This window comes from Myotis daubentonii, chromosome X, assembly GCF_963259705.1.
Source record: "Myotis daubentonii chromosome X, mMyoDau2.1, whole genome shotgun sequence".
NCBI lineage: Eukaryota > Metazoa > Chordata > Mammalia > Chiroptera > Vespertilionidae > Myotis > Myotis daubentonii.
In genome coordinates, this window is record NC_081861.1 from 7,043,586 (window position 1) to 7,115,674 (window position 72,089).

General features: G+C 45.4%; 2 long non-coding RNA genes across 2 annotated transcripts; both read left to right on the forward strand.

The window, feature by feature from the left end:
• Positions 1–5,561: 5,561 nt before the first annotated feature.
• Positions 5,562–29,155, forward strand: LOC132223879 (uncharacterized). The gene is made up of 5 exons (XR_009450543.1): positions 5,562–5,650; positions 7,747–7,841; positions 8,316–8,424; positions 19,917–20,042; positions 29,048–29,155. It is a non-coding gene; the product is annotated as an uncharacterized LOC132223879 (long non-coding RNA).
• Positions 29,156–35,999: 6,844 nt separating this feature from the next.
• On the forward strand, positions 36,000–39,935 carry LOC132224292 (uncharacterized). The gene is made up of 3 exons (XR_009450638.1): positions 36,000–36,122; positions 37,334–37,459; positions 39,835–39,935. It is a non-coding gene; the product is annotated as an uncharacterized LOC132224292 (long non-coding RNA).
• The last annotated feature ends 32,154 nt before the right edge of the window (positions 39,936–72,089 follow it).

Below are 72,089 nucleotides of genomic sequence, written 5' to 3' on the forward strand. Positions count from 1 at the left end.
ACCATCGCACCAAAAAAATTAAGTTACCTAGGAATAAACTTAACTAAAGAGGTAAAAGACATCTACGCAGAAAAGTACAGGACGATGAAAAAAGAGATAGAGGAAGACATAAACAGATGGAAGAACATACCGTGTTCATGGATTGGTAGAATCAACATCATTAAAATGTCCATACTACCCAAAGCAATCTATAAATTCAACACACTTCCCATTAAAATACCAACGTCATACTTCAGAGATCTAGAACGAACTCTCCAAAAATTCATCTGGAATAAAAAAAGACCCCGAATAGCTGCAGCAATCCTGAAAAAGAACAAAGTAGGTGGGATCTCAATACCAGATATCAAGTTGTATTACAAAGCCACTGTTCTCAAAACTGCCTGGTACTGGCACAAGAATAGGCGTATAGATCAATGGAATAGAATAGAGAGCCCAGAAATCGGCCTGAACTAATATGCTCAATTAATATTTGACAAAGGAGGCAAGAACATACAATGGAGCCAAGATAGTCTCTTCAATAAATGGTGTTGGGAAAATTGGACAGATATATGCAAGAAAATGAAACTAGACCACCAACTTACACCATACACAAAAATAAACTCAAAATGGATAAAGGACTTAAATGTACGACAGGATACCATAAAAATTCTAGAAGAATCCAAAGGCAAGAAAATCTCAGACATATGCCGAAGCAATTTCTTCACTGATACAGCTCCTAGGGCACTTGAAACTAAAGAAAAAATGAACAAATGGGACTACATCAAAATAAAAAGCTTCTGCACAGCAAAAGAAACCATCAACAATACAACGAGAAAACCCACTGTGTGGGAAAACATATTTGCCAATGACATATCTGATAAGGGCCTAATCTCCAAAATTTATAGGGAACTCATACAACTTAACAAAAGGAAGATAAACAATCCAATCAAAAAATGGGCAAAGGACCTAAATAGACACCTTTCAAAAGAGGACATTCAGAAAGTCAAGAGACATATGAAAACATGCTCAAAGTCACTAATCATCCGAGAGATGCAAATCAAAACAGCAATGAGGTACCATCTCACACCTGTCAGACTGGCTATCATCAACAAATCAACAAACGACAAGTGCTGGAGAGGATGTGGAGAAAAAGGAACACTTGTGCACTGCTGGTGGGAATGCAGACTGGTGCAGCCACTATGGAAGACAGTATGGAGTTTCCTTAAAAAACTGAAAATGGAACTCCCATTTGACCCTGTGATCCCACTTCTAGGAATATATCCCAAGAAACCAGAAACACCAATCAGAAAGGATATATGCACCCCTATGTTCATAGCAGCACAATTCACCATAGCTAAGATCTGGAAACAGCCTAAGTGCCCATCAGTAGATGAATGGATTAGAAAACTGTGGTACATCTACACGATGGAATACTATGCTGCTGTAAAAAGGAAGGAACTCTTACCATTTGCAACGTCATGGATGGAACTGGAGAGCATTATGCTAAGTGAAATAAGCCAGTCAATAAAGGAAAAATACCACATGATCTCACTCATTCATGGACAATAGAGACCATTCTAAACTTTTGAACAATAATAGATACAGAGGCAGAGCTGCCTCAAACAGATTGTCAAACTGCAGCGGGAAGGCCGGGGAGGGTTGGGGGGCAGGAGGTAGGGGGGTAAGAGATCAACTAAAGGACTTGTATGCATGCATATAAGCATAACCAATGGACATAAGACACTGGGTGATAGGGGAGGCTAGGGGACTGTCTAGGGCGGGGGGATAAAATGGATACATATGTAATACCCTTTGTAATACTTTAAGCAATAAAAAAATAAATAAATAAATAAATAAATAAAAAAATAAAAAAATAAAAAGCTTCTGCACAGCAAAAGAAACCATCAACAAAACAACGAGAAAACCCAGTGTGTGGGAAAACATATTTGCCAATGTCATATCGGATAAGGGCCTAATCTCCAAAATTTATAGGGAACTCATACAACTTAACGAAAGGAAGATAAACAATCCAATCAAAAAATGGGCAAAGGACCTAAATAGACACCTTTCAAAAGAGGACATTCAGAAAGCCAAGAGACATATGAAAACATGCTCAAAGTCACTAATCATCTGAGAAATGCAAATCAAAACAACAATGAGGTACCATCTCACACCTGTCAGACTGGCTATCATCAACAAATCAACAAATGACAAGTGCTGGAGAGGATGTGGAGAAAAAGGAACACTTGTGCACTGCTGGTGGGAATGCAGACTGGTGCAGCCACTATGGAAGACAGTATGGCGTTTCCTCAAAAAACTACAAATGGAACTCCCATTTGACCCTGTGATCCCACTTCTAGGAATATATCCCAAGAAACCAGAAACACCAATCAGAAAGGATATATGCACCCCTATGTTCATAGCAGCACAATTCACCATAGCTAAGATCTGGAAACAGCCTAAGTGCCCATCAGTAGACGAATGGATTAGAAAACTCTGGTACATCTACACGATGGAATACTATGCTGCTCTAAAAAGGAAGGAACTCTTACCATTTGCAATGTCATGGATGGAACTGGAGAGCATTATGCTAAGTGAAATAAGCCAGTCAATGAAGGAAAAATACCACATAATCTCACTCATTCATGGATAATAGAGACCATTATAAACTTTTGAACAATAATAGATACAGAGGCAGAGCTGCCTCAAACAGATTGTCAAACTGCAGCGGGAAGGCCGGGGAGGGGTGGGGGGCAGGAGGTAGGGGGGTAAGAGATCAACTAAAGGACTTGTATGCATGCATATAAGCATAACCAATGGACATAAGACACTGGGGGATAGGGGAGGCTAGGGGACTGTCTAGGGCAGGGGGGAAAATGGACACATATGTAATACCCTTTGTAATACTTTAAGCAATAAAAAATAATAATAAAAATAATTAGGCCATTGTTGATTCAATGTACGCTTTAAGCTGTCCCAACATCCGAATTATAGGGGTGCCAGAAGATGAGAGAGAGCAAGGTATTGAAAACCTATTTGAAGAAATAATGACAGAAAACTTCCCCCACCTGGTGAAAGAAATGGACGTACAGGTCCAGGAAGCGCGGAGAACCCCAAACAAAAGGAATCCAAAGAGGACCACACCAAGACACATCATAATTAAAATGCCAAAGAGCAAAAGATAAAGAGAGAATCTTAAAAGCAGCAAGAGAAAGAAACCCAGTTACCTACAAGGGAATACCCATACGACTGTCAGCTGATTTCTCAACAGAAACTTTGCAGGCCAGAAGGGAATGGCAGAAATATTCAAAGTGATGAATACCAAGAACCTACAACCAAGATGACTTTATCCAGCAAAGCTATCATTCAGAAATGAAGGTCAGATAAAGAGCTTCACAGATAAGGAAAAGCTAAAGGAGTTCATCACCACCAAACCAGGATTATATGAAATGCTGAAAGGTATCCTTTAAGAAGAGGAAGAAGAAGAAAAAGGTAAAGATACAAATTATGAACAACAAACATGCATCTATCAACAAGTGAATCTAAGAATCAAGTGAATAAATAATCTGGTGATCATAATAGAATCAGGGACATAGAAAGGGAATGGACTGACTATTCTTGGGGGGGAAAGGGGTGTGGGAGATGCGGGAAGAGACTGGAGAAAAATCGTGCACCTATGGATGAGGACAGTGGGTGGGGAGTGAGGGCGGAGGGTGGGGCGGGAACTGGGAGGAGGGGAGCTATGGGGGGAAAAAAGAGGAACAAATGTAATAATCTGAACAATAAAGATTTAATTAAAAAATAAATAAATAAATAAACAACAACAACAACCAAAAAGAAGTTATATGCATATATGCATAACCCATGTACACAGTCAATAGGGTGGTGAAGGCCAGGGAGGGGCAGGAACCAGATGGAAGGGGGAACTGGGGGCAAAAGGGTGGGGGGACATCTGTAATACTCTCAATAATAAAGATAAATTAAAAACACACACACAAAAAAAATCTCAATGGATGAATATATAGCAGTCAGTGCAACAGTGTATCTTAACTTACAAAAACAACTTCCTAATTTTTGTTCCCTTCCTGTCTTTCACTCTTATATAGTACTTCCCACATAAAACTGATGTTATGTAAAATTAATGGAATGGAAACCTGCACATAGCTACTGTCTACATTAACATCACTTTGTATTTCATTGTCTTCTTCAACATAACTATACTGACCCAGGAATCTCCTTCCTAATAACATAAAAGTTGCATATCTTTACTCCTCATTACAGCAACTACCCCAAAGAAACATTGACTCTTCATAAGAAAAGCCCAAATGGCATTTTTCAATTCCAACACTCGAGGAAAAATTTGTCTTACAAAATTTGCTTTCTAGTGTCCACAAACACTAAACCATTATGTCACCATTCTTACACAATCCTAATCTCAGTCTCACCCCAGATGGAAAAACATGCTTTACACCATATGTGAAAAAGTGAATAAATATCTCTCCTACCCTGTCACTTCTGAGACTCTCCTAAGGCTCTAAGTAGTGTAATTCGCTGTCAGTGTTAGGCAGTAGTCATCTTTGCATAGTAAGTTGTTGGTCTGATATTTGGGAAGTAGAGTACAGGATGCTATACTGCTGTACACCATATGACAAGAGGACTGAGCCTAAATCCTAGCACGGTTATTTAATGGTATTGCTAAACCGTACACTGACTGAATGACCACAGGTATATTCAGAGAAATTGTTTACCCTCTGGAGATGTATGCACAGTAACACAAGCAAAGAAGTTAAGAAAGCAGGGAGAGCCGTGACCGGTTTGGCTCAGTGGATAGAGCATCCGCCTGAGGACTGAAAGTTCCCAGGTTCGATTCCAGTCAAGGGCATGTCCCTTGGTTGTGGGCACATCCCCAGTGGGAGGTGTGCAGGAGGCAGCTGATCGATATTTCTAACTCTCTATCCCGCTCCCTTACTCTCTGTAAAAAAACAATAAAATATATTTGTTTAAAAAGAAAGAAAAAAAAGAAAACAGGGTGAATGTATTTAATTTATGGAAGTGAACAAATTCCTTCTATGCATGACACAAAACTCAAAATTACAGAAGGAAGTGATTCGTCCAAATATACGTGTAAACATGGTATTAAAATATGTTTTTGTCATGGCCACGTTTTTGAGACACATTCTCCATGAAGGTTAAACTTAGCCTGTCTGTTCACAAAGTTTCTGAAAGCAAAAGAAAGATTGGGGGAAGGGCAAAACCACACTTCAAGTCCGTTTCCTTGACCAGGGCTGACCTAGAGATTTCAATGCTCTTATACTCAACCTCAGCTTCTGCATCAGGATATCAAATCAAAGTGAATGCTCACACGTGCGCGTGCTCCTAGATGCGCGTGCTCCTAGATGCGCATGCTCTTAGATGCTCGGGATCCTAGATACACATGCTCATTCCTGCGCGGGTGCCTAGATGCCCATGCTCTTATCTGTGAATGCCATAGCTACGCATGCCCAATTCAGACCATGCCAATTGCCCCGCACGCCCACTGCCGCGCATGTGCATATCAGCTCACATCCGTTGCTGCACACGTGCTTTGCAGTCCGAGTTCCGGGAGAAGAGCAGGCGAAAGGTCGCTGCGTTCCTTCATTTCAATTCTTTCTCGTTACCTGAGACTCAACTGGTAGGTGCCCAGAGCGGCCCTCCGGGACTCTAACTGTGGGAGAGTGTGAGGGGAAGGCCCGCGGGCTTCGGTGGGGCGGGGCTGCGGGTTCCGTGGCCTCCTAGGAGGAAGGGCCTCGAGGTCAGCGCCTTTCTCCTCTCAGCCATCATGGCGGCCGTGGGCCTCGAAGCCCTGGCGTGACCCGGACTAGGAGGGTGCTGGGCCTGCGAGGGCAGGGGCCAGGTAGAGGGTTTGGCGGACATTATTACAGGTGTCTGGGTCCTGGAATTCACCTGGCACGGCCCACAGAACAGAACCCACAGCCCTCCGCGGGGCCCTGGGCGGGTGGGGGGGAGGGGGCGGTCAAGGAAGGGCCTAGGAACGGGGTGCTGCGGGACTGCCCTGCGAGGCCCTGGGCCTGCGCCCCGAGATGTGTAGGCACCAAGCAGGGGCCGCGGGAGCAGCGGGCACGGCCCCGTGTATCGCTTGTAGTCACAACTGCCTCCTGGTCATGCGGGGGGGGGGCGGTCAAGGAAGGGCCTAGGAACGGGGTGCTGCGGGACCGCCCTGCGAGGCCCTGGGCCTGCGCCCCGAGATGTGTAGGCACCAAGCAGGGGCCGCGGGAGAAGCGGGCACAGCCCCGTGTATCGCTTGTAGTCACCGCTGCCTCCTGGTCATGCGGGGGGGGGGGGGGGGGCGGGCGGTCAAGGAAGGGCCTAGGAACGGGGTGCTGCGGGACTGCCCTGCGAGGCCCTGGGCCTGCGCCCCGAGATGTGTAGGCACCAAGCAGGGGCCGCGGGAGCAGCGGGCACAGCCCCATGTGTCGCTTGTAGTCACCGCTGCCTCCTGGTCATGTGAAGGCAGCACAGGCCGCACGCACAGCCCGAGCCTTCCCGGCTGATGCAGCTGAACTTCCGGGGGAAGGGGCCTCCTCGCTGGGCGTGTGGCAGGAGCAGTAGTCACTCCAGCGGGCTTTCAAGCAGCATTTTCCCACGTGTCTCCGAAAACGGGAAGCCGGGTGTCATCTTTCTCACCTGCCCGAGGTGATGACGCCACCAGCATGGCCACGACATAGTGGCTTGGCAAGCCCCTGTATTTGGTATAACCGCAAAGCCTGTGCACTTTCACTTACTTACGCTGGGTCTTCCTTTTTAAAGTGTTTTCAAACTTAAACTAAACTGTAAGTTTTAAAAATAATAATTTTTGGCTCTTTAATTTTTTCCTTTCATCTATAAGGTATCCCAAAAACTGTAGGCAGACTTTAACAGCTAATAGCTGTTAAATGTAAATGACATGTAGTTTAATAAACACTGCCTTTGTAGTTGATCAAAGTGTGTGTATACATTTGTGGGTACACCCTGTATATATCTGTTTCTTTGCAAGCCCATGCTGTTTAGATTGCTGTGGCTTTGCAGTATGATATCAGACAGGATGATGCCTCCAATTTTCTTCTTAAAGTTGCTGTGGCTATTCTGAGTCTGTTGTGGTTCCATATCATTCTGTGAAATATTTGTTCTAGAAATGCACCATTGGTATTCTAATAGATTGCTTTGGGTAGTATGGACATTTTAATGATGTTAATTCTTCCTACCCAGGAACATGGTTTCATTTACATGTGGAATCTAATGAACGTGAACAAACAAATAAAATAGAAACAGACTCATAGACACAGAAAGCAGACTGACAGCTGTTAGAGGGGAGGGTGTAGGTGGGCTGGTTGAAAAAGGTGAAGGGCTTAAACAAAAAACCTCATGGACACAGACAGCTGTATGGTTATTACAAGAGGGAAAAGGGGGCGGGAGAGGTGGAAGAGGGTAAAGGGTGATAAATGTGACAAAAGGAGACTGCAATTTGCATGATAAAGACACATTACAACATAGAGGTGATGAATTATAGAATTGTTTAAATGAAGCCTATATGTAATTCTATTAACAAATGTCACCCCAATTATTTCAATAAAATGTTAATAATGACTTGGGAACACAAAAATAGAAATCAAAATGGAATTTCAAGTATAAAAACAAATAAATTAAAAAATGAAAGAAAACATTTAGCCATGGAGGTGGTCTAGTTATCCTCTTAAGTACATTTTCCTAATCAAAATGTTCTACTCTCAGTGTGAAATATGAATCGGCATATAACACCAAGGCTCGATTGGAGTTCAATACTAGTAGAAGATGAAGAATCAGATCAGCCAGTTGGAGCCGTGGCTGTGAGTGCTTTGATATTTGAACTGTCTATGACCAGAAATGTATTTTTCTGTAAGTTTTGTTGAATGCCTTTAGGTACAGTGTTAAAAGTTTCCATGCTGATAAGGGAGTAACATTGGCCCAGGAGGAGTCCTTAGGAAGGAAACCTTGATCCAGGAGGTTTCCACTCTGGTATTGCCAGTGGAAATATCCCCTATGACTCCGTTCTCGTGCTTATTAACACGGACTGCCCACATCCATCCCAGGAGAGTTTAAAAGAGCTTCAGAAGTCCTGTGGGCAGCTCCTCTCCAAGGAACCAGGCAGAGGGAAGAGAAACAATATTAAGAATATATATATCATGTCTATAAAATGCCTTTATTCTTATTCATGATTATGTGTATGTGTGTGTATATTATGTATATTTTTATGATTGTCATGTATTAACAACAAAACTTTTTATTTTCTCACACACACACGCACCCCCCCTTCCCCCCAGGACCAGCAGCCCAGGGATGAACAACCTCAACAAGAGGAGCCACCCACTGAGAGTCAGGATATTGCACCTGATGAAGAGCAAGCACATGCAGGAGCACCTGAGGTTCAAGGTGAAGGGAAAGAAGACTGTGGGGAGCTGGGAATCTGTCTGTCTATCATGTATTGTGACAAACCATAGCTTTGGGAAAGAAAGCATAAAAAAGCTGTGCAGCCCGCTGGCATGGCTCGGTGACTGGGCAGCAACCTATGAACTGGGAGGTCAGGTTAGATTCTGGTCAGGGCGTATGTCCAAGTTGCGGGTTTGATCCCCAGTGTGGGACATGCATAATGCAGCCAATCGATGATTCTCTCCCATCATTGAGTTTCTATCTCTCTCTCTACCTCTCCTTTCCTCTCTGAAGTCAATAAAAATATATTTAAGAAAAAAAGCAATGCAAACATTTCCTGGAAATTGGTTGAAAATTTTAAGGTTGTATCATTTACAGCTGTGCACACTCTTTCACTATGAGTTTTCCCTCTACATAATTTATGTTGTGTTCTTGAACGTACAATCCTTGCTAAACCAGAGCAAACTGTATAGTTTTAACTACAAAAATGTGTGTTTGTTTTCTATTTTAATTAGTTCATCTTAAAACGTTTTGAGTGGCCTTCTCAGTTATTACATCACAAGTGTAAGCAGTGTTTATCAGCCTGGGCAGAGGGCCACGTCAGCCCATCATAGAACACCTGAAACCAAGCCTATTTGTACAGGGATGGTAGCCCCATTTTATAAGTGAGAAAACTGAGCCTGAGCACTTGACTCATTGAGAAGTAGTTCATACTGTCTTCCATAGTGGCTGCACCAGCCTGCATTCCCACCAGCAGTGCATGAGTGTTCCTTTTTCTCCACATTCTCTCCAGCACTTGTCATTTGTTGATTTGTTGATGATAAATGTTCTGACGGGTGTGAGATGGTACCTCATTGTTGTTGTGATTTGCATTTCTCGGATGATTACTGACTTTGAGCATGTTTTCATACTTCTTTTGGCTTTCTGAATGTCCCCTTTTGAAAAGTGTCTATTTAGGTCCTTTGCCCATTTTTTGATTGGATTGTTTATCTTCCTTTTGTTAAGTTGTATGAGTTCCCTATAAATGTTGGAGATTAAACCCTTATCATTGATAACATTGGCAAATATGTTCTCCCATGCAGTGGACTTTCTTGTTGTTTTGTTGGTGGTTTCTTTTGCTGTGCAGAAGCTTTTTATTTTGATGTAGTCTCATTTGTTTATTTTCTCTTTAGTTTCCAATGCCCTAGGACAGTGATGGCGAACCTTTTGAGCTTGGCGTGTCAGCATTTTGAAAAACCCTAACTTAACTCTGGTGTCGTGTCACATATAGAAATTTTTTGATATTTGCAACCATAGTGAAACAAACACTTATATTTTTGATATTTATTTTATATATTTAAATGCCATTTAACAAAGAAAAATCAACCAAAAAATGAGTTCGTGTGTTACCTCTGACACACGTGTCATAGGTTCACCATCACTGCCCTAGGAGCTGTATCAGTGAAGAAATTGCTTCGGCATATGTCTGAGATTTTGTTGCCTTTGGATTCCTCTAGTATTTTTATGGTTTCCCATCTTACATTTAAGTCCTTTATCCATTTTGAGTTTATTTTTGTGTATGGTGTAAGTTGGTGGTCTAGTTTCACTTTTTTGCATGTATCTGTCCAATTTTCCCAACACCATTTCTTGAAGAAACTGTCTTGGCTCCATTGTATGCTCTTGCCTCCTTTGTCAAATATTAATTGAGCATATTGGTTCGGGTCTATTTCTGGGCTCTCTATACTATTCCATTAATCTATTCGCCTATTCTTGTGCCAGTACCAGGCAGTTTTGAGAACAGTGGCTTTGTAATACAACTTGATATCTGGTATTGAGATCCCACCTACTTTGTTCTTTTTCAGGATTGCTGCAGCTATTCGGGGTCTTTTTTTATTCCAGATGAATTTTTGGAGAGTTCGTTCTAGATCTCTGAAGTATGACGTTGGTATTTTAATGGGAAGTGCGTTGAATTTATAGATTGCTTTGGGTAGTATGGACATTTTAATGATGTTGATTCTACCAATCCATGAACACGGTATGTTCTTCCATCTGTTTATGTCTTCCTCTATCTCTTTTTTCATCGTCCTGTACTTTTCTGCGTAGATGTCTTTTACCTCTTTAGTTAAGTTTATTCTTAGGTAGCTTAATTTTTTTGGTGCGATGATAAATGGGATTGCTTTTTTAGTCTCTCTTTCTGTAAGTTCACTATTGGTGTATAGAAATGCCATAGATTTCTTGGCATTAATTTTGTATCCTGCTACATTGCCAAATTCATTTATTAAGTCTAATAGTTTTTTGATGGAGTCTTTAGGGTTTTTTGTGTATAATATCATGTCATCTGCGAATAAGGACAGTTTTACTTTTTCTTTTCCAATTTGGATGCCTTTTATTTCTTCTTGTATAATTGCAATGGCTAATACTTCCAGTACTATGTCGAACAGGAGTGGTGAGAGTGGGCATCCCTATCTTGTTCCTGTTCTTAGGGGAAATGATTTTAGTTTTTGTCCATTGAGTATGATGTTGGCTGTGGGTTTGTCATATATGGCTTTTATTATGTTGAGGTATGATCCTTCTATTCCCACCTTGCTGAGAGTTTTTATCAGAAATGGGTGTTGGATTTTGTCAAATGCTTTTTCTGCATCAATTGATATAACCATGTGGTTTTTTTCTTTCAATTTGTTTATGTGATGTATCATGTTTATTGATTTGCGGATATTGTACCATCTTTGCATCCCCATATGGAGTTTCCTCAAAAAGTTAAAAATGGAACTCCCATTTGATCCAGTGATCCCACTGCTAGGAATATATCCCAAGAAATCAGAAACACCAATCAGAAAGGATATATGCACCCTTATGTTCATAGCAGCACAATTCACCATAGCTAAGATCTGGAAACAGCCTAAGTGCCCATCAGCAGATGAATGGATTTAAAAATGAAATGCTAATGTTGGTATATTTAAAATAGTTTTTCTTGAAATATTAATTTTTATTGCATCTCTCAGACAATTAGTGATTTTGAGTATGTTTTCATATATCTCTTTGCCTTCTGTATGTCCACTTTCAAAAAGTATCTATCTAGGTCCGTTGCCCATTTTTTGATTGGATTGTTTATCATTAAAATGTCCACAATACCCAAAGCAATCTATAGATTCAATGCAATACCCATTAAAATACCAACAGCATATTTCAAAGATCTAGAACAAACTCTCCAAAAATTCATCTGGAATTTAAAAACGACCCCGAATAGCCACAGCAATCCTGAGAAAGAAGAACAAAGTTGGAGGAATCACAATACCAGATATCAAGCTATATTACCAAGCCACGGTTCTCAAAACTGCCTGGTACTGGCACAAGAACAGACATAGAAACCAATGGAACAGAACAGAAAACCCAGAAATCAACCCAAGCCATTATGCTCAATTAATATTTGACAAAGGAGGCAAGAGCATATAATGGAGTCAAAACAGTCTCTTTAATAAATAGTGCTGGGAAATTTAGACAAATATGTGCAAAAAAAATGAAACTAGATGACCAACTCACACCATACACAAACACCAACTCAAAATCGCTAAAGGACTTGAATGTAAGATGGGAAACGATAAAAATCCTACAAGACTCAATAGGCAGCAAAATAGCAGACATATGTAGCAGTAATATCTTTACAGACACAGCTCCTAGGGCAATGGAGACTAAGGAGAAAATAAATGTGCCGGGAGCCGGTCCATCCTTGCTGTTTCAAGGGACCTGGCATATATGGCATACTTTTCTTAATATGTTTGCTCACCTTCTTGGCACTGTGTTTTAACCAAAGTCACCTCTCCGAGAAAGGTTGAATCCCCAGGTAGGGATTTTCCCCTGAAGTTAGGGAGGGAATAAAACCCCTCAACTAAGTGCCAGGCGGGTAATTAATCCCTTTAACTACGAACAATCATGCTTAAACTACATAATCTTTTCTCCCTGGAATGGAGATAAGAAACGCCCTAACCTTTGTAATAGAGATTGATAGGATTGAATCAACTGGTATAAATACAGTTGTAACAAGACAGAAAGACTCAGAACTCAGAACACAGAATTTAGAACACAGAACTAGAGACAGAAGAACTTCGCTGGAGAGAGCATGCCGGAGGATCCTGGAGAGGGACCGGCCTCGGAGCCTAGAGACAGAGCCTAGCGGGAGAACATGGCAGGGGATCCTGGACTGAACCTGACTGCGGAGATTGGCAGGAGAGCCTGACTAGAACCTGGCTGGAGAACCCGGACTGAACCTGGCTGGAGATCTGAAGCAGAGCCTCTCTGGAGATCAAGACCAGAACTTGGCTGGAGATCCTGGCTAGGCTGCTGATCAACTGAACGCTGTCTCCGTGTCATTCCTTCTTCGCCGACTCCGTCCACACCTTTGGGGACCCCTGGACCCCCTGGGGTCGGACCCCGGCATATGGCGCCCGAACAGGGACCCCTAAGTAAGCGCCCCGCACTCGGGACGGATCGGACTCCACCGTAGGAAGAGGGTGGATAGTCTTCGCTGACTCCGTCCACACCTTTGGGAATGCCTGGAACAGGATTCCCCTAGGTAAGCCCCCCTCCCCCATTGAGAACCCCCACACTCGGGACGGATCAGACTCCACCGTAGGAAGAGGGTGGATAGTCTTCGCCAACTCCGTCCACACCTTTGGGAACCCCTGGAACAGGATTCCCTTAGGTAAGCCCCCCCCCCCATTGAGAACCCCACACTCGGGACGGATAGGACTCCACCAGGGTGCTACAGACCCCCCTATAGAGGATAAGTAGGGTAAGAAGGTGGATAGTACAGAACTTAGATTGAGAAGATGTGCCATACTGAGTCCAAAGAAAGAAGACTCTGTATTGATCTTTAGATTAAGAAGATGTGCCATACTGAGTCTAAAGAAAAAAGACTCTGTATTGATCTTTTAACATATGTGCTTGCTAGCAGAGGAATTAAGGTTACTCCCAGTCAGACAGAACATTTTATACAAGAAATACGTCCATGCTTTTCTGAGGAAGGAAAGGTGCCGGAAAGGTAAATGTAGAGGCATGGGAGAAGGTAGGCCCAAGGAGCCTTATCCTTAACCCCACTGCAGCCTTTCCACCCCGGGAAAGTGCAGGATTGGCAAGCTCTCCCTGGGGTGATAGATCAGGACTCAGGTAATAGCAGAAAGCGCCAATCCTACTCTTAAAATGGATACAAGAGAGCGTTTCAGGTTTTTCTTTTTAATGCTTGCTTTTAAAAAATAAAAAAGGGGGAATTTGCCGGGAGCCGGTCCATCCTTGCTGTTTCAAGGGACCTGGCATATATGGCATACTTTTCTTAATATGTTTGCTCACCTTCTTGGCACTGTGTTTTAACCAAAGTCACCTCTCCGAGAAAGGTTGAATCCCCAGGTAGGGATTTTCCCCTGAAGTTAGGGAGGGAATAAAACCCCTCAACTAAGTGCCAGGCGGGTAATTAATCCCTTTAACTACGAACAATCATGCTTAAACTACATAATCTTTTCTCCCTGGAATGGAGATAAGAAACGCCCTAACCTTTGTAATAGAGATTGATAGGATTGAATCAACTGGTATAAATACAGTTGTAACAAGACAGAAAGACTCAGAACTCAGGAGACAGAATTCAGAACACAGAACTCAGAACACAGAACTAAGGACACAGGGCTTGGAAGACAGGACCAAGAGAGACAGAGCCTAGGCACAGAACCTACACAGAACATTCTCTAGAGACAGAAGAACTTCGCTGGCGAGAGCATGCCGGAGGATCCTAGACAGGGACTGGCCTTGGAGCCTGGAGGCAGAGCCTGGCAAGAGATCAACTGAACGCTGTCTCCGTGTCATTCCTTCTTCGCCGACTCCGTCTACGCCTTTGGGGACCCCTGGACCCGCTGGGGCAGGACCCCAGCATAAATGGAACTACATAAAAATAAAAAGCTTCTGCACAGCAAAAAAACCCCACAAAAACCCATCAACAAAACCAGAAGAAAGCCCACTGCATGGGAGAACATATTTGCCAATGATATTTCTGATAAGGGCTTAATCTCCAGAATTTACAGAGAACTCATACAACTTAACAAAGGGAAGATAAATAATCCAATCAAAAAATGCTAGAAGCTTTTTGTTGATTGCTTCAATTTCCTCCTTAGTTATTGGTCTGTTGAGATTTTTTTATTCTTGATTGAGTTTTGGAAGGTCATATTTTTCTAGGAATATGTTCATTTCCTCTAGGTTGTTTAGTTTATTGGAGTAGAGTTCATAGTATTTGTTTTATGGTCTTTTGTATTTCTGTGGGGCCTGATGTTCTTTCACCTCTTTCATTTCTGATTTTGTTTATTTGGTTCCTCTCTCTTTGTTCCTTGGTGAGCCAGGCTAGAGGTTCATCAATCTTGTTTATCCTTTCAACGAACCAGCTCTTGGTTTCATTAATCTTTTGTATTGTTGTTTTTTTGTCTCTATTTCATTTATTACTGCTCTGATCTTTATTATCTCCTTCCTTCTGCTCACTCTGGGCTTTTCTTGTTGGTCTCTTTCTAATTTTTTAAGTTGTAGAGTTAGATTATTACCAGTTTTTCTTGTTTTTGTTTTTTTTTTAATTAAATCTTTATTGTTCAGATTATTACATTTGTTCCTCTTTCCCCCCCCCCCATATCTCCCCTCCTCCCAGTTCCTGCCCCACCCTCCGCCCACACTCCCCAATCACTGTCCTCATCCATAGGTGCACGATTTTTGTCCAGTCTCTTCCCGCATCTCCCACACCCCTTTCCCCCCCAAGAATAGTCAGTCCATTCCCTTTCTATGTCCCTGATTCTATTATACTCAACAGTTCATTCTGTTCATGAGATTATTTATTCACTTGATTCTTAGATTCACTTGTTCATAGATGCATATTTGTTGTTCATAATTTGTATCTTTACCTTTTTCTTCCTCTTCCTCTTCTTAAAGGATACCTTTCAGCATTTCATATAATCCTGGTTTGGTGGTGATGAACTCCTTTAGCTTTTCCTTATCTGTGAAGCTCTTTATCTGACCTTCAATTCTGAATGATAGCTTTGCTGGATAAAGTCATCTTGGTTGTAGGTTCTTGGTATTCATCACTTTGAATATTTCTTGCCACTCCCTTCTGGCCTGCAAAGATTCTGTTGAGAAATCAGCTGACAGTCGTATGGGTATTCCCTTGTAGGTAACTGGGTTTCTTTCTCTTGCTGCTTTTAAGATTCTCTCTTTATCTTTTGCTCTTGGCATTTTAATTATGATGTGTCTTGGTGTGGTCCTCTTTGGATTCCTTTTGTTTGGGGTTCTCTGCGCTTCTTGGACCTGTAAGTCCATTTCTTTCACCAGGTGGGGGAAGTTTTCTGTCATTATTTCTTCAAATAGGTTTTCAATACCTTGCTCTCTCTCATCTTCTGGCACCCCTATAATTCTGATGTTGGTACGCTTGAAGCTGTCCCAGAGGCTCCTTACACTATCCTCGCATTTTTGGATTCGTTTTTCATATTGCTTTTCCGGTTGGGTGTTTTTTGCTTCCTCGCATTTCAAATCATTGACTTGATTCTTGCGCTCCTCTGGTCTGCTGTCGGGAGTCTGTATAATATTCGTTATTTCAGTCAGTGTATGCTTAATTTCTAGTTGGTTCCCCAATATAACATCGAGGGTCTCATTAGTTTTCTTGTAGATCTCATTAAGTTTATCGGTGGCTTCTAAACAGTTCTTGAGAGACCTTAAAAGTGTGGTTCTGAACTCTATATCTTCCATTGACAATTTTGTCCTGTTTCTTTGTCTCCGCATTTTGTTATGCTTCCTTGGTGCACCCCCTAGTGGTCTTTGTTCGCAGTCTTATAGTTAAACCTTGATTGTTGTAGCTAATACCAGGGAGGGTTTGACCTCCAGGCCAAATGGCTATGAGAATCAGCTGTGTCAGCAGTGAGAGAACTTCTGTCCTCTAGGGAGGTGCTAATCTAGCCTTTGCCTGAGGCTATCCGGCAAATGCCTCTGTGCAGGGCTTGGGCAGGGCGGGTCCAACAGGATCAACAGGGTGGGCTGGAAAGATCAGTTATGGTGGCTCTCAGTCCTGTCCCCAGGGGCTCTGCCTCTCTGAGTCCCAGCACCCGCTGCAAAGCTCGGAGAGAAAGCTGCACTCGCTCTGACCGAAGCCAGACAGTCCCGCTTCTCCCGTTTGAGTCTGGGTCCCTAAAGACTCGCCTGTATCTGGAGCTTAGAGTCTGCGACTCGCTCCCGATTGAAAACGCCAACCGCTCCCTCCGCCGCCAGCCCACTCCGCGCACTCCGCACCTCAGAATTTGACTTCAGCACTGCGCCTCCTCTGAGTGTCCGTATGCGTTTCTCTTTCCTCCTAGTTGTAGGACTTCCACTCAGCCAGCGTTCCTGTGGTTCTGGGTGATGTCCGTTCTGTCTTTTAGTTTCACTTTTGAAGTAGTTGTTCAAAGCAGCAAACTCTGGCATTAACCTATGCCGCCATCTTGGTTCTCCTTTTCCTTGTTTTTGTTTTTGAGGTAGACCTGTAATGCTGTTTATTTCCCTCTCAGGACTGCTTTCACTGTGTCCCATAGATTTTGGATTGGTGTGTTTTCATTAGCATTCGTTTCCAGGATGTTTTTAATTTCTTCTTTGATCTCTTTAGTAACCCAATCATTGTTTAATAGCATGCTATTCAGCCTCCAAGTGTTTGGATTTTTTTATTGTTTTTATTGTAGTTGACTTCTAGTATTATGCCATTGTGGTCTGAAAATATGCTAGGTATGATTTCAATCTCCTTGAATTTGGAGAGACTTTGCCTGTTACCAGGTATGTGGTCTATCTTTGAAAATGTCCCATGTGCACTTGAGAAGAATGTATATTCTGTAGCTTTAGGGTGAAATGTTCTGAAGATGTCAATTAAGTCCATCTGATCTAGTGAGACATTTAGGATTGCAGTTTCTTTGCTGATTTTTGACTAGAGGATTTATCCAGTGATGTCAGTGGGTTATTAAAGTCCCCTACTATGATTGTATTGCTGTTGATCTCTCCCTTGATATCTTTCAAGAGTTTTTTTCTTCTTTTTTTTAATATATGTTATTGATTTTTTACAGAGAGGAAGGGAGAGGGATAGAGAGTTAGAAACATCCATGAGAGAGAAACATCAATCAGCTGCCTCCTGCACATCTCCCACTGGGGATGTGCCCACAACCCAGGTACATGCCCTTGACCGGAATCGAACCTGGGACCTTTCAGTCCACAGGCCGACGCTCTATCCACTGAGCCAAACCGGTTTCGGCAAGAGTTTTTTTTATGTATTTGGGTGCTCCTGCATTGGGTGCATATATGTTTACCAGAGTTGTATCCTCTTCTTGTATCAATCCGTTTAGTATTATGAAGTGGCCTTCCTTATCTCTTGTTATGGCCTTCACTCTGAGGTCTATTTTGTCTGATATAAGTATTGCTACCACAGCTTTTTTTTTTCATTTTCATTTGCTGAAAGATATTTTTCCATTTCTTCACTTTCTGTCTGTGTGAGTCTCTTGTTCTGAGGTGGGTCTCTTGTAGAGAGCATGTATATGGGTCATGTTTTCTTATCCATTCAGCCACTCCATGTCTTTTGATTGGAGCATGTAGGCCATTTACATTTAAAGTTATTATTGTTAGGCACTTGTTTGTAGCCATTTTTTTGTGTGTGTCTGTGTTCCTTCTTCCCCCTTTTTTTTCTTTATATACAACAGTCCCTTTAGCATTTCTTGCATTGCTGGCTTGGTAGTCATAAACTCCCTTAGGCTTTTTTGTCTGTGAATCTCCTCATTTCCCCTTCAATTTTGAATGATAGCCTTGCTAGATAGAGTATTCTTCAATTCAGTCCCTTGCTTTGCATCACTTTATATACTTCCTTCCATTTCTTTCTGGCCTGATTATGTTTCAGTTGAGAAACCATTTTATAACCTAATGGGAGATCCCTTGTAGGTAACTTTCTGTCTCTCTTGCAGCCTTTAAGATTCTTTCTTTGTCCTGAACGTTTCCCATTATAATTACGATGTGTCTTGCTGTGGGTCTTTTTGAGTTCATATTGTTTGGGACTCCCTGTGCTTGTGTGACTTTTTTGTTCCCCAAATCAGGGAAGATTTCTGACATTATTTCTTCAAATAGTTTTTCTAACCCTTGTTCTTTTTCTTGTCATTCTGGTACCCTTATATGTATGGTGCTGCTTTCATGTACTCCAAAAGATCACTCAGGCTCTCCTCCTGTCTTGTGATTTTTTTCTCCAATTACAGTTCAGATTGGGTGTGTTTTGCTTCCCTGTCTTCTAATTTGCTAATTCAGTCCTCTGCTTCTCCTAGTCTACTCTTGAAAGTTCTCATAGTGTTTTTTATTGTTGCTATATCACTCTTTATTTCCTCCTGTTTCTTGCATAGGTTGTTGATTTTCTCATATATCTGGTTTATGGATTGTATGACAGTTATTCTAAATTCTTTTTCTGACATATTGCATGCCTCGTTTCAGTTAGTTCCTTTTCTGGCAATTCCTGCTTTTCTTTCCTTTGGGGGTTATTCTACTGTCTCCCCATTTTTGCTCTCACCAAAGGATCTAGATGTCGAGTCGTGCGGGCCTGTACCTGCAGCAGTGAACTTGGTGGCAGGTCGCGCGGTCGTGGGCAGTGGCTGCTCCTCAGGTGGTCAGGGGCAGCGACTGCTTGGGCAGTCTCTGGGCAACTGCTCCTCATGTGGTTTCAGAGCGGTGGCTGCTTGCACAGTCATGAGCAGTGGCTGCTCCTCACGAGGTCGCAGGTGGTGGCTGCTCTAAGGGGGGGTGGGGGGGTTGTGAGGCGGCTGCTCCTCGTGTGGTCACGTGCAGTAGTTGCTCCTCTGATGGTTGCGGGCAGTTGCTGCTGCGTAAGGCTCTGCTGTTCATGCACATTTGAGGAGCCTGGGGCTACTAAAATTTTTTAATGTTCACATTATTGCAGGTGTCCAACCCCCACCCCCACCCCTTCCCACTCCCAGATCTCCTTCCCTTGGCCTTCACCAACCTATTGATCATGTCCATGGGGTATGCATATATGTTCTTTAATCCCTTCATCTTTTGTGTTTACTTTTTAAATTCTATTGTGTTTATTTTCATTCTGATCTTTCTGATTTCCTTCTTTCTGACTTCGGGCTTTATTCTTTTTCTAGTTCCTTTAGATGTGATGTTGTTTACTTGAGATTATATAATTATATTTTAATGGTAATAAAAATCCTATCCATAATGTACACTTCAGATATCATTGATGGCTGGTGCTCTCTACACATATTAGTACATTATGGTCATATATAGGAAATGTACATGTCTTGGGGTTGATCTTCACATTGTCATTTACAACAAGTTTCATAGTACAGAAAAACAAGGATGTGAAGTCCATCTTTCTATCACTCATATCACACCAGATTACAGTCTTTTTTCATATAAAAAACAATAAATTAATATTAACATTTCCTAATTTATATGTCATGTTTACTGCTGAAATTGATAACTTTCTTTCTAAGGAGCTGACCTTGAAGCTGATGTTCAAGAACTGGAGAAACCAGTGACTGGGGTTGAGGGTGGAGATGATCCTGAAATCATCGGGTATGCTTGTGCAAATCCAGAGCCCACTGAAATGCCAGAAACAGGTATTTTACTCATTAAGAATGCAATTTATGTATTTTCAGATTTTCATAATATCATACCTTTAATAACCAGAGATAACATATTGTTACATGAATAGACGTCACAGGTAATGATACTTTGTACCGTAGCTCAGACTCCAAATGAATGATTGCCTGACTTATAGATAATCAGATACAGAAACACACTGGTCCAATATTTAATTTTTTGAGGAAATAACATGCTGTTTTCCATAATGGCTGTACCAGTCTGCATTCCCACTTGTCATTCTCTTTTCTCCACATACTCATCAGTACTTATCATTTGTTGATTTGTTGATGATAGCCATACAGAAACACACTGGTTCAAAGCCAAATTGAATTCTAATATTTGAAAACATTTTCTTTTGAATTCTTTTGAATATAAGTACTTTAAACAACAGGTAATAAATTTTGAATTCTCTTATGATTTCTGCAGTTACAAATGCATAATACATTTGTAATGAATATTGGCTGTATGAAATATGTTGAGACACTGAAGTAGATTGTAGTACCATCTCTAATATAATTTGTAAAATGGGAGAGTTCTTATTTTTATTAAATTAAATCTTTATAGAGAGGAGAACCAAGATGTCGGCATAGGTTAACGCCGGAGTTTGCTGCTTTGAACAACTACTTCAAAATTGAAACCAAAAAACGGAAGGGACATCACCCAGAACCACAGGAACGCTGGCTGAGTGGAAGTCCTACAACTAGGAGGAAAGAGAAACGCATACGGACATTCAGAGGAGGCGCAGTGCTGAAGTCAAATTCTGAGGTTCGGAGTGCGCGGAGCGGGCTGGTGGCGGAGGGCACAGTTGGTGTTTTCAATCGGGAGGGAGTCCCAGACTCTGAGCTCCAGATACAGGCGAGTCTTTAGGGACCCTGACTCAAACGGGAGAAGCGGGACTGTCTGGCTTCAGTCAGAGCGAGTGCAGCTTTCTCTCCGAGCTTTGCAGTGGGTGCTGGGACTCAGAGAGGCAGAGCCCCTGGGGACAGGACTGAGAGCCGCCATAACTGCTCTCTCCGGCCCACCCTATTGATCCTGTGCGACCCGCTCCGCCCAAGCCCTGCACAGAGGCATTTGCCGGATAGCCTCAGGCAAAGGCTAGATTTGCACCTCCCTAGAGGACAGAAGTTCTCTCACTGCTGACACAGCTGATTCTCATAGCCACTTGGCCTGGAGGTCAAACCCTCCCTGGAATTAGCTACAACAATCAAGATTTAACTATAAGACTGCGAACAAAGACCACTAGGGGGTGCACCAAGGAAGCATAACAAAATGCGGAGACAAAGAAACAGGAAAAAATTGTCAATGGAAGATATAGAGTTCAGAACCACACTTTTAAGGTCTCTCAAGAACTGTTTAGAAGCTGCCGATAAACTTAATGAGATCTACACGAAAACTAATAAGAGCCTCGATCTTATATTGGGGAACCAACTAGAAATTAAGCATACACGGACTGAAATAACGAATATTATACAGACGCCCGACAGCAGACCAGAGGAGCGCAAGAATCAAGTCAATGATTTGAAATGCGAGGAAGCAAAAAACATCCAACCGGAAAAGCAAAATGAAAAAAGAATCCAAAAATGCGAGGATAGTGTAAGGAGCCTCTGGGACAGCTTCAAGCGTACCAACATCAGAATTATAGGGGTGCCAGAAGATGAGAGAGAGCAAGGTATTGAAAACCTATTTGAAGAAATAATGACAGAAAACTTCCCCCACCTGGTGAAAGAAATGGACTTACAGGTCCAAGAAGCGCAGAGAACCCCAAACAAAAGGAATCCAAAGAGGACCACACCAAGACACATCATAATTAAAATGCCAAGAGCAAAAGATAAAGAGAGAATCTTAAAAACAGCAAGAGAAAGAAACTCAGTTACCTACAAGGGAATACCCATACGACTGTCAGCTGATTTCTCAACAGAAACTTTGCAGGCCAGAAGGGAGTGGCAAGAAATATTCAAAGTGATGAATACCAAGAACCTACAACCAAGATTACTTTATCCAGCAAAGCTATCATTCAGAATTGAAGGTCAGATAAAGAGCTTCACAGATAAGGAAAAGCTAAAGGAGTTCATCACCACCAAACCAGGATTATATGAAATGCTGAAAGGTAGAGGAAGAAAAAGGTAAAGATACAAATTATGAACAACAAATATGCATCTATCAACAAGTGAATCTAAGAATCAAGTGAATAAATAATCTGATGAACAGAATGAACTGGTGATTATAATAGAATCAGGGACATAGAAAGGGAATGGACTGACTATTCTTGGGGGGGAAAGGGGTGTGGGAGATGTGGGAAGAGACTGGACAAAAATCATGCACCTATGGATGAGGACAGTGGGTGAGGAGTGAGGGCGGAGGGTGGGGCGGGAACTGGGAGGAGGGGAGTTATGGGGGGAAAAAAAGAGGAACAAATGTAATAATCTGAACAATAAAGATTTAATTAAAAAAAAAGAAAAAATAAATAAATAAATAAAATCTTTATAGTTGAAAACTATTACATTTGTACCCTTTCTTCCCCTATTGACCCCTTCTAGCCCACCCCCACACCAGGCCTTTAACACCCTATTGTCTGTGTCCATGGATTATGCATATATACATACAAGTTCTTTGGTTGATCACTTCCTGCCCACCCATCATCCCCCACCTTCCCTCTGAGATTCCCCAATCTGTTCTATGCTTCTATGTCTCTGGGTCCATTTTGTTCATCAGTTTATTTTGTTCATTAGGTTCCACATATGACTGAGATCATATGACAGTTGTCTTTCTCTGACTGGCTTATTTCACTTACCATAATACAGCTTTTTTATCCACTCATCTTCTGATGGGCACTTGGGCTGTTTCCAGATCTTAGCTATTGTAAATTGTGCTGCTGTGAACATAGGGGTGCATATACTCTTTTTGATTGGTGTTTCGGGTTTCTTATGATATATTCCTAGAAGTGGGATCACTGGGTCAAATGGCAGTCCAATATTTAATTTTTTGAGGAAACAACATGCTGTTTTCCATAATGGCTGTACCAGTCTGCATTCCCACTTGTCATTCTCTTTTCTCCACATACTCATCAGTACTTATCATTTGTTGATTTGTTGATGACAGCCATTCTGACAGGTGTGAGGTGATATCTCATTGTCATTTTAATTTGCATCTCTCTGATGATCAGTGACTTTGAGCATTTTTTCAAATGTCTCTTAGGCATCTGTAGGTCCACTTTGGAGAAGTATCTATTTAGGTCCTTTGCCCATTTTCTTATTAGATTGTTTGTCTTTCTTTTTTTTTAATTAAATCTTTATTGTTCAGATTATTACATTTGTTCCTCTTTTTTTCCCCCCCATAACTCCCCTCCTCCCAGTTCCCGCCCCACCCTCCGCCCTCACTCCCCACCCACTGTCCTCATCCATAGGTGCACTATTTTTGTCCAGTCTCTTCCCGCATCTCCCACACCCCTTTCCCCCCCAAGAATAGTCAGTCCATTCCCTTTCTATGTCCCTGATTCTATTATACTCAACAGTTCATTCTGTTCATGAGATTATTTATTCACTTGATTCTTAGATTCACTTGTTGATAGATGCATATTTGTTGTTCATAATTTGTATCTTTACCATTTTCTTCCTCTTCCTCTTCTTAAAGGATACCTTTCAGCATTTCATATAATCCTGGTTTGGTGGTGATGAACTCCTTTAGCTTTTCCTTATCTGTAAAGCTCTTTATCTGACCTTCAATTCTGAATGATAGCTTTGCTGGATAAAGTAATCTTGGTTGTAGGTTCTTGGTATTCATCACTTTGAATATTTCTTGCCACTCCCTTCTGGCCTGCAAAGTTTCTGTTGAGAAATCAGCTGACAGTCGTATGGGTATTCCCTTGTAGGTAACTGAGTTTCTTTCTCTTGCTGTTTTTAAGATTCTCTCTTTATCTTTTGCTCTTGGCATTTTAATTATGATGTGTCTTGGTGTGGTCCTCTTTGGATTCCTTTTGTTTGGGGTTCTCTGCGCTTCTTGGACCTGTAAGTCCATTTCTTTCACCAGGTGGTGGAAGTTTTTTGTCATTATTTCTTCAAATAGGTTTTCAATACCTTGCTCTCTCTCATCTTCTGGCACCCCTATAATTCTGATGTTGGTACGCTTGAAGCTGTCCCAGAGGCTCCTTACATTATCCTCGCATTTTTGGATTCGTTTTTCATTTTGCTTTTCCGGTTGGGTGTTTTTTGCTTCCTCGCATTTCAAATCATTGACTTGATTCTTGCGCTCCTCTGGTCTGCTGTCGGGCGTCTGTATAATATTCGTTATTTCAGTCCGTGTATGCTTAATTTCTAGTTGGTTCCCCAATATAAGATCGAGGGTCTCATTAGTTTTCTTGTAGATCTCATTAAGTTTATCGGCGGCTTCTAAACAGTTCTTGAGAGACCTTAAAAGTGTGGTTCTGAACTCTATATCTTCCATTGACAATTTTTTCCTGTTTCTTTGTCTCCGCATTTTGTTATGCTTCCTTGGTGCACCCCCTAGTGGTCTTTGTTCGCAGTCTTATAGTTAAATCTTGATTGTTGTAGCTAATTCCAGGGAGGGTTTGACCTCCAGGCCAAGTGGCTATGAGAATCAGCTGTGTCAGCAGTGAGAGAACTTCTGTCCTCTAGGGAGGTGCTAATCTAGCCTTTGCCTGAGGCTATCCAGCAAATGCCTCTGTGCAGGGCTTGGGCGGAGCGGGTCGCACAGGATCAATAGGGTGGGCCGGAGAGAGCAGTTATGGCGGCTCTCAGTCCTGTCCCCAGGGGCTCTGCCTCTCTGAGTCCCAGCACCCGCTGCAAAGCTCGGAGAGAAAGCTGCACTCGCTCTGACTGAAGCCAGACAGTCCCGCTTCTCCCGTTTGAGTCAGGGTCCCTAAAGACTCGCCTGTATCTGGAGCTCAGAGTCTGGGACTCCCTCCCGATTGAAAACAACAATGGCGCCCTCCGCCGCCAGCCCACTCCACGCACTCCGCACCTCAGAATTTGACATCAGCACTGCGCCTCCTCTGAGTGTCCGTATGCGTTTCTCTTCCCTCCTAGTTGTAGGACTTCCACTCAGCCAGCGTTCCTGTGGTTCTGGGTGATGTCCCTTCCGTTTTTTGGTTTCACTTTTGAAGTAGTTGTTCAAAGCAGCAAACTCCGGCGTTAACCTATGCCGCCATCTTGGTTCTCCTAGATTGTTTGTCTTTCTTTTGTTAAATTGTATAAGGTCTTTATACATTTTGGATATTAATCCTTTATCAGATGTATCATTGCCAAATATGTTCTCCCATGCATTGGGCTCCCTTTTCATTTTGTTGATGGTTTCTTGTGCTGTGCAGAAGCTTTTTATTTTGGCATAGTCCCATTTGTTTATTTTCACCTTAGTTTCCTTTTCCCTAGGACAGTGGTCGACAAACTGCGGCTCGCGAGTCACATGAGGCTCTTTGGCCCCTTGAGTGTGGCTCTTCCACAAAATACCAACTTCTGTACATGGGCCACGAAGTTTCAATTGCACTGTACATGCCCGCCGACACGTGATATTTTGTGGAAGAGCCACACTCAAGGGGCCAAAGAGCCGCATGTGGCTCGCAAGCCGTAGTTTGACGACCACTGCCCTAGGAGATTAAAAACATTGTAAACATATTGCTGCAATAGATGTCTGAGACTTTGATGCCTACGGTTTCTTCTAAGATTTTTATGGTTTCACAACTTACATTTAAGTCTTTTATCCATTTTGAGTTTATTCTTGTGTATGGTATAAATTAGTGGTCTAGTTTCTTTCTTTTTTTTTTTCATATATCTGCCCAATTTTCCCAGCACCATTTATTGAAGAGACTGTGTTGACTCCATTGTAGGTTCTTGCCTTCTTTGTCCAATATTAATGGGTGTAATGACTTGGGTTGATTTCTGGAGATTCTGTTCTGTTCCATTGAGCTATCCACCTGTTCTTGTGCCAGTACCAGGCTGCTTTGATTATGGTGGCTTTGTAGTGTACCTTGATGTCTGGTATTGTGATTCTTCCAACTTTCTTCTTTCTCAGGATTGCAGTGACTATTCAGAGTTTTTTTTTTGGGGGGGGGTTGTTTCATACAAATTTTTGGAGTATTAGTCCCAGATCTATGAAATATGCTGTCGGTATTTTAATAGGGATTGCATTTAATCTGTAAATTGCTTTAGATAGTATAGAGAGTCTTTAATTGCAGAACCAATATTTACTCTTACATAAATAGTGAATTCAATCGAATATATTAAATTAATTTTCAAAGCTGATTCTTTAATTCTCTAGTTGTGTTTGAAAGAATACAGTGATATTCTGGTTTATAACTTGTCATGAATTATCTAATTTAGTCAAATATTAACATCTGAACTGAAATCTCATAGCTACTAAAATAATGAGTAAATACTCCACTGATGTTTCTTTTTCTATATGGAGATGTGGATACCTATTCTTAGATTCTGTCAAATTTTGAATTCTTCTGGCTCTTGGAAACAATTACATTTTTATTCCCTTTCCCAATGAAGCATCAGGTGATTGAATTATAGAGTGTCTAGAAATAGTCTAGTTTTTAGTTTCTCTGATCAGGTAGAGAGGGTGCAGGCTATCATCGATGCTCAGGGCAGGTGTGAGTAAGACACCTATGCTAAGCATGCTCACTGTCACCACTGTCAGATTTAATGAGTTAATGTCCCTTATAAAAATAGGAGCACTGAACAATCAAGGCTTAACTACAAGACTGCGCACAAAGACCACTAGGGGGTGCACCAGGAAAGCATAACAAAATGCGGAGACAAAGAAACAGGACAAAATTGTCAATGGAAGATATAGAGTTCAGAACCACACTTTTAAGGTCTCTCAAGAACTGTTTAGAAGCCGCCGACAAACTTAATGAGATCTACAAGAAAACTAATGAGACCCTCGATGTTATGTTGGGGAACCAACTAGAAATTAAGCATACACGGACTGAAATAACGAATATTATACAGACTCCCAACAGCAGACCAGAGGAGCACAAGAATCAAGTCAATGATTTGAAATGCGAGGAAGCAAAAAACACCCAACCGGAGGGGCAGAATGAAAAACAAATCCAAAAATGCGAGGATAGTGTAAGGAGCCTCTGGGACAGCTTCAAGCGTACCAACATCAGAATTATAGGGGTGCCAGAAGATGAGAGAGACCAAGATATTGAAAACCTATTTGAAGAAATAATGACAGAAAACTTCCACCACCTGGTGAAAGAAATGGACTTACAGGTCCAAGAAGCGCGGAGAACCCCAAACAAAAGGAATCCAAAGAGGACCACACCAAGACACATCATAATTAAAATGCCAAGAGCAAAAGACAAAGAGAGAATCTTAAAAGCAGCAAGAGAAAGAAACTCAGTTACCTACAAGGGAATACCCATACGACTGTCAGCTGATTTCTCAACAGAAACTTTGCAGGCCAGAAGGGAGTGGCAAGAAATATTCAAAGTGATGAATACCAAGAACCTACAACCAAGATTACTTTATCCAGCAAAGCTATCATTCAGAATTGAAGGTCAGATAAAGAGCTTTACAGATAAGGAAAAGCTAAAGGAGTTCATCACCACCAAACCAGGATTATATGAAATGCTGAAAGGTGTCCTTTAAGAAGAGGAAGAGGAAGAAAAAGGTAAAGATACAAATTATGAACAACAAATATGCATCTATCAACAAGTGAATCTGAAAATCAAGTGAATAATCTGATGAACAGAATGAACTGGTGATTATAATAGAATCAGGGACATAGACAGGGAATGGACTGACTATTCTTGGGGGGGAAAGGGGTGTGGGAGATGCGGGAAGAGACTGGACAAAAATAGTGCACCTATGGATGAGGACAGTGGGTGGGGAGTGAGGGTGGAGAGTGGGGCGGGAACTGGGAGGAGGAAGTTATGGGGGGGGGGGGAAAGAGGAACAAATGTAATAATCTGAACAATAAAGATTTAATTAAAAAATAAAAATAAAAATAGGAGCACTAGGGTATAATCTTTTGTAATCATATCCAATGTGGCATATTTACTGCTCCAATTGATATTTTTTAATAATTTGCAGAGAAAATGGAAGAGAGAAACATCGATGTGAGAGAAACACCTCAATTAGTTGCCTCCTGCACGTGCCCTGACCAGGACCCGTAAAGTTTTTAGAAAGCACTGACTTTTAGAAGCAACATTTTTTTTATTTGTCTAGGTATCTTTCTCATTCTCCCATTCTTCCTTCCCCTCTCCATAACTCTCCGTCTCTCCATTACCCATTACTTCTTCTTTACGTGTGTGTGTTTTGTCTTTGTTGTTCTTATTTCTGCCTTGCTGTAGGGCATTCTATAAATGAGCTTCACATTTTGGTGTAAAAAAATGATGATACTGACTTAAAATTAGTGTGATTATAGAAGCGATTATACACATTGAAACTCATACAGTGTGAGAAAGGCATTACTTAAAATTACACTAGGAATACACATGGAATTGGGGACACATGGTTACCCTATTTAAACAATCACACAAGGGCTAAAGGAACCCAAGAATCATTATTCTTTTCTGCACCATAAGGAAGAAACAAAGGCAGTATGGGCCTTTCTATTTACTTCACATAGGCAGGAACAAATGTGACAGTTCTGTTTTAACTATCTTATATTCAGAATAGTATTTTAAATAGAAGCATTTCTGGTAAATTTCTTTTCTATCTTAAGAGTTTTCTGTTGGATGGTGTTCAGATTTTTCAAAAAAGTTTACACATTCTTTGCTTACTATTTAAAACCACCTTTTAATAGGTTCATTTCATTTCCTGTGCTCTGAGCTGGAACAGTCTTTTAGTTTCTGAGTACCATTAGAAAGAGTGGTGTGTTTAATCAATATTGGTAAAATAGATGCTTGGAAGTCTATCTTATAAAACCTAAACTTTGTCCTTTGTGTACCTTTAACGTCACCTAAATCTAATGAGACTAAGGAATGTTCCCAACAGTTATGTTTCTCTTGCAGGGGAAGGAAAACCAGCCATTTAAAGGAAGATGATCTGAAGACACACAGATTATTTTTATGTTGGATACTTCACTGTTAAAGTTCTCTCAATAAAGTTTTACACCATTATCCAAGGAATCTTGCAAATCTTTTGTGAAGTGTATTCCCAAGTAGTTGATACTATTGAAAATTATATCATTTTCTGACGTTTTATACTCCAATTGAGCTTTCATATGCAGACACATTTGTACATTGGTATTCTTTCCAGCAGCCTTGCTATATATGCTTGTTATTTCTAAAAGGTTATTTCTAGATAGCTTCTAAGTTTCGTTATGCACAATCCAATCATTTTTTAATGCTGACAGATTTTTTCTTTGCTGTTTTAAAAATTATGCTACTTTGGCCCTAGCCAGTGGGTAGTGCATCGGCCTGTGGACCGAAGGGTCCCGGGTTTGATTTTCGTCAAGTGCACATACCTTGGTTGCAGGCTTCTCCCCAGCCGGGCCCTGGTCAGGGCTTGCGCAGGAGGCAACCAATCAGTGTGTTTCTCTCACATCGATATTTCTCTCTGTCTTTCCCTCTCTCTCCCACTCTATCTCAAAATGAACTGAAAAATATCCTCGGGTGAGGACTTTAAAAAAATGTATACTATCTTGGCTGGTTTAGCTCAGTGGTCAGAGTGTCAGTATGTGGATTTATGGGTCTTGGAATCGATTACCCATCCAGAGTACTTACCAGATTGTAGATTCTATCCCCTGTCCCAGTCGGGTCCCATGAGGCAGGCAATCAATCACTGTGTCTCTCTCAATTGATGTCTCTCTCTCTCTACCCCCGTTTCCCACCCTTCTACACTGTCTAAAAAACAATAGAAGGAATATCCTCCAGTGAGGATTTTTAAAAATATGCCTTTGTTTCCTTTTCTCAATTTACCACTGACCCCACCCAGTACAATGCTAATAGAATCGGGATTAGTTTGTCAAAGCTGTTTTATTCGTTATAGGAAATGGAAAATTTTTAACATTTCACCATGTTCACTGTGAAGTAAAGGAAGATCCATTCCAATCCTAATCTGGTAAGAATTTTAATCATGAGTGTATGTTATCCTCCATCAGACACTTGTGTATTTGTTGAACTGATCATAGGATTTTTCCTTCCATTAATCTGTTAATATGGTGTTATATAGGTAACATTATAAGTTTTATTTTTTTATATTTTATTGTTTTTTTACAGAGAGTAAGGGAGAGGGATAGAGAGTTAGAAACATTGATCAGCTGCCTCCTGCACACCTCCTACTGGGGATGTGCCCACAATCAAGGTACATGCCCTTGACTGGAATCAAACCTGGGACCTTTCAGTCTGCAGGCCGACGCTCTATCCACTGAGCCAAACTGGTTTGGGCAACATTATAAGTTTTAAAAAATCTTGTATTTCTTGGAGGGAGAGGGGTAGTCATGATATATTATTCTTCTGAATAAACTACGTCCGAATACTTTGTTTAGGATGTTTACAAAGGACCTCATGAACAACATTAGGCCATTTTATTTCATGTACTCTCTTCCTTGAACTTTGGTACAAAGGTACACTAGCTTCTTTAAATGAACTGGTGTGTAAAAACTCTTCTTCTGTTCTCTGGAATGCAAGCGTCCTCAAGGCTGGGAACAGTGTAGCAGTAGGCTTTCCCATGATCAGCTCTATCTGGGTGGCATCTCATTTTTTAGTATCAGAGCCTACTTACAGGTCAGGGACAGAGGGGATGCTTCAGGTGCCCATTACTTCAGACTTTGTGAGATGCTCATCTTCCCTGTAAGATAGCTCTAATGATGCTATCACTTGAAAGCTACCTACTCCTGGTTGTATGCTGATATCGATCTTGCCAAGCATGTCAAACTTACCACTGGTGGGCCGCATGCCTTGTTTATTTTTGTACACCCAGTAAGGTAAAAGTCATGGCTCTATTACCTTGCCTGGATAATTTCAATCTCTTACATGGTAATGAATGACCTGACCACATCCTCAGCTATGCATTTACAACAATAACTTCATTTATTGAGATCTTTCATAACAGGAATAATAAGTCACATTTATAGAGTGTATACTACCCATCACCACTTCTCTGAGCTGGGTTCCATACATGTATCACCTAATTTTTTTTTTAATATATTTTATTGATTTTTTCCAGAGAGGAAGGGAGAGAGATAGAGAGAGTTAGAAACATCGATGAGAGAGAAACATAGATCAGCCGCCTCCTGCACATCTCCTATTGTGGATATGCCCGCAACCCAGGTACATGCCCTTGACCGGAATCGAATCTGGGACCTTTCAGTCCACAGGCCGACACTCTATCCACTGAGCCAAACTGGTTTCGACCATATATCACCTAATTTAATCCTCACAATTAAGGTGGAACAGAGTGTACACAAAATTTGTCATTGAATCCCATTCAAATCAGATTTGGGGATTCAAGTTCTAAGTTAGAAATCCTTCTTGTTTCTCAATGTAAAACTTCTAAAAGTGTTGTATACAGGAAAACGGATGTTGTACATGATGACTGTAGTGATAGGCTGTAACATGATCTTTGCCTAGCAAGTTGTTGGTCTGTTGACGGGAAAGTAGAGTACAGGATGCAGTACTGCTGCACAGCAAGTGATAGAGGACTGAGCCTAAATCCTAGCACCGTTATCTAAGGGTATTGCTAAACCATACACTGACCGAATGACCACAGGTATATCCAGAGAAACGTTTACTGTGTGGAGATATATGCGCAGTAACACAAGCAAAGAACTTAAGAAAACAGGGGTGAATGTATTTAATTTATGGAAGTGAGCAAATTCCTTGTATGCATGACACAAAACCAGAATCACAGTAGGAAGTGATTCGTCCAAGTATCCGTGTAAGCATGGTATTAAAGTATGTTTCTGTCACGGCCTCGTTTTTGAGACATATTCTCCATGAAGGTTACACTTGGCCTGTCTGTTCACAAAGTTTCTGGAAGCAAAAGAATGATTGGGGGTAGGGAAAAACCACACTTCGAGCCCGCTTTCCTGTCTACTGCTGATCTGGTGGTTTCCACGCTCTGCGGCCTCACCAGGAAAACCTCAACTCCAAGCTCAGGAGCCCAAGTCAGAGCGCATGCCCCTAGCTGCGCATGCTCATACCTGCGCATGCGCATTTCAGACCATGCCCATTGCCGCACGCGCCCATAGCTGCGCATGCGCTCTTCAGACCATGCCCGTTGCTGCGCAACCCTAGGCCCATTGTTGCGTATGCGCCTTGGTGTCCAGTTCTGAGAGGAGAGCTGCGCGAGAGGCAACCGAGAGGCGAGAGGCGACCGAGAGGCGACCGTGTTCCTGCCATTTTGATTCTTTCTCGCTGGTTGACATCAACTGGTAGGTGCCCAGAGCGGCCCTCCGGGACTTTAACTGTGGGAGAGTGTGAGGGGAAGGCCCACGGGCTTCGGTGGGGCGGGGCTGCGGGTTCCGTGGCCTCCTAGGAGGAAGGGCCTCGAGGTCAGCGCCTTTCTCCTCTCAGCCATCATGGCGGCCGTGGGCCTCGAAGCCCTGGCGTGACCCGGACTAGGAGAGTGCTGGGCCTGCGAGGGCAGGGGCCAGGTCGAGGGTTTGGGGGACATTATTACAGGTGTCTGGGTCCTGGAATTCACCTGGCACGGCCCACAGAACAGAACCCACAGCCCTCCGCGGAGCCCTGGGCGGGGGGGGGGGGGGCGGTCAAGGAAGGGCCTAGGAACGGGGTGCTGCGGGACTGCCCTGCGAGGCCCTGGGCCTGCGCCCCGAGATGTGTAGGCACCAAGCAGGGGCCGCGGGAGCAGCGGGCACAGCCCCATGTGTCGCTTGTAGTCACCGCTGCCTCCTGGTCATGCGAAGGCAGCACAGGCCGCACGCACAGCCCGAGCCTTCCCGGCTGATGCAGCTGAACTTCCGGGGGAAGGGGCCTCCTCGCTGGGCGTGTGGCAGGAGCAGTAGTCACTCCAGCGGGCTTTCAAGCAGCATTTTCCCACGTGTCTCCGAAAACGGGAAGCCGGGTGTCGTCTTTCTCACCTGCCCGAGGTGATGACGCGGCCAGCATGGCCACGACATAGTGGCTTGGCAAGCCCCTGTATTTGGTATAACCGCAAAGCCAGTGCACTTATTTTTAAAGTTAAAAAGAATATAATCATTTAGCCTCGGAGGTGGTCTAGTTATCCTCTTAAGTACATTTTCCTAATCAAAATGTTCTACTTTCAGTGTGAAATGAGTCAGCATAGAACACCCAGGCTCGATTGTTCAATACTGATAGAAGATGAAGAGTCAAACCAGCCAGTTGGAGCCGTGGCTGTGAGTGCTTTGATATTTGAACTGTCTATGACCAGAAATGTATTTTTCTGTAAGTTTTGTTGAATGCCTCTAGGTACAGTGTTAAAAGTTTCCGTGCTGATAAGGGAGTAACATTGGCCCAGGAGGAGTCCTTAGGAAGGAAACCTTGATCCAGGAGGTTTCCACTCTGGTATTGCCAGTGGAAATATCCCCTATGACTCCGTTCTCGTGCTTATTAACACGGACTGCCCACATCCATCCCAGGAGAGTTTAAAAGAGCTTCAGAAGTCCTGTGGGCAGCTCCTCTCCAAGGAACCAGGCAGAGGGAAGAGAAACAATATTAAGAATATATATATCATGTCTATAAAATGCCTTTATTCTTATTCATGATTATGTGTATGTGTGTGTATATTATGTATATTTTTATGATTGTCATGTATTAACAACAAAACTTTTCATTTTCTCTCACATACACGCACCCCCCCTTCCCCCTAGGACCAGCAGCCCAGGGATGAACAACCTCAACAAGAGGAGCCACCCACTGAGAGTCAGGATATTGCACCTGATGAAGAGCAAGCACATGCAGGAGCACCTGAGGTTCAAGGTGAAGGGAAAGGAAAGAAGACTGTGGGGAGCTGGGAGTCTGTCTGTCTATCACAGGGGTCCTCAAACTACAAATACAAATATTGTTTTGTTTTTTTACTTCAAAATAAGATATGTGCAGTGTGCATAGGAATTTGTTCATAGTTTTTTTTAAAACTATAGTCTGGCCCTCCAACGGTCTGAGGGACAGTGAACTGGCCCCCTGTTTAAAAAGTTTGAGGACCCCTGGATCGTGTATTGTGCATACCATAGCTCTATGCAAACATATCCTGGAAATTGGGAGAGAAGCAGGTATGTCGTCCATTACAAATGTAATTTTTGTGGTTTTTCTTCTCCACAGTTATGTGTTTGGTACTATAAAGGTACCATAGTGTGACTTTTTTTTTTAATATATTTTATTGATTTTTTACAGAGAGGAAGGGAGAGAGATAGAGAGCTAGAAACATCGATGAGAGAGAAACATCGATCAACTGCCTCCTGCACATCCCCCACTGGGGAAGCGCCCGCAACCCAGGTACATGCCCTCGACCGGAATCGAACCCGGGACCCTTCAGTCCCCAGGCCGACACTCTATCCACTGAGCCAAACCGGTTTCGGCCATAGTGTGACTTTAATAGAGTTCACACATAAAGGTTTTTGAATAGTAGTTCAGACCCCAAATGCTTGACTGCCTGACTTATAATCTATCAAATAAAGAAACACATTGGCCCTCGATGGTTTGGCTCAGTGGATAGAGCATCGGCCTGCAGACTGAAGGGTCCCAGGTTCGATTCCAGTCAAGGGCACATGCCTTGGTTGTGGGCTCGATCCCCAGTAGGGGGTGTGCAGGAGGCAACTAGTCAATGATTATCTCTCATCATTGATGTTTCTATCTCTCTCCCTCTCCCTTTCTCTCTGAAATTAATAAAAATATATTTTTTAAAAAGAAAGAAACAGATTGGATCAAAGTATATTGAATTATAAAATATGAAAAAATTTTCATACTTTAGGGTATATGTACTTTAACCAACAGCAGATAATTTTCAGATACTTTTATAATTCCTACCTTTAACAAATACATAAAACATTTGTAATAAATACAAGTTTGTATGAAATATGCTGAGGCACTGAAGTAGGTTCTAATATCTGCTGTAATGTAATTTGTGTGAATCTGGGGGAATCTCTCAAATTCTAAGCTAATCTTGCTCATATTAATAGTGAATCAAATCATATACTAAAATCGTTTTCAATGCTGATATTTGCATGATATGGTTCTTTTGGATGCAATAAAAAGAATACCAAGAGCCCTGACCAGTTTGGCTCAGTGGATAGAGTGTCAGCCTGCGGACTCAAGGGTCCCGGGTTCGATTCCAGTCAAGGGCATGTACCTTGGTTGCGGGCACATCCCCAGTGGGGAGTGTGCAGGAGGCAGCTGATCAATGTTTCTCTCTCATCGATGTTTCTAACTCCCTATCCCTCTCCCTTCCTCTCTGTAAAAAATCAATGAAATATATTTTTTAAAAAAAGAATACCAAGATACTGTGTTTTTCCTTACTTGTCATAAACTATCTTCTTTAGTCACATGGTTAAATCTGAATTGAGATTTTTATTGCTACTAAGATAATGAGTAAACAATCCACTTAATGTTCCATTTACTATATGGAGACCTGGAAAACTGTTCTTAGATTCTGTCAAATTCTGAATTATTTTGGCTTTTAGAAAACAATTGCATTTTAAATATTTTTTCCAATGAAGCCTCAAATGACTAAATTATGCAGTAGCAAGCGATAGTCTAGTTTCTATGTCTGATCAAGTAGAGAGAATGCAGGAAATCACTAATATCAAGGAGGTCTGAGTAAGATACCTATGCTAATCACACTCCCTGTCACCCTTACCGAGTAGCTCTCCCTAATAAAAATATGGTCCCTGCTATATAAATACCTCTAAAATCATATCAAATATGGCATATTGTAAGCTTCTGCCCTGAAGAAAATCAATTGATAAAATTGGAAGTTCAAGGGCTACAACTTCAATCATTCCTTAGTAATCAACTTATGTTTATTGTGCAAATTGATAACATTTTTAAGGCCCTGACCCGGAAGCTGTTCTCCAGGAACAGGATCAGCCAAAGACCGGGGATGAGGACACTTATGTCAAGTATAAGATTTTAGGCAAACCGGAACCCATTAACATGCCAGAAATAGGTATGCTATACACTAAGAATGCAATTAAGTGTGTTTTTCGTTTCCCACAATGATATCTCTAATAATATGGAGGTAACACACTGTTACTTTAATAACAGGGCTCACATCTAAAGATTTTGAAAAGTAGTTCAGATTTCAAAAGCCTGATTAACAGACTTCATAGTCTATCAGCTATAGAAACAAATAAGATCAAAGCCATTTTAAATTACAAGTTTGAAAACATTTCGTTTTGGATATAAGCACTTTACACTAATAACTTTGAAATCCTTTCATATTTTCTGATTTAACAGAATCCCTTACCTTCCAAATCCATCCTTACTCTTATATGAATAGTGAATCAAAATCAGAGATACTAAAATTTTTTTCAAGGCTGCTTTTTGCATTCTCTGGTTTTGTTGCATAGAATACAATGAAAACAAACATGTACTGTTTTCATAACTTATTTATCTGTCAGATTTTTTTCAAATTCTGAATTCTTTCTGGCTCTTAGAAAACAGTTACATTTTAAATCCTTTCCTTATTGAAGCCTCAAATGTCCAAATCATGGAATGGCAAGATATCAACTAGTTTTCAGTTTTTTTTATTGGTTCAAACAGAGCATGTGCAGGCAATCACTGTTGTGAAGGCAATTGTAAATAGAGTATCTATGCTAAGCATGCTCCCTGTAACCACTGTCAGTCTTAATGAGTTATTGTCCCTAATAAAAATGTGGACAATATGATATAATCACCTCTAACAATATCAAATGTAGCATGTTATACGTTTCTTCATTGAAACATCTGTTGATAAGATTAGAAGTTCAAAGACTATAGCCTTAATAATTGCTGAGTAATCATCTAGAGCAGTGGTTCTCAACCTTCCTAATGCCGCGACCCTTTAATACAGTTCCTCATGTTGTGGTGACCCTCAACCATAAAATTATTTTCGTTGTTACTTCATAATTGTAATTTTGCTACTGTTACGAATCGTAATGTAAATATCTGATATGCGGGATGTATTTTCATTGTTACAAATTGAACATAATTAAAGCATAGTGGTTAATCACAAAAACAATATGTAATTATATATGTGTTTTCCGATGGTCTTAGGTGACCCCTGTGAAAGGGTCATTCAACCCCCAAAGGGGTCACCACCCACAGGTTGATGACCCACAGGTTGAGAACTGCTGATCCAGAGTATTTGCTGCTGAAAATGATAACTTCTTTTTTAAGGGCCTGACCCAGAAATTTGTTCCCCAGACCTGCCTCAGCCAGAGATTTGGGTTGACGATACAGATGATACTCCGTTCAAGTGGGAGATGTCACCAAAACCAAAGCCCATTTCCATGCCAGAAGCAGGTAAGTTATACATTAAGAATGTAATTTATCCCCGGCTGGCATGGCTCAGTGGTTGAGTGTTGACCAATGAACCAGAAGGTCACGGCTCGATTCCCAGTCCAGGCACATGCCCAGCTTGCTGGCTCGATCCCTAGTGTGGGCGTGCAGAAGGGAGCCTATCAGTGATTCTCTCTCATCATTGATATTTCCGTCTCTCTCTTCCTCTCTGAAATCAATAAAAATATATTTTAAGAAGAATGTAATTTATATGTTTTACAAATTGCTGACCACTAATTACAAGGGGTTCTGAATTTAAAGGGAGTACTTTAAGTTTAGGAAGACATTATCTTGTATTAGTCTTCTAAACGTTTTTACTTTACATTACTTAAACATTTCATTAGACTATTTACATTAGGGATAGTTCTCAGGCTACTCCAGGAGCCTATTAAACATGGTTAAAATATATTCATAGGAAGGTGATAGCCTTTTTAAATTTTTTATTCACTGATTTTAGGGAGGGGGAAAGGAGACGAACAATGATTTGTGTTCCACTTCTTTATGTATTCATTGATTTTTGTATGAGCACTGACCAGGGATCGAACCCACAACCTTGGTGTATTGGGACAACGCTCTAACGAACTGAGCTACCTGGCCAGGGCAGATCATAGCCTTTTAATGTATATGTTACTAAATAGATAATAAATTGCATGACCATCCAATATAAAAATTAAGAAAAAAGTCCAACAGAATAAACCTAAGATATGAGATACATAGTAAAAGTATAAATCGGTAGGAAAAAGAAATATAATTCAATTAATAAATGAGAAAGACTGCTCATTTTAAAAACACTTCTGAAGAAATTAGGTATTGGACCTCAGGACACTGAAAGAAAACGTGTGAAGAGTATCCATTATTTTACATAATCTGGGGGGGGGAGGGAGAAAGAATCCCAAGTGTACACATAAGGAACACGAATAAGACACTAACAAATACTATTTTATATAACTGAATGTAAAAACATTCTTGGACACTAATATTTTCAAAATTTGGATGAAATGGTTAATATACTAGGAAAACTTATATACATTAAATAATATATCCCAGTAGCAGCTGAATATCTAAACAGAGATACTATGGGGAAAATTCAGAAATTGGTTCAGAGTTCTCCCTCCTAAGCTCTTTTAGTTAATAACATGATATTGTATACTTGAAAGTTCCTGAGAGTCGATCCTGAGAATTCTTACCAGAAAAATAAATGTTAGCTACTTGAGGTGAGGGATGGGTTAATGACATACATTTACCTTGGTAATCATGCCACAATACATACATATAGCAAATACACCAAGTTTTATTCTTTCAGTATATACAATAATGTTTGGTAATTATTCCTCAGTAAAGTTTTTTTTAAAAGCACACACTTTGAGAAACAAACATTGTTTTGGATTAGATATCTTTCTCTTTCTCTTATTCTTTTCTCTTTTCCTTCCCCCTCCCTCTCTCCATTCATTCTTCTTTTATAATCAGGTTTTTTTTTTCCTTACTATAAGGCATCCTATATATGAGCTTCATGTTTTGGTGTCAAAAATGATGATAATGAGCCCTGGCCGGTTTGGCTCCGTGGATAGAGCGTCGGCCTGAGGACTGAAAGGTCCCAGGTTCAATTCCGGTCAAGGGCATGTACCTTGGTTGCGGGCATATCCCCAGTAGGGGGTTTGCAGGAGGCAGCTGATCAATGTTTCTCTCTCATCGATGTTTCTAACTCTCTATCCCTCTCCCTTCCTCTCTGTAAAAAAATCAATAAAATATATTTTTTTAAAAAAATGATGATAATGAGTTAAAACTAGTGTGACTGTATAAGTTATACAAATCAAAATTCATAAGGCATTATCCATAATTACACTACAAATGGAATTGGGACACATGGTTACCCTATTTAAACAATGAATAGCATAAGGGCTAAAGGAGCCCAAGAAACATTTTTGCTTTTCTGCACCATAAGGAAGAAAAGGCAGTATGGGCCTTTCTGTTAACTTCACAAATGTGACAGTTCTGTTTTAGCTATCTTATATTCAGAATAGTATTTCAAATCGAAGCATTTCTGGTAAATTTCTTTTTTCTTAGGGGTTTTCTGTTGGATGGTGTTCAGATTTTTCAAAAAAGTTTACTATTTAAAACCACCTTTTAATAGGTTCATTTCATTTCCTGTGCTCTGAGCTGGAACAGTCTTTTAGTTTCTGAGTACCATTAGAAAGAGTGGTGTGTTTAATCAATATTGGTAAAATAGATGCTTGGAAGTCTATCTTATAAAACCTAAACTTTGTCCTTTGTGTACCTTTAATGTCATCTAAATCTAATGAGACTAAGGAATGTTCCCAACAGTTGTGTTTCTCTTGCAGGGGAAGGAAAACCAGACATTTAAAGGAAGATGATCTGAAGACACACAGATCATTCTCATGTTGGATACTTTACTGTTCAAGTTCTCTCAGTAAAGTTTTACACCATTATCCAAGGAATCTTGCAAATCTTTTGTGAAGTGTATTCCCAAGTAGTTGATACTATTGAAAATTATATCATTTTCTGACGTTTTATACTCCAATTGAGCTTTCATATGCAGACACATTTGTACATTGGTATTCTCTCCAGCAACCTTGCTACACATGCCCATTATTTCCCAAAGGTTATTTCTAGATAGTTTTTAAGTTTCATTATGCACAATCCAATCACTTTTCAATGCTGACAAATTTATTTCTGCTGTTTTAAAAATTATGCCTGTTTTTCCTTTTCTCATTTTACAACAACAGACAGACCCCACCCAATACAATGTTAATAGAATCAGGATTAGTGTACCGAAGTTGTCTTATTCCTGATAGGAAAATGGAACTGTGAAGTTCATCCAGTCCTAGTCTGGTAAGAATTTTAATCTTTAATATATATTGGGCTCCATCAGACACTGGATGAAATCATTAGGTCCTGGGTAAAATAAAAGGGAACAGAACCAGGGGTACTTGCTGAGGCAAAATTACTCTGGCCCCACCTACTTGTCACCTTATAAGCCAGTGATGGCGAACCTTTTGAGCTCGGCGTGTCAGCATTTTGAAAAACCCTAACTTAAATCTGGTGCCATGTCACATATAGAAATTTTTTGATATTTGCAACAGTAGTAAAACAAAGACTTATTTGTTTGATATTTTGTATATTTAAATGCCATTTAACAAAGAAAAATCAACCAAAAAAATGAGTTCGCATGTCACCTCTGACACGCGTGTCATAGGTGCGCCACCACTGTTATAGGCTATGGCATGAAGTAGCCAGGCTAACTGCGCAATGGTGGGAAAGTAATTACATACTTTAGGTCTGGTTTTTTTTTTTCTTTTTAAAAAAAGTTTTTATTGATTTTAGAGAGGAAGGGAAATAGAAACATCAATGAGACAGAAACATCAACATTGATTGGCTACCTCCTGCATGCTCCCTACTGGGGATTGATCTGGGCATGTGCCCTCACCAGGCATCAAACAGGGCACCTCTTGGTGCCTGGGTCCAAACTGAGCCACACAAGTGGGGCAGTATTTTATTTTTTTTTAATTAAATCTTTATTGTTCAGATTATTACATTTGTTCCTCTTTTTTCCCCCCATAACTCCCCTCCTCCCAGTTCCCGCCCCACCCTCCGCCCTCACTCCCCACCCACTGTCCTCATCCATAGGTGCACGATTTTTGTCCAGTCTCTTTCCACATCTCCCACACCCCTTTCCCCCCCAAGAATAGACAGTCCATTCCCTTTCTATGTCCCTGATTCTATTATGATCACCAGATTATTTATTCACTTGATTCTTAGATTCACTTGTTGATAGATGCATATTTGTTGTTCATAATTTGTATCTTTACCTTTTTTTTCTTCTTCCTCTTCTTAAAGGATACCTTTAAGCATTTCATATAATCCTGGTTTGGTGGTGATGAACTCCTTTAGCTTTTCCTTATCTGTGAAGCTCTTTATCTGACCTTCATTTCTGAATGATAGCTTTGCTGGATTGTAGGGAGCTGATATAGGGTTAAGCCTCGGACTGACCTGTGGGCAAAGTCACAAACAATTCCCAGCTTAGAGGGCACAGTCCTCTTAGCATAATTAGGCTTGACCTTATGACACTCCCTAGATCTTATCTGGGAAGCTAATGGGCTGAGGAAGTGCAGGAAGTATAACCATGGTGTAAACAAGTGAAACTCACAAGAACAGTGTAAACAAGTGAAACTCACAAGAACAGTGTAACTTTGGAAACCACTACCTTGTTTACCTCTCACTATAAAATAAAGGCTCAGCTTGCCTTGGGATCTCTCTCTCTGTGGCCTCAGCCAGGCACAGGGAAGATCCACGGAGACTAAGGAAAGCTAGAGAGTTCTGAACGCTGTCTCCGTGTAAAACATTCTTCGCCAACTCCGTCCACACCTTTGGGAACCCCTGGACCCGCTGGGGCTGGACCCCAGCACTGGATGAAGTAATCTTGGTTGTAGGTTCTTGGTATTCATCACTTTGAATATTTCTTGCCATTCCCTTCTGGCCTGCAAAGTTTCTGTTGAGAAATCAGCTGACAGTCATATGGGTATTCCCTTGTAGGTAACTGAGTTTCTTTCTCTTGCTGCTTTTAAGAGTCTCTCTTTGTCTTTTGCTCTTGGCATTTTAATGATGATGTGTCTTGGTGTGGTCCTCTTTGGATTCTTTTTGTTTGGGGTTCTCTGCGCTTCCTGGACCTGTAAGTCCATTTCTTTCACCAGGTGGGGGAAGTTTTCTGTCATTATTTCTTTAAATAGGTTTTCAATATCTTGCTCTCTCTCATCTTCTGGCACCCCTATAATTCTGATGTTGGTACGCTTGAAGCTGTCCCAGAGGCTCCTTACACTATCTTCATATTTTCAGATTCTTTTTTTATTTTGCTTTTCCAGTTGGGTGTATTTTGCTTCTTCGCATTTCGAATCTTTGACTTGATTCTTGTGCTCCTCTGGTCTGCTGTTGGGTGTCTGTATAATATTCTTTATTTCAGTCAGTGTATGCTTAATTTCTAGTTGGTTCTTTATCACAACATCGAGGGTCTCATTAGATTTCTTGAGGATCTCACTACATTTATCAGCGGTCTCACCAGTCTTTTTGAAGGCCTTACTAAGTTTATCGGCAGCTTCTAGACAGTTCTTGGAAGGCAGCTATGCTCACCACTATACCACCAACGCCAACAAGACAGTTCTTAAGAGACCTTAAAAGTGTGGTTCTGAACTCAATATCCTCCATTGACAGTTTTGTCCTGTTTCTTTGTCTCCCCATTTTTTATGCTTTATTGGTACACCCCCTAGTGGTCTTTGTGCGCAGTCTTGTTGCCTTTAAGCCTTGATTGATGTCGGCAATACCACGGGTGATTTGACCTCCAGGCTAACTGGCTATGAGAGTCCACTGTGTCTGCAGTGGGAGGGCTTCTGTGCTGGATCTCTAGGGCGGTGCTAATCTAGCGTTTGCCTGAGGCAATCCGGCAAATGGTTCTGTGCAGGGCTTGGGCGGGGCGGGTCCCCGGGGATCTACAGGGCAGTTGGAGCAAGCAGTTATGGCTGCTCTCAGTTCCTTCCCCAGGGGCTCTGCCTCTCAGAGTCCCAGCAATGGCTGCAAACCTCGGAGAGAAAGCTGCCTTCGAGTTTCGACCGAAGCCAGACAGTCCCGCTTCTCCCGTTTGAGTCTTGGTCCCCAGAGACTCGCCCGGATCTGGAGCTCAGAGTCTGAAACTCCCTCCCGATTGAAAACAACAACCGCGCCCTCCACCGCCAGCCCGCTCCGTGCACGCACTCCGCACCTGAGTATTTCACTTCAGCACTGCGCCGCCTCTGAGTCTGGGTATGATATTCTCTTTCCTCCTAGTTGTAGAATTTCCACTCAGCCAGCCTTCCTGTGGTTCTGGATGATGTCCGTTCTGTCCTTTAGTTATATCTCTGAAGTGGTTGTTCGAGGGCAGTAATCTCCTGCGTTAACCTATGCCGCCATCTTGGTTTCTCCAGTATTTTATTTCTTTATGAGCTCTTGTCTATACCTTGTCAAATTATCATACTCTTTTCTAAATTTGGATTTAACTTCTGAAATTTTATCCTTTGTGCTTTCAATGGCAGAAAAATCAGAATTCCTTTAATGGGAAGTTTTTCATCTGCATCACTTCCTCTGAGACACATTCATCCTTTATGACACAACGACTTTCCTCACAACCATGTTTGACTTCACTAAGTTCCTCTGACTACATATCCAGAACTACTACTTGAATGGAGGCAGTGCCAACTTCCCATGGTCATCTATATCTTCTATAATTCCATTTACATTCCATCCAAATCCTGCAGTTTTTTTGCACAGTAGTGTTGCACTACTGTGCAAAGCCAGGACTACCTGTAATTCTTAGAATTTGGGTGCAAATTTCACAGTAGCATCCTTCCCTGAGCTTGCAGTTTCACCAGATAATTTAAGGTTAATGAATTCATGCAGACTTCTGAAGCGATGAAACCAGTCTTTACTAGCAATAAAATGTTCTTCTTATAATTATCATTTCTTTCAATGTAGCACTTTGACATTTTGGCCTGAATGCTAGTGAAACTGAGTGGGATTTGTTGATTACAGTCCTCAATCTAAAGTAGAAGTAAATGCTCCATTTCAACCATAAGTGGCTTTCTGTTCCTAGTAAAACTTAGTTAAAAAATGTTGATGCAACTTTACTTTGTTTTTTATATTCATCAGCTTTTAAAATATGAACTGTAGCTTCATGTAGGCTTAGATCTCATCTTGTCTATCACCATTTTCAAATCTAATCACATTCAATTTCACCTCCAGTGTTATCACTTTTTGTTCCTTTACTGCTGTCATCTTTGTTGACCAATTCCCTCTTTTGATTATCCATTTTTATAAAATGTCACATAGCTTTATCACTTATATAAATCTTCAATGATCAGATAAATCAGACAAATGTTTTCTAAGAAAAACACCCTTCAATTTTATTCCTTGACCTCGCTCTCTTGTATCATTCCCTCTGTGGGAAGCCAGCTGTCATGTGTGAGGACAACGCAGGCAGCTATATTTAAGACACAAAGATACACTACTTCCGAGACACAGGAATCTTTCCAACATCTCCAAGAATGGATTTCCTTGAGCTGAGCCTTTTTGTCTGGAATCTGGACAAAGTAAAGGGAGGGGGTTGGGGGGGGGAGCAATCATTCTTTCGAGCTAATTTCCTTAATTCCGTATTGTTTCAAAGGGTGTTGCAGGAAAGTGTTCGTTGAATTAAAAGTCGACGCATTCTCACAAATCATTCAAGATCCTCCGGGGTCACATACCTACACCCAAACCTACCAACAGCTCCTACATTATCTCCGCCTTAGGGATGTAACCAAATAGAACGCAAAAAAAATAAAAATAAAAAATGGCATGCCTCTCTAACTTATTTTGGGCCCAATTTGTCTTCGATATTGCTAGGGCACACGCGTTTATGCCTCTCCCTCTTCCCATCATATCCTCCATTTCTTTTCAGCCGAGCTTAGAAAAACTTTGCTGGACCACGCACTCTAGAAATGCTCCCCTCCCATTTACTTCTCATCACAGCCATTAACAACACCTGGCAAATTGCTGGCATTTTTGTGCTCTCTGTCCCCATAGAATGTCAGCTCCGGGGGTGGCGGGCCAGGTTCTTTCTCTTTCCACACGGCTCTCTTCCTAACTCCCATTATAGTGCCTGACAGAAGCTGGCGAGAATGAATGTGAAGATGGAAAATAAATGACATGGAATGAGCATTGCTAAGAAAGTCACTTAAAATAGAGTCGGAGCCTAATAGGGAGGCGGGGCCCAGGCACACCCTGTGCCTCAGTTCTCAGAGCTGCTATGAAGGGGCTACCCCGATGCTGAACAACTGCTGTAAGAACACACATGGGCTCGGCCTCCTTCCTGTAGTCTGCCCTCTTCCTGTGCATACTGTGACTGAGCAACCCCTGCTAACCTAGCCAGCTAGGGTTCATTTGCATGAAAGAATTACACTTTGTGGGGTTTGCTTTGTAAACCCCGACTTTCTCTGTTCTTTTCAGGGTGCAGTTTGGGTCGCTACCTAGATCTGCATCTCCGGGGTGGCCGCTCTTTCTGCTCAAACACATGCTTTCTGCCCTTGACTGAGCCTGGGCCTCTCCTTTGGTGAACAAATGACTGAGAGAATGAATAAATAAATGCAAAGGTGTGGCAAGAGGCATAGCTAGACAGGCCCAGGATTCTCCTAGGGAACGTGCTCAGGGGTGACAAGATGGTGACAAAGCCTGTGTCCTACCTCACTAATACGGTGTGGGAGATGGGCCCTGGGAGATGGCCACTTCCCTAACCAAACCAAACATCCTGCTGTCCTGCTGTCCGTCTCACCTACTACTGACAGTTAAGGACGAGGCCTGCCCCACACCAGGCCTCTGGCCCCAGGCAGGCGCTCAAGCCCTCCTGCCCCTTGGGGGACTTTGGCTGCGCCCCGCCCCCCCGCCCCCCCCCCCCCATAGATTCTGCATGATCCAGGGAGGCACAGGCCCTCTCAGTGCCCAGCTCACGGGAAACACTGGTCCGGCCCCTGTTATCCTGCTGGCCCCTGCGGGAGGCAAACTTCAGGTCAGGAAGGCTTCTTCAAGGGCCCCACCCGCAGCGGGGTTCTCCTCCAGACGGCCCAGCTTACAGTGGTCCATGCAGTGGTCGGCAACCTCATTAGTCAACAGAGCCAAATACCAACAGTACAACGACTGAAATTTCTTTTGAGAGCCACATTTTTTAAACTTAAACTATATAGGTAGGTACATGGTTATTCACTTAATTAGGGTACTCCTAAGGCTTAGGAAGAGCCACACTCAAGGGGCCAAAGAGCCGCATGTGGCTCGCGAGCCGCGGTTTGCCAACCAGGACATCTCATCTGCATCCACGCGCTTTCCCGGTTCCCACCACCGAGGGGCGCGCGAGAGGGGAGTCCCTTCCGGGGAGCTATCCCCGCGAGGATCGGAGGTAGGACAGGCAGCTCCGGAGCCACCTGGGGGGAGGCTGCGCCCGTCCTTTTCTCGCCTCCAGCTCCACCCCCGGGTCCCCGCACGTCACGTCCAGCCGGGCTGGCGATTGGCTGAGAGACTGCTTCCCAGCTGTGGGGGCGGGGCCGGGGCCGTGCTGGGCGGTGATTGGCCTCCGGAGGCGGAGGCTGGAAGCCCTTCCAGGGCTCGGACCGGCTGCCGCTGGACCCGGGTCCGGGCCCCTGTGCCCCCGCCGGTCCCCTGGCCCTCGGTCTGGGCCGCGAGGTGGCGGCAGCGCCGGAGCTGAGGGTGAGGCGCGTGGCGTGGCGTGGCCTCTCAGATGTCGGATTTGCTCCGAGTTGGACCGCTCGCCCACCGACTGTCCGATCTCGGCCTACGTGGCGCCGGGTCAGCGGCGAGGATCGGTGCCGCTGGCCTGTGGCCCGGGTCCGAGACCGGGCGAACGGGTGACGGGCTGTCTCCACGTGAGCCCCGCAGCCTCGGCTCCCGTCCCTCCGTCGCCCGCCTGGAGCGGCGCGCGGGGCACCGCAGCTTCGGTCCGCAGAGGCCAGCACCTGAGGACCCGGAGGGCCTCCGCGCAGGTTGGGTGCGTCTGCCTGGGAAGCAGGGCGTCAGGCCTTCGGGGCGGGCCTCGCTGCTGTGACTGCCCGGGCGCTGCCGGGTGCCGGTGCTCTCCGAGCCTCGGGCCGGTGACGAGTGGGATGTTGGGGTGGACTGTGTGCCCTGGTCTGAGCGCCTCCTGGGCCCTGTGTGCCTGTGCACCTGGTGTGCACCTCCTGCGCCCGGGGCATTTGTGTCCGAGGGAGCCCTCGGAGCGGGTGTCTCCACCCCAGGGTGTGAGGTCTCCAGCAGCTTGTGACTCCGGGCCCAGGATGTGATGTCGCTGAACTGGCTGGGGGGGGGGGGGGAGGCTTCACCCTCAGGCTTCCAGGCTCTGAGCTGTTTGGGGGTCTGTGTCCGGGTGCGGGTTCTCTGGTCTGTCTGGGGACCCTGGCGTAAGGGCCTGGCATAAGGTGTCAGTTATTTGAACTTCCGTCCTTCTGTTTGCGCGGTCCTTGAATTAAGTTGGGGGGTGTCTGCTGCTTGGGAGTCTGTTCTAGGAAGCGCAGGGTCGCAGTTTAGTTTCCTGGGCTGAGGACTTTGGTCTTTCGGGGCGGATTGTCTCAGTGGGCATGGTCTCTGCTCTGCTGGGGAGTCTGTGCCTCCCGTGGTGAGCTCTTGGACAGGTTTTTGGCGTCTGCTCTGGTTGTGTTCAGTGAGCTGTATTTGGTGTCCCTGGGTCTGGGAGTGTGTGGCTCTGCTAAGTCTGTTCTCTTTGGTTGTGAGGTCTCCGTCCAGGAACTGGGGGCGTTGGCACCTGGCAGGGATGATCCCGAAGCCTGGAGCCCCAAGTCCTGGTTGCGTGTCCTTGGGCGCGTCACTTGTGTCCTCCAGCCTCCATATGGATCATAATCAGTACAATGAGGCCGGTGCCCATACCAGAGGGTCCTGTCCATCCTAGCAGTGTGTGTCAAGAGCCCGGGGCGCAGTCCGTCTTCTGAGCACGGGCTATGTGTTCCAGGAGTTGGGGGTACAACGGCGCAATAATTGGCAAAGTCTCTGATTTCATGGAGTTGTCGGTAAACCTGTCACATCGGTGAGAGTGAGCAGTGTTAAGGAGCAAGATAAGGCCAGGTGAGGAGGAAGAGTGTTTTATTCCGGGTGGTCGGGGAAGGTCTCCTGGAAAGGTGGTGCTGGAGCAGAGACCGGGAGGAAGGGAGGCAGAGCCGTAGATGGCCTTCGGGAAAAGCATGCCAGGCACAAGGAGCAGCAAGTGCAACAGTGCTGAGGGGGACATGCACGCGGCCTGTTCCTGGAGGTCCAGGAGTCCCGTGGCCCTGGTAAAGTGCCCCGCGCTGGGATTGACACACAGCGCGCATGGGAGGTGCCTGGAGTTGCGATCTCTGTTTCTCCTCCGGCCCGTGAGGGGGTTGGGGTCGCGCTCATCTTCCAGACGAAGGACCTGAGGCTCCAGGAAGTAGCCTGTGAGCTTGCCCTCCTGCTCACACCTGAAATGGCTAAAAGAGGAGTGAAACTTTCAACTCCATCATGAGAGGCAGAGGGCTTCAGCGTCGGAGCTTCAGGGAGAACACCGTCCACTCTGAAGGTCAGCCAAGCGGCCAATGCGATGATATTGCAGGAATCACGCCCAGGATGACATTTTCCGCTGGATGGAGGGAGGATGTTGTGAATGAGAGAGGACCTGAGCAGAGGAGAGGGGCAGGAAAGGGAAGCTGGAGACCAGTGAGAAAAAAGTCAGGGGCTTCGTACTATTGCCATGCTTGGGCCCGATTCACCTGAATTACCTGATGGCCCTAAATGTGCTCACCTTTTGCGCTTCCCTCCCCTTTGTCTCGCGTCCCTTCCCTTTTGTGCCAGAGCAGTTCTGTCCTGCAGCTACCATATCAGGTGCAGCAGAGCAAGGAAGCAAGTTGGGGGTCAGACCCCAGCACGGGGAGGAGGCGTCCACACTGGGGGACAGGCTGCAGGGGTGAGAGAGCCCCAGGCGGCCGGGAGGCTGTCCCCCAGGGTTGGGTGCTGGAAGGCTAGCTGGCTCAGGGATGCAGTGCTGAGGGGTTGCGGCGGTCGAGAGCAGGGGAAGGTTCAGCACCGCGTGTGAGGAGGGCTCTCTGTGGGGAAGGGCTGGCTTACGTACATTGGGACCCATCAGCTGGGGAAATGTACAGGGCGATGGGAGCCAGGACTCTCGCTTGAGAAAGGGGAGTTCCCAATGGGGCAAGAGGCAAACCAAACAAACTCGGAGGTGGTATGCTGAAGTCAGAGGCCTCCATGTGAACTCATGGCTTTAGTATGTGTCCACGAGAATGCGTGGGAAGGGTGACAGAGATGCGTATGTTTGTGTGTGTGCGATTGTGTACATGCGTATGTCCCAGTACTGCTGGATCCAGCAGCATTGCAATGGCACTAGTACACCTAGCCCCCAGGTCCTGGCTTCTAAATACCATTCGCCACTCAAGGATTGGCGCCGGCGCTTCGGGAGGGCGAGGAGGACAGAATCCGGCTCAACTTCTGGTGTCAATACTAAGAGTAAGTTCAGGGAATGATTGGAGTATCAGAGGGCACAGAACATGGCTGGAGGGATGCCCACTTGACGGGGGGGTGGGAGGGACGACAATGTTTTTCAGCTTTGACATATCAACGTGTAACACATGTACGTTTAGAGTGTACAGCGCGATGATTTGATACACATTTATATCATGAAGTGATGGCCACAGTAAGGTGTGTTAGCATCTCCATCCCCTCACATAATTACCATTTTGTGTGTGTGACGATAACATGTAAGATCCACTTGCTCAGCTACTTTCAATAAAGAACACAGTGTTGCTAATTAGAGTCATCGCGGGGTACATCAGATCCCCATGACTTATCTCATAGCTAGAATTTGGAAAATTTGCTCAACATTTCCCCCATGCCCTGACAACCACCATTCTAATCTGTATTTCTATGAGTTTGGTTTTTGAGTTTCCACATATGCAAGAACATCCAGTATTTGTCTTTCTCTAAGTTACTTCACTCAGCATAATCCCGACAAGTCCACCTGTAGTTGCAAAAAGCGGGATTTCCCTCTATTTTATGGTCGGATAAGGCCGTGTGTGTGTGTGTGTGTGTGTGTGTGTGTGTGTGTGTGTGTGCCACTGCCATGGATGCCCAGGGTGGCTCTGTACGAGTCGTGGCTCTTGGCTCCTGGAACGGGGCCTTCTCTGCGAGAACAAGCCCTCTCCAGACTAGGCCACCAGAGGAAGGGACCAGGCCGGGTCCCTTAGCTGCTGGAGAAAGCTGTCTGGTTTGGGACCGCAGCTGAGATCAGGGAAAGGACAGCTGAAAGCAGGAGAGGGAGAGAGATCTCCTCAGGACAGGGTCCGTGTCTCATAGTTGAAGGAAAGACATTTGCCCAAGTGCCGGTAGCTCTAGGCTTGTGGGAATGGAGTTGGGTGCAGGAAAGGACCAGAGGCTGAGAGGGTAGGGATAATGCGTCCTATAATCTCACTTCATGGGTCTTGCATGGTCCCGGAGAAAAGCCTGTGCCATTGTGGCATCTAAAATGTCATCTCCTGTGCCTGCCTCCACCCACTGGCCATGAAAGAATGGATTGGAGGTACAGTGCACCCTTCGGGGAGGAAGGCCAGTGGGGTTGTGAGTTCGTCTCAAAGGTCCCCTGCCCTGCCCTTGGCTCTCGTGTTCACTATGTTCTCTGCCTCTGAGGTTTCCGGTTGGTCTCCTCAGCCGTGTGTCTCACCGGAAAGAGTCAGCGCATTAGAGACCGGCTGGCTACCAAAGGATTTAATAATGTTCCTGAGAGTTTCCTGGCAGAGATTAAAATCACTGTTCCTAGGGCACTGTGGTGGCCACACAAAGTGGGATTCCCTGGGTGTGGATCACAGGGGGCGCATTTTTCACTTCCTGGGTTCCCACGTATGTGGACAACTCGTCTGGGAACTAGTGGGACAGGGCAACGGTCTTGTTCCTGCTGCCAGGCTGCCCTGTCCATTGTGAGGATGTAGAAGTGACCACCGTCTGGCCTTCTGCGATGCACAGACCCAAGGCAGCACATTCAGGCCAGAGGCTGCCGTGCTGTCGGCTGGACTCAGGAGGCTCTCAGAGCGTCATTTCCACCAAGTGTCCTGGTCCCAGTGCTGTCAAGCTCCCACCTAAAGGATTTCCGTTGCAGTCAGCTGCCTATTTACTGTGCCGTCCCATGCTCCAAAATCAGTCTGTGTTCCATGTGAGCTGTAAAGCGAAATCCTCTGCAGTGGCCACTGGATCTTAGCCTTGATGCCACAAACCTGCAACACAGTGAGTTTCCCGCAATGCCTCCAGGCCCGTGGCTCCTCACGTACTGCTGGGCGACACTGAGCAGGGCGTTACCATGGCCAGTCATTTTGCATCCCATGTCATATCTGGATGCATGAATGCACTGCTTTTCTAAAACCCTGCATGTAAGCCATCAGTGTTTGAGGTCTTGGGGTGTATTACCCCATTTAACACGCAGAAGGATCCAGGAGGTAGGGCTCCTTACACTCCCCATTGTGCAGCTTGGAAACACAGGGACAGGAAAGGGAGGATGAATGGTGCTGGGCTTTCCTTCTTCTTTCACCACCATGTGTTGCAGTCGGGGTTCATCGGGCTCTTTGAGAACCTTCACCTTCCTGTCCAGACCCAAGGGCCACCTGGAGCTTTGAGCAGGGACTAGGCCTTCATGGATCGACTCCAGGACGCAGCTCAGCGTTGATTTCTGCATCTTCCCCGATGGCCTCAGAAGAGTCTTCCCGAGAAGTCACGGCAGCCTGTCCTCCTTCCCTCCCAGAACTGCCCATGGGGCCTCGGTGACGGGAACCCCAGTCCTGGCTCCACCGGCCCTGCCCCTCTGCCAGGGGTGGTCCAGCAGCGGCACCGAGGTGAGGACACCCTACAAGAGAGGCCCTGGGAAAGGTCAGCGACCCCTCAGAGCAAAAGCATTTCTGGGACGCCTGAGACGGAGACATGTTGGTCCCGCAGCCCCTTAATTGGGTTCAGAGGGAAACCGGAGTCTCTTCCTCAGGTGGGAGAGATCAGAACCGATTTAGGTGTGAATGTCGGTACTGCCAGAGCCAAGGACAGCATGTGGGTGGGATGCCTGCGGGGAGGAAGGGGGCCCCACTGCCTCCCTGCGGGGAAAGCCTCCTACAGGGCCTGTGGGCTTGAGGCGCAGCCTGGGTCCCTATCGGTCCAGCCTTCCCTGAGAAGGGCCGCTCCGACAGCAGCACGGACAGGACAAGCTCAAACTGGAGGGGCGGCAGGACAGCAAAAGCATGTTCCAGAGGCTCCTCAAGAGGTTCCAGTGCTTGAAGGACACTGACCATCGCACCGCACCTGACGGATGCTGGGCGGGGCTTCCTTTTGGGCCCAACAGTGAGCAATAGGCGGAGGGTTAAGTCAACCAGTTTGACTGAAAAGGCTTCCGGCATGAGCATGCCCGGATCCCTGGAAGGTCCTGGCCTTTTCTGGGGGGAGTGGGACCGCCCTGCGGCGCTCCGAGGCCGGGAGGCGCCCAGCAGTGGTCCTCAGCTCCTGTGTCATGGCTCCGTGACGCATGCAGTCACTTTGACACCTGGTCTCTGTGTCCTCCCTGCGCTGCTCTCCTTGGACAGGAAGGCTCTCTGCAGTGCGAATGCCCCACGATGCCCAGGTGCTTCTTGCCATTGCATTCACTGCCTCCGGGCAGCAGCCCAGTGAGTGCTCCCATGCACGTGTGCTAATATGAGGTTGCTTTCACGCATCTCTCTTCAGTAAATGGGGATGGGAAAATGGACAGGTACATGCAAAAAAAAAAAAAAAAACTAGACCACCAACTTACACAGACACTAGAATAAACTCAAAATGGATAAAGGACCTTAGTCTAGTCCTGAAGCCATAAAAATCCTAGAAGAAAGCAATGGCAGCAATCCTGTCAGACACTTCACTTAGCAATATTTTCACTGATACAACCCCTAGGGCAAGAGAAACATGGGAAAACATAAACAAGTGGGACTGCATCTAAATAATAAGCTTCTGCACAGCAAAGGAAACCAGGATCAAAATCAAATGGGAACACACTGTAAGGGAGAACATACTTGCCAATGATACATTGGATAAGGGGCTAATTTCCAAAATATATCAAGTTCTCATACAGTCAACAAAAGGAAGACAAAAGAGTCCAACCACAAAATGGGAAGAGCACCTAAAGGGACACTTCTCCAAAGAGAACATAGAAATGGCCTAGAGACATATGAAAAAATGTTCAGCATCACTAATCAGCAGAGAGATGCCAATTAAAACGACCATGAGATACCACCTCACACCTACCAGATTGGCTACCATCAGTAAATCAACAGACGACAAGTGCTGGTGAGGATGTGGAGAAACAGAAACCCTGGTACAAGCTCTGCAGAAAACAGTGTGGCGTTTCCTCAAAAAATTAAAAATGGAACTTCTATTGGACCCAGTGATCCTCTTCTACAAACATATGCTAAGAAGCCTGAAACACCAGTCAGGAAGGATATATGCACCCCTGTGTTCCTAGCAGCACAATTTACAATAACTAAGATCTGGAAACAGCCCAAGTGCCCACCAGTAGATAAATGGATAAAAAAGCTGTGGTACATTTACACCGTGGAATACTACGCAGTAGTATAAAAGAAGGGTCTCTTACCCTTTGAGACAGCATGGAGGGACCTGGAGAGCATTATGCTGAGTGAAATAAGCCAGTCAGAGAAAGACAGGTATCACAGGCTCCCATTCATATGAGGCATCTAATGAACAGGATAAAGTGACCAACAAAATAGATCCAGAGACATGGAAGCATGTAGCAGACTGAGGATCCTCAGAGGGAAGGAGGGGGGAGAGATCAATCAAAGAACTAATAAACTCTGCATAAACCATGGACACAGACAATAGTGGGGTGAAGGCCTGGGGAGGGGCAGGAGTGGAGAGGGGGGGTCCTTGGGGAATAAAGGGGGCCTTCTGTAATACTTTCAACGATAAAGACACATTTTAAAAACAAGAAAGTGTGGAAGGGGGGTGTGGAATGGGAACGTGGGGGTGCACCATTGTGGTCTTTGCCACAATGAATAGGACCCCAATGCAGGCAGATGTTCACTGCTCCCTCTCACTGAGTCGCACTCCCCTAGGACAGTGGTTCTCAACCTTCCTAATGCCGCGACCCTGTAATACAGTTCCTCATGTTGTGGTGACCCCCCATTTCATTGTTACACATTGAACATAGTTAAAGCATAGTGATTAATCACAGAAACAATCTGTAATTATATGTGTTTTCCGATGGTCTTAGGCGACCCCTGTGAAAGGGTCGTTCGACCCCCAAAGGGGTCGTCGCTACCCACAGGCTGAGAACCGCTGCCCTAGGAGGAGTTTCTGATGGATAACTTCCTCCTGGCACCCAATAAAGATACGAATTAGGGGAGAACCAAGATGGCGGCATAGGTTAACGCCGGAGTTTGCTGCTTTGAACAACTACTTCAAAAGTGAAACCAAAAAACGGAAGGGACATCACCCAGAACCACAGGAACGCTGGCTGAGTGGAAGTCCTACAACTAGGAGGGAAGAGAAACGCATACGGACACTCAGAGGAGGCGCAGTGCTGAAGTCAAATTCTGAGGTGCGGAGTGCGCGGAGCGGGCTGGCGGCGGAGGGTGCGGTTGGCGTTTTCAATCGGGAGGGAGTCGCAGACTCTGAGCACCAGATCCTGGCGAGTCTTTAGGGTCCCAGACTCAAACGGGAGAAGCGGGACTGTCTGGCTTCAGTCAGAGCGAGTGCAGCTTTCTCTCCGAGCTTTGCAGCGGGTGCTGGGACTCAGAGAGGCAGAGCCCCTTGGGACAGGACTGAGAGCCGCCATAACTGCTCTCTCCGGCCCACCCTGTTGATCCCGTTGGACCTGCCCTGCCCAAGCCCTGCACAGAGGCATTTGCCGGATAGCCTCAGGCAAAGGCTAGATTAGCACCTCCCTAGAGGACAGAAGTTCTCTCACTGCTGACACAGCTGATTCTCATAGCCACTTGGCCTGGAGGTCAAACCCTCCCTGGAATTAGCTACAACAATCAGGATTTATCTATAAGACTGCGAACAAAGACCACTAGGGGGTGCACCAAGGAAGCATAACAAAATGCGGAGACAAAGAAACAGGAAAAAATTGTCAATGGAAGATATAGAGTTCAGAACCACACTTTTAAGGTCTCTCAAGAACTGTTTAGAAGCTGCCGATAAACTTAATGAGATCTACACGAAAACTAATAAGAGCCTCGATCTTATATTGGGGAACCAACTAGAAATTAAGCATACACGGACTGAAATAACGAATATTATACAGACGCCCGACAGCAGACCAGAGGAGCGCAAGAATCAAGTCAATGATTTGAAATGCGAGGAAGCAAAAAACACCCAACCGGAAAAGCAAAATGAAAAACGAATCCAAAAATGCGAGGATAGTGTAAGGAGCCTCTGGGACAGCTTCAAGCGTACCAACATCAGAATTATAGGGGTGCCAGAAGATGAGAGAGAGCAAGATATTGAAAACCTATTTGAAGAAATAATGACAGAAAACTTCCCCCACCTGGTGAAAGAAATGGACTTACAGGTCCAAGAAGCACGGAGAACCCCAAACAAAAGGAATCCAAAGAGGACCACCCCAAGACACATCATAATTAAAATGCCAAGAGCAAAAGATAAAGAGAGAATCTTAAAAACAGCAAGAGAAAGAAACTCAGTTACCTACAAGGGAATACCCATACGACTGTCAGCTGATTTCTCAACAGAAACTTTGCAGGCCAGAAGGGAGTGGCAAGAAATATTCAAAGTGATGAATACCAAGAACCTACAACCAAGATTACTTTATCCAGCAAAGCTATCATTCAGAATTGAAGGTCAGATAAAGAGCTTCACAGATAAGGAAAAGCTAAAGGAGTTCATCACCACCAAACCAGGATTATATGAAATGCTGAAAGGTATCCTTTAAGAAGAGGAAGAGGAAGAAAAAGGTAAAGATACAAATTATGAACAACAAATATGCATCTATCAACAAGTGAATCTAAGAATCAAGTGAATAAATAATCTGATGAACAGAATGAACTGTTGATTATAATAGAATCAGGGACATAGAAAGGGAATGGACTGACTATTCTTGGGGGAGAAAGGGGTGTGGGAGATGTGGGAAGAGACTGGACAAAAATCGGGCACCTATGGATGAGGACAGGGGGTGGGGAGTGAGGGCGGAGGGTGGGGCGGGAACTGGGAGGAGGGGAGTTATGGGGGGGGAAAAAAGGAACAAATGTAATAATCTGAACAATAAAGATTTAATTTAAAAAAAAAGAGAAAGAACAAAAAAAAAAAGATACGAATTAAAGGAAACTAAGTTTAGCATTGAGATTTCCTCACCCACCGTGGCCTGTTCTCTGTCAGATCTGGGACCACCACATTCCAGTCCCTGAGCAGCAGATCCCAGTTTATCACCAGGAGCAGATTGGGATGGAGCGGAGGGAGGGCCCAGAGAACACGCACGTCACTCTTGGGGACCCTGCAGCAGGACCAGCCTCCGATCCTCTGGGCAGAGGCAAAGGAAGAGTGTCCTGCAGGGCAGGGAGAGCTGGAGCAGAGGGCGTGCCCACAGGAGGGCCCTGTGGGTGGTGCTGGTGCCCCTGGCCTCAGGCTCCGGGCCAGGCCTTCTGCCTGGTGTCCCGGAGGGGAGCAGGAACAGCAGTTTCCTGCTGCTGCAACAGAGGCTGCACGTCATAGAGTTACTAAGGGTCGGGATTTGGGCAGGATGCATTTCATTTCGGGAGGCACGAGTGATTAAATCTCGCCCCCACCCTGAACCTGATCCTGTCTAGCGAGGAAGTGACCGTGTTCCACTGGAGTGAAAATGAATTCTGCATTCTCTCCCTGTGCTTTCAGGTGGGCCCAGAGCTGTGTTGCTGCACACACGTCCGCGTCTGCAGACAGAAGTGGCTTGAGAACAGGTGCGTTTATTAGATTCTGAAGCTATGGCCGCAGAAGAGAGCGTGGGAGCTCCCTGGAGCCCAGCAAGCTGGTCCCACAGCCCCGGGGAGAAGGTCAGTGAGGCAGGGCGTGTCCCTCTTGAAACACAAGGGCCTGACTTCAGCCTGGTCATGTTGGGGGGGGGGGCGGTGTGAGCAGGGGAACGTGGCATTTCGCTGTCATGGGTTCCTTACTAGGTGTCGCACCATATGCTCCATGCTTCCGCATGTCAGCTGACTCCCTCTTTCCCACAGACCCACCCTGGAGCAAGATTCCCGTCCCCGATGTGAGGTGGCGCGCAGACTACAGAGAAGGCGGGGACCGTGCCCAGAGGTCAGACCGGGATGGCCTCACTCCAGCAGCCACATCAGGTCAGTCCTGCCAACCACAATCCACCGTGTGCCCTGGAGACGGCTTCCGTCGTATCCCCTTGCCTCGCCCCTGCGTGCTAGGCGGGCTGTTGGCAGGGGGAGGAGGAGGAATGGCAGAGCCAGTCCCTGCCCTGGGCAATGAGCCTTTTCTCGGGGAGAGGGATCTGACACCCATGCATGTGGTGGAGAGCGCCTCGAGCGCCCCTGTGAGGCTTGTGGGGCAGGAGAAGAGCGGGGTGAGCAGGAACAGGGTTGGGTGAGGTGGCATGGGGCTTGCTGCGGGTGGTGCTACCGGCCCACCTCTCTACATGAGGGCGCACAGAGAAGGGGTCAGCAGGGGTAACGGGGAGTCAGCGGCCCCCCCCTGTCTCCCCACCTAAAGGCCTTGTCCTCACGCCCACGTGTGGGGTACAGCAGGAGACCCGGGGCCTCCTGTGAGACGGGATACGGTCCCCAGTTACAGACTAGGGGCCAGAATCCAGTGATGTGCACACACGTCCAGCATGTCAGGTTCCAGGCCAGACATCAGAGGCGCCAGGAGGCAGGGAAATATTGGGAGAGAGTGGGGGTAGCGTAACCACGAGTCAGTGTTTTCCAAATGCCAGAAATGGTCCATTTAGACAGAAATTAGCTGGCCGCTGGCCTGGGCCCGGAGGTGGTCGTGGAGATGGACTGCGAACAGGAACACGGGGTCTCTTTGGGGCGATAGAAAGATTCTCAAACTGGAGTGTGGTGACGGTGGCAGAACCCTTTAAATTTCCTACCAGTCCCTGCTGTGCACCCTAACTGCACATTACACCTCGGTACGGGTAATTGCGAAATGCACTGCGAATGCCCCAGCCATGGAGGCCAAGCTGTGCCATCGCTTTCATGACGCCAACGACTCCCCTGCCTCTTATGTGTTCTGTGTTCTGGGTCCACCATCCCTGTCTCCTGCAGTGTCCTCCATGCTCCACCAGAGGGAGGCACTGTGCAAAGGCCAGGAGGAGAGCTGGTGAGTGTGCAGGCCGCCTGTCTGCCTGTGTGTCCCTGAGTGTTCCTGCGCAGGCGCCCTTCAGGTGGACTTAATGGTCGACTCATAATTCCACCGCCCAGGGCCGGCTCCCATAATCCACCCCGCGTCTGCAATTCCACTTCGGGTTGCCTGTTCTTCATGCCTCCCACAGACCCAGCTGCAGTTTCCCTGGCAACCAAGCTGGGCCCTTAGCTTCAGCCTCTAATCACAAGAAGGCACACAGAGTGGGGAGGGGTGTTGTCCCCGTCACAGAGCGCCCTCCCCAGCTCGGGACCCAGTGGGGATGCGCAGCAGAGCCGTAACCAAGACGACAGAATGCAGCTGCCTTTCCAGCAGCCAGCCTTCTCCCTCCTCTCCGCCTGCCTGGTGTCAGGCAGCCAAGGGCAGGTGTGGCGTAAACACACGCCTCACTCCCAGCAATTGTTCTGAGTGTGAGTATAGGGTAAAGGAAGTATTTCATAGACAGCTCTCAAAAGGCAAGACACATCACAGCGGATTAGCAAACCTGGCTGTAAGTCCAGGATGGCATTTGAAAGCAGCACAGGTGGGGCACTGCGGTGCTTAGGCTTCCCCACCACAGGGTGCCTCCACTGCCCGGGAGCCTCTTTAAAAGAGCGGGCCCTGGGCACCCCCTCCCCCCGCCCAGAGGCTGAGTCAGTAGGTCTGCATGTGGCCCCTGCAGGAGCCTCACTGAGTCCTTCTCCCGTGAAAGCCTGGATTGCTGTCCTGGAAACACCTGCTGGGGTCCAGCCGCGGGGGTCCAGGGGTTCCCAAAGGTGTGGACGGAGTTAGAGAAGAATGTTTTACATGGAGACAGCGTTCAGAGCTCTCTAGCTCTCTTTAGTCTCCGTGGATCTTCCTGCACCTGGCTGAGGCCACAGAGAAAGATCCCAAGGCAAACAGCCTTTATTTTATAGTCAGAGGTAAACAAGGTAGTGGTTACCATAGTTACACTGTCCTTGTGAGTTTCACTTGTTTTGGCCACTTGCTGCACCTCCCTCAGCCCATCAGCTTCCCAGATGAGATCTAGGGAGCGTCATAAGGTCAGGCCTCATTATGCTAAGAGGACTGTGCCCTCTGAGCTGGGACTTGTTTGTGACTTTGCCGACAGGTCAGTCCAAGGAGGCTTAATCGTATATCGGCTCCGCACAACAGCCATCCTTATGGAGGAAGCCTAGCCCTGGGCATGGGAGACTTCCTTCCAAAGGAAGCGGGCTCTCCTCATGACCTGCCGCGCTGGCTGACAGCTCACTGGGGATGAGGGGGGGAAGCCACGTGCCCAGGTAACTGAGTGCTAAAGCCGGCATTGTCCTTGCTCTCCTCCGTGGTCCTGGAACCAAAAGTGTGAAGTTGAAACCTTGCCTTCGCTAACCGATCTTACTGCTTTTCATTTCCTGTCACGACCCCGTGTGCTTAGTTACTTTAAAAGTTTGTGAGACCGTGTACAGAGGCCGTCATGGGGCAGAGCACAGGAGTTCTGTGGGAAGTACAGTGAGCTGAGATTTTACCCGTCCATGCGAAAGACCAGCTGTCAGGCTTCTCCGTGACATTCGCTCAGGGGCATTTTCACTTTTTTTTTTATCGTTGTTGTTATTATTGATTTCAGAGAGGAAGGGAGACGGAGAGATAAAAACATCAACCATGAGAGAGAATCATTGATCAGCTGCCTCCTGCATGCCCACTACTGGGCATTGAGCCCGCAACCAGGCATGTACCCTTGACTGGAATCGAACCCAGGACCCTTTAGTCTGTAGGCCAACACTCTATCGATTGAGCCAAACCGACTAGGGCAATCAGGGGTTTTTTTGTGTGTATTTTTTTTTAATAAAAGGAATAAAAGGCAAAATGTGCTGAAGAATTTTACTTGCACTTTTTACTTGTAACAGCAACAGAAAAAGTGTAAGTTGTTCAGAGATAAAAACACAGACGTACCAGGACTTAGAAGTGGGATTGTAAAGTGTTGGGGTCCAGCCCCAGCAGTCCAGGGGTTCCCAAAGGTGTGGACGGAGTTGGAGAAGAAGGAATGACAGGGAGACTTTCAGTTGATCAGCATAGCCAGGTTCTCTAGCCAGGTTCTCCAGCCAGGTTCTCCATTTTCACTTTTTATGATCATGTGTTTTCACATTTATGCACGCTCTCCGGGACAGACCATATAGGCCAGGATGTTTATGATGAAAACAAAGAGTGAGCCAACCCATGTTTCGTGCACAGCCGTGGACACTTGCCACAGCAAACATTCTCCTCCAGCCACGATGGGCACTGCTGCTATGGCCTGATCCCTGGAGTTCAAACAGCATCTGTGGAGTTCCTGTAGGAGGTGAGCATCCCAGTGGGTCGGGACTATTACAGGGTGCAGGTTCCCCTTGGACTTCCTGTAGCGGGCCCAGCCAAACCAGGACATAGGCGCCATCAGTGACTGGGAAGAGGGAGCCCTCACATGGGGAATTTACCAACATCCGTGGGAACATGAAGATCATGGTTTAGTCTTTTCCAGAGCAGGGCCAGGGGAGGCAGGGGGTAGTGGAGGTCACACCGAGCGGCATTCCTAGGATTTTGGTTTAAGGACATGGGTAGATGGCAGAGCCCGCCCATGAGACAGGGCACATAGGTTTTGGGTCCCCTGGAGAATTGCAGGGCTTGTGTGACATCTGAGGGGAGGAGCCCACAGGTCTCGGCCTGAAGGGGCTCTGCGGTGCAGCTGAGATTGCTTAGGTAGACCTGGTGATGCAGCAAGCCGTCAGCACACAAGGGGATACAGATGAGAACCAATCAGGTGGGAGAGATAAGAGAAAGGAGGGCGTTGAGAGAATGCAAAGTGCTGACTGTGTCCGAGACAGCATTGGGTACTTTGTTTGCCAACATGGAGCTCTTTGGAGAGGTTCGCAAGGGAACATCCCCTGGATGGGGGACACGGAGGAGGATCGAGAGGTGACCAAACAAACAGGCTACTGGAGTCTACACTCCCAAGAAGCTTGGCTTCCAAGGAACCCAGACATGGGCATTGGAAGCACAGGTGGGTGCACTCCGGGTGTGCCCTTTGAGGGTCTGTCCCCCATAACAAGGGGCAAAATCACAGGACGCAGGTACCAGGAACCCTGAGCGCCCTGAGGCCGTGGTGTGGATGACAGAGTCAAGGAGACACTGGATGAGCTCAGGGGGGATGCTTGAAGGTGAGGAGTGCACAGCAGGGGTTTCATGCAGCCCTGGGTCTGCAGGAAGACACCATCCTCACTCCCGCTCCCGTTCTTACATCTGAGACCCGTGCAGCTATGTGTGGGGAGTTACAGCAGCTTCCAAGTCAAAGGCCGCAATCCGTGGTATCGGGGAGAACACGATTGAGTTAACTCTGAAAAGGGGAGAGAATTGGACATTTGGGCAAAGGTGGCTTAAGAGGAAAGGTGAGTTGTACAGGAGGACCAGACAGCAGTCCTGTATGAGGGCAGTGGGTGCAAGGGGCTTGGGGTTGGGGTGACGGCAGGAGCTGGAGTCATGGGCACTTGAATGGCCACCAAGTTCAGACAAAATGTCTCTGCAGACACTTCTCCTGGCAGGACCGTAGAAGCCCAGGAAGCCAGGAGAGCTAGGAGAGGTTTGCCTTGTCTGGGCCCTGGATGCGGATGGATTTGAAGCATCTGTAAGGCTAAGCCAGCGGTTCTCAACCTGTGGGTCGTGACCCCTAAGGGGGTCGAATGACCCTTTCACAGGGGTCTCCTAAGACCATCAGAAAACAGATATATAATTACATATTGTTTTGTGATTAATCACTATGCTTTAATTATGTTCAACTTGTAACAATGAAAATACATCCTGCATATCAGATATTTACATTAGGATTCATAACAGTAGGAAAATTATAGTTATGAAGTAGGAACGAAAATAATTTTATGGTTGGGTCACAACATGAGGAACTGTATTAAAGGTTCACAGCATTAGGAAGGTTGAGAACCACTTGAGTCTAAGGACTCAAGGTCTTTGTGCAGGAGTCCGTGTTTTCCCAAAGCTCTTCACCCCTGTGTGGGGGTGGGGGAGGGGAGGACCAGAGCTGAGACAGCAAACGATGAGGAACGGGGCTGAGGCGGACCATGACGGAAAATGGAAGAACCACGTCCTTCCTACAAATTGACCCTTCCAGTCACCAGGTTGAGACAACAGGATCCCAGTGGCTTCTTGGGGACAAGTCCCTGGTTTCCCCTTGAGAGACTCTAGGGCCTCAGACCCGTCCTGTCCCCTTAAGAAGAAGGGGGTAGAGGGTATGGTTTTCTGAGCTGCAAGAATCCAATGAGGGAAATGGGGTGTAAATGCTTCCTAAGTCACATGATCCCAGGAAGCCTGCTACAGTGGACACTGTCTCTGACATTTACTTGATGGTTTTGCATTATTCGATGGGCTCTCCTCCGTGGAAAACACAACCAGAGGCCAGGGTACTTGAATTGCCCAGAAGTGGAGACCTGAGATCTGCCCATCACTAGGAGGGTTTGAGGGCTGCTCCCCCTGGACAAAAGGCTGTGCTGTGCTCAGGGCCGGGATGTGTAGGACACAAGGGCCAGGTCCTCCTTGAAGAAGAGATTGTCCGCGGACAGCGGGCTGGGCAAGACATCCTGGGAGATGCTCTGGGTCTGTCAGCAGCTCTTGCGATACTCACCCAGGCCTCAACTCAGGACACTGGCATGATTCACCTCCCAAAGAAATAAGGAGGAAAACAGCGCCTTCTCCTAATAAGCATACTGACGTTCTGCACCTTCCCCAGGCTTCCTTTCCTGGCTCTGGAACCCTTTTTCTGCAGCCCAGCTCCAGGACGCCGGCCTTGCAGGGATGGCCCGTGCTGTTACAGGAGAAGGAGCCCGGCATGGCCTGTGGAGGCGAGGACGGCCTGGAGGAGACCCTGCTGCCCTCAGTGACACCCTCATCGGCTCCTCCTCTCGGTGAGTCTGTCTGCGCCTCTCCGCTTGCTGTGATCCGTCTTAGGGTCCGTTCTTGGCAGGCTACACGCTGTCCTGGTTAAAGGCAGGGGGAGGCAAGGACCCCCAGGTCGCCTCTCACAGGGACAGACTGGGCGGTGGGCACAGGAGCACCCGTGGGGAAGGTGTGCCGACACCCCAGATTCACAGGTGCTCCTCTGACTGCACCGGCACTTGGGTTATGCCTTCTGCCCGACTGTGCTGATCTTCAGCAGCAGTGCCCGCCCTCTGACCGGGAATATTCGTGAGGGAGAAAAGGCCCCTGCCTTGGCTTCTAATCTGCTAGCTGAGCTAAGATGCAGCATGTGCGTGGTCCATGTGTACAATGCTCAGTGACCTCAGTGAGAATGCTCACTCTCAGATCTCTACCCCACATCTCCAGGTCTTCCCCATTGGGAAGGAGCACGCGTGGCTTGTGAGTCTGTGTGATGATGCGGGAAGGGGATCTGTGACACCTCTATGGCTCACAGTGTCCCAGGTGGTCTCTGTGGAAAGGACACCTCTTTAAAGTTTATTTTTTAATGACAGTTTACATTCCACATGACTCTGTATTAGTTGCAGGTGTACCGCATAGCAGTTAGACAGTCATATACTTTACAAAGTGTTCTCCCAATAGTCCCAGTACCTTCCTGGCACCATAAGCACTTATTACAACACTAGAGGCTTGGTGCACAAAAATTTGTACACTCGGGGGGAGGGGGTGTTCCTCAGCCCGGCCTGTGCCCTCTGGCAGACTGGGACCCCTCGGGGGATGACCACCTGCTGGTTTAGGCCTGCTCCCCAGGGGGGATTGGGCCTAAGCTGACAGTCAGACATCCCTCTGGCAGCCCGGGAGCCCTCGAGGGATGTCCACTTAGGCCAGTGGGGAGCAGGCCTAAGCTGCAGTCGGACATCCTTACCTCTGCTGAGGAGGCGGGAGAGGCTCCCACCACCACCTCTGTACTGGCAGCCTTCAGCCTGGGTTGTGGCTGAGCAGAACTCCCCCTGTGGTAGCACACTGACCACCAGGGGGCAGCTCCTGCATTGAGTGTCTGCCTCCTGATGGTCAGTCAGTGTGTGTCATAGTGACCAGTTATTCCCAGTTGTTCTGCTGTTCAGTCTAATTAGCATATTAGCTCTTTATTATATAGGATTATTAACTATAATCCCTACCCTGTACATTATAGCCCCGTGACTCTGTTGTAACGACCACTTTGTACTTCTTGGTCCCTTCTCCATTTTCACCCAGTCCCCACCCCCTCTCCTTGGGAACCATCTGTCTTGTTCTCTGTGTCTATGAGTCCGTTTCTGTTTTGCTTTTTCATTTATGTTGTGCTTTTGATTCCATATGTGAGTGCACTCCTATAGTAGTTGTCTTTCTCTGACTTATTTCTCTGAGCATAACACCTTCAAGGCCCATTTACTTGGAGCCTCTCTGCACATCTTGACTCACCTCCCTTGTCTGAGCTGTGTTACTTTCCCGTCTCTGCTTCTGTGGGCCGAACTCCTGTGACTGCAACAGACACTCTCTTCTGGGGCTGGTCTTTCATGTTGATGAAGATTTCCCATGCTCTATCCAGGTCATGGGGCAACTGTGCAATGTGTACCTTGTCACAAACAATATAAGCACCGTTGGCACATCACCCCTCCCCTCAAAAATATTAAGTGCAGCAGAGTGATAAAGAATGCAGTGGTCACATGTGACCAATATGACTGACTGACTGTTTCCTAAGATGAGCATAGAAAAGTGATTGTGGCTCAGAAAACGTGAACATTAGTGGTGGCTTTGAGTAGACCAGTTGCAGTGGAGTGATAGGCAAAATAAGTCGCATTGAAGGGGATGGAGGAGCAAATGGTCTCAGGAGAAGTTGAAGCAGTTTGGCTTTGGAATTAATCCATCAACGTGCCAGTAGCTGCAAAATGACATGTGGGATGGAGGCGGGTTTCCCCCATTTGTTGTGGGGTGGTCCGGGGTACAAAGAGCAGGTGATACTTTAGGAGACGGCTCATAAGTGCAGGTGGAAGGCATGGGATCCTGAGCACAGGTGAGTGCTGGCTGCACTCAGGAGCAGGTATGCTCAGGGGAAGCAGAGTCACAGGAAAAACAGGTCCATTGAGTTTGGGAAGCACTGAGGAGCTGGACCTCATTGCTTCTGTGTGCTGCAGGCCATAGTAGGGGAGGTCAGTGGGATGAAGTAGGATTGCTCGTGAGTGAGGTAGTGGTGTAGGTAGAGTGAGAGGGAAAGTGAGAAGCAACCCCCCTGGTTATGCAGTTAAGATAAACAGTTCAGTAAGGTTTATATTTTTCTCATCAAAGCTCAGGTGCTCAGGCACAAGCAGGCTGTGTCCCTATGGGGGCACAACAGGAGAGTAGGAAGGTGGTGAAAGGAGCAAGAGAGTTGTTTTGGAGCAGATTATATACCCCGGGGACGGCTGTAGAGAAGAGGCCTGGTGGAAAGTGGGGGGGTGGGGGGCCGTGGGCTCTACACTGGAGGCAGCAGAGGGGTTCAAGGCTGTCTAAGCAGGTGCATTAGAAGGGACGGAGCTAGGCATCCAGGGAAGGTGTTGAAGCGACAAGAGAGGGTGGAATGGGACGGCATGGAGGGCCCCGAGCTTCTGATACCCAGGGCAAGACCTTGGGCAGGGGGGTGCTCGGCTGGGTCGCGGGAGAACCTTCTGGACTGCAGAGGGGTTCCGAGTTGTCCGTGCTGGGCTCCTGTGCCCTGAGTCCCAGGAGGGTTCTGCGGAGTGAGGTCTGAGAGGACCGAGAGAATGACAGGAGACCAGTGTGCCCACAAGCTGGGGAGAGGCCGTAGGGTGACGACCAGGGGCGGTACCAGTCCTGCTGGTGGGGCAGAGCAGCGACTAGGGCCGCGGGGCCACAGGAATCTCAAAACTCCTGTCCAAACCCGCAGCCGATCTTTGCAGCAGGATCCGGACTAAACCTCCAGCAGATGCTGGCAGAGAAGCCGGCAGAAACCTCACTGCGCACCAACGCGCATGCCCAGGACCCACCAATGAGCGCGCAGAACCGGCCCTTCAGGACGTCATTCCTGTGCGCCTGTCCCGCCTAGGTCTGTGTTGAGGGTTCCGAGGGCCACTTCCCTGAGTTCGTCCGTGTTCCCTCCGTTACGGGATCCTCCTCTCCACCCAGTCAGCCTTCCCCGGTCCCGGTCCCTCTGGCCCCGCCAGCTACTCCGCGGGAAACAGGGTTTTCCCTCCGGGATCGGGGCCCGGTGTCTCCGGCCAGCAGAGGGCAGTGGAGGGCCGTGCGCGGGCCAGCCCCCTCCGCCCCGCCTTTCGGGCTTGGAAAAAACACGGGAGCAGAGAGCAGGGAAAAGTCCTAACCGCCTTTGCACAGCGGCCCGCACACTCTTCCCGCAGCTATTGTAATGTACCCCGCGAATCACAGAAGGACGCCTCAAGAAGTCGAATTAAAGAGTCACATTTATTGCAATCCGGGACCATGAGGGGGCAGTCCCAAATCTCATAGCAATAAGATTGTGGCAAAACCAGACTTATATAGGCAAAAATCACAAAGGTATTGATTACATCCCAGGGTTTGGAATGTGGCACCTGGCTCCCAATAAAGCAGATTACAGAAGCAGAATTAAGCATGTTAATTACAGTTTTGGGTCTCAGGGTCACTGAGTTGATAGAAACACATTATCTAGAGCCCTTGGGTCTCCCGACCACTGAGTTGTCAGGACAATTTAGAGTAATTGTGCTGTCCTGGTCTCGGGACCACTGAGGCAGCTGGAAAGCACCACCTGTGGCCACTAAAACAATTTAGGGTAATTGAGCTGTCCTGTTTCCAGGTACAGTAGAATGTGCTAAGACCAGTATGATAACAATCAATGGAATAGTCATTCAATCGATAAGGCATTCAATCGAATGGGATGACTTATGCAATTTAGAAAATCAAAGTAACTTTTCTATTGTTAAGCCAAACAACAGGGTTAGAGTTAAACTATAGTTTCAATCTGAAATGATTGCTACCATACTTCACAGCTCCTGGGCACGGTGGTTCATTCCTGCAGTGGCTAGTGAGCGGTTTCCTCTGTGATCAAAACCACTTGCTTTCCAAATGGATGATTCTTCCAAAATCCTTCCTGGGTTCCTTAGCAACTTGCAGTCCCGCGACTCTGAAGGCCAGAGTCACCGGCTTTCCCCAACTGTTGGGGGTTTTCTGGGCCTTTTCAATGCAGTGTTCAATAATGACAGTCACTCAGACCTCACTAGGAAACATAGTAATTCAAATGACAGCCCCATCACCCAATATTGACCATTAGGAATATTTTGTGATCAGTTTCTTAGAGATCTTTCATCAAATACCAGGTTCATTTTAAGTATACTAAGGGTCATTTTTGCATCAGGACTTCACCTCCTCTTTTTGAACTCAGTTATTCCTTTTGGAAAGTCATTTTTAGATTTTTAGTTACATTACTGAAAAAATAAGGGAGACATCTTGCAAACTGTTGGAAGTGTCTGTAAGTGTGAAGTTGAAGGTGCCGTGGCCTATGATCCAGAAGCAGCAGAGCCCGTGTGTGAGAGCAGGGGCTGCAGTGCAGGTGGGCTGCACTCTTCCCTCAGCGCCAGGAGGAGGACCAGCACTTAGCTGGGCTCAGGAAATAGTGGGAGATGTTTTCAAAAATTTACTTTTGTGATCGTTTTTCTTTTTATATATCTAAGATCCATCTTTTGCTAGTCCTCAATTATTATAATGTACAAACAGTTTTCTACATGTTTGCTTTTTTTTTTAATTTGGCTCTTTGTGGATCAGCATTCCTCTAAGTCATTAGCATTTCTTAACATCTGATTTTCTGACTTACATTCCTGGGTAAGGGAATGGAGCAATATGTAGCAACTTGTAGGATCCTGTGCAAGGCAAATTGTCTAAAATGTGGGTGTGTATTTATTCAAAAAGTTTTCATACCAGTATTGTTTATATTTCTAAAACCGTGTAGGTGGAGTGGACAAAACATTTGGCTCAGTATCAGCAAAGTTGAATTTCAAGAATATACAGGAATAGCATATTACCAACCATAAAAACTTCACAATGACTGTAAAAATGAAAGTGATATGCAAAACATGTTGAAAGTGCTTGGGATGTGGGTGATTATTCTTCCTTTGTCTTTTCTCTGTCTTCTTAAATGGCTAAAATCAGACCAATTTCCCTTAGGGCCTGAGGGGAAGATAATGGAGTGACTAAATGGTAAATTTCAGTGGGTTCTGTAAATCCCCAGGCCCACTGGACAGAAGCAGAGAGCAGCTGGCCCTTACCATGGGGATAATAAACTAAGGATGCTGGAGGACAGACAAAACAAGTGGATTTCCTATGTTGAAAATACAATGTTAAGCAAAAACAAAGCCAAAAAGATAGCTCCCTTCCTTAGGAAGGTAACAGTATAGTGCAGCCTTGGGCAAACTACAGCCCGGCCCATTTGAAATGAATAAAACTAAAAAAAAAAAAAAAAAAAAAAAAAAAAAAAAAAAAGACCGTACCCTTTTATGTAATGATGTTTACTTTGAATTTATATTAGTTCACACAAACACTCCATCCATGCTTTTGTTCTGGCCCTCAGGTCCAGTTTAAGAACCCATTGTGGCCCTCGAGTCAAAAAGTTTGCCCACCCCTGGTATAGTGTTTCTCTTTGAGATAGGAGTCATGGTTTATTTCTGTTTTTTTTTTTTTAATTAAATCTTTATTGTTCAGATTATTACATTTGTTCCTTTTTTTTTTCCCCCCATAACTCCCCTCCTCCCAGTTCCCGCCCCACCCGCCGCCCTCACTCCCCACCCCCTGTCCTCATCCATAGGTGCCCGATTTTTGTCCAGTCTCTTCCCACATCTCCCACACCCCTTTCCCCCTCAAGAATAGTCAGTCCATTCCCTTTCTATGTCCCTGATTCTATTATAATCAACAGTTCATTCTGTTCATCAGATTATTTATTCACTTGATTCTTAGATTCACTTGTTGATAGATGCATATTTGTTGTTCATAATTTGTATCTTTACCTTTTTCTTCCTCTTCCTCTTCTTAAAGGATACCTTTCAGCATTTCATATAATCCTGGTTTGGTGGTGATGAACTCCTTTAGCTTTTCCTTATCTGTGAAGCTCTTTATCTGACCTTCAATTCTGAATGATAGCTTTGCTGGATAAAGTAATCTTGGTTGTAGGTTCTTGGTATTCATCACTTTGAATATTTCTTGCCACTCCCTTCTGGCCTGCAAAGTTTCTGTTGAGAAATCAGCTGACAGTCGTATGGGTATTCCCTTGTAGGTAACTGAGTTTCTTTCTCTTGCTGTTTTTAAGATTCTCTCTTTATCTTTTGCTCTTGGCATTTTAATGATGATGTGTCTTGGTGTGGTCTTCTTTGGATTCCTTTTGTTTGGGGTTCTCCGCGCTTCTTGGACCTGTAAGTCCATTTCTTTCACCAGGTGGGGGAAGTTTTCTGTCATTATTTCTTCAAATAGGTTTTCAATATCTTGCTCTCTCTCATCTTCTGGCACCCCTATAATTCTGATGTTGGTACGCTTGAAGCTGTCCCAGAGGCTCCTTACACTATCCTCGCATTTTTGGATTCTTTTTTCATTTTGCTTTTCCGGTTGGATGTTTTTTGCTTCCTCGCATTTCAAATCATTGACTTGATTCTTGCGCGCCTCTGGTCTGCTGTCGGGCGTCTGTATAATATTCATTATTTCAGTCCGTGTGTGCTTAATTTCTAGTTGGTTCCCCAATATAAGATCGAGGGTCTTATTAGTTTTCGTGTAAATCTCATTAAGTTTATCGGCAGCTTCTAAACAGTTCTTGAGAGACCTTAAAAGTGTGGTTCTGAACTCTATTTCTTCCATTGACAATTTTGTCCTGTTTCTTTGTCTCCGCATTTTGTTATGCTTCCTTGGTGCACCCCCTAGTGGTCTTTGTTCACAGTCTTATAGATAAATCTTGATTGTTGTAGCTAATTCCAGGGAGGGTTTGACCTCCAGGCCAAGTGGCTATGAGAATCAGCTGTGTCAGCAGTGAGAGAACTTCTGTCCTCTAGGGAGGTGCTAATCTAGCCTTTGCCTGAGGCTATCTGGCAAATGCCTCCGTGCAGGGTTTGGGCGGGGCGGGTCGCACAGGATCAACAGGGTGGGCCGGAGAGAGCAGTTATGGCGGCTCTCAGTCCTGTCCCCAGGGGCTCTGCCTCTCTGAGTCCCAGCACCCGCTGCAAAGCTGGGAGAGAAAGCTGCACTCGCTCTGACCGAAGCCAGACAGTCCCACTTCTCCCGTTTGAGTCTGGGTCCCTAAAGACTCGCCCGGATCTGGAGCTCAGAGTCTGCGACTCCCTCCCGATTGAAAACGCCAACCGCGCCCTCCACCGCCAGCCCGCTCCGCGCACTCCGCACCTCAGAATTTGACTTCAGCACTGCGCCTCCTCTGAGTGTCTGTATGCGTTTCTCTTTCTTCCTAGTTGTAGGACTTCCACTCAGCCAGCGTTCCTGTGGTTCTGGGTGATGTCCCTTCCGTGTTTTAGTTTCACTTTTGAAGTCTATTTCTGTTTTTTTTATCTCCATTATCAAATATCACATTTTCACTCTTTAAGAGTATATAGGCTACTAAGAAGAAAAAGGAATAAAAATTATTCAAGTCCTTACAAATTATTTTTAGAACAGCTAACTCACAGGAAAAACCTGAGTTTAATACAATATGTTGTAGTCACAATGTAATAAGAATCTCCTTCTGTGTGCAATGCACCTTTATGGATGGGAAGACCTCTAAAGAAATGGATTACACATTATTAATGGTCATCGGTGGGTGATAAAACTGGGGTTTAGATAACTTTATTATATGTTATCAGTCTCCCAAATATTCTACATTGAGGTTTGCGTGCTTAGGGCTAACTGAAAAAAATGTACTGGTTCAAAGCCAATGGGAAGACCATTCAGAAAATCAGAAATACATTAGGCTAAGGAACCAAGGCACCTCATTTTCACTAGGACTGCCAAGAATGGAACAGTTCAGCCCCAGGAAGGAACCAGCCAGCTCCTGTTCAGAAACAATTGAGCAATTCTTCCAGAAATGGCTCCCAGCATTTTTTCCAAACACAAAAGGAGGGAGAGAGAGGATTTCGTGGCTCCATGCTGCCACCTACTGACCAGAGAAACTCAGAGCCATGATTCTTGCAATAAAATTCCCATTTTCCCTTAGATTTCCAAAATAACAGAACAGAGGATGTCTCAAAAAACATACCTGATGACAGTAATGGTCAGAAAAAGCAGAGATTAGCTCAAGGGACGCCTGTAAAACAACACCAGCACCACCTCTTCCATATTCCCACCCTCAGAACTGAGGAATTTAGAATGAAGTGTCTGGTCCCAGAGCCAACCCCAGAGGATCCAGGGCTGCATTTCCATTGGAGGTTCTAGGCCTGGAGGAAAAGAGAGGGCAGTGGAAGTCTCTGAGCCTCTCTCAGCTACGTGTTTCTCCTGATAACCTGTTGCAAACTTTCAGCTGATGGATAGAGCCTGTGATGTCCAGGTCTTGTAACTTGACTGCCCAAGCCACCTCACTTAATGGGCTGTGCCAATTCCCTGCTCACCCTGTGCCTGCCCTAGCCTTTGTACAGGCTGGTCCTTTGGAACTACCACCTACCTGATCTCAGAACTCATTCTTGAGAAACTTCCTGATGATATCAGGGCCCAGGAGCCTAACTAGGTCAACAACCAAGGAGACTCT